The sequence below is a fragment of the Aotus nancymaae genome, unplaced genomic scaffold (genome assembly GCF_030222135.1).
Source record: "Aotus nancymaae isolate 86718 unplaced genomic scaffold, 86718_ANA_hifiasm-v0.15.2.pri h1tg000021l, whole genome shotgun sequence".
Lineage (NCBI taxonomy): Eukaryota > Metazoa > Chordata > Mammalia > Primates > Aotidae > Aotus > Aotus nancymaae.
The window spans coordinates 29788747-29860835 of NW_026988433.1; positions in this window are offsets into that span (position 1 = coordinate 29788747).

Sequence of the window (72089 nt, forward strand, 5' to 3'; positions counted from 1 at the left end):
ATTGAACCGGAATCCACTGAAAAAAATTTTCTTTTAAAAAGGGAAAAGAGACTTTATTATAGCTAACAGTTTGCAAACCTGGGAGACGCAGCTGTGTTTCAAGAGAACAAAGAGAGGGCCTGTCTTTTATAGGGAAAGTTCCTGCCCAGTTCCCACTTTGGTTTGCTTATGTGGATAAAGAACGCAAACTTGCTTAGTTCTAAATGGTTGATGCTTCTTGAGTTCTGATTGGCCAGTGCGGGTCATTGGCCATTGGTTGATTCAGGTGGCATAAATAGGAACAGACAGCTATACAAAGCCCAAAGGTAAGTGAGCATGGGGGATTTCCAGGAACACAGAGTATGTATGTGATCTCTATACAGCAAATGGCCATTTCACTCTATTTTGAATTTAGGCCCAGCTAGCCACTCAGGATCCAACTTTAAGGACCGGCTCTTTCAGGGTTCACGTATGTGATAGTAAACCTTAATTTGTCTGATGACATTTGTACTACCTAAGTATCATGGTTTTCATTAAATTCTCTCAACTCTGAGCATATTTTATCTTAATATCCTGATATTCCACATTTGTGAGTATACTGATACACATGGGTTGTCTGGCAATTTATCTTGTCTCTCCTACTGAACAGTTAATTGAATTCAATATGACAAAATCAAAGCCTACTCTTGTCCAGGTTGTTATATGTAATAAATAAAGGAGTATTCACCATGGTTTTCACTCTTCAAGAGCTTAGAATCTGGATGAAAACAGAAGGTTTACAAAAGTAACATAAACAACAATGCAAACTTGAAAATATTAGTATGACTATTTGGAAAATATTGATATGCTATGTAAATTTCTTCAGGACAATGTCTCTTATGCTGTTACCCACCCTCTGTGCTAAGGCGAGCAATTCCCAATTCTTTCCTGGCAAATAAAGAAACATACTCATTTAGTTAGTCATTCATTTGTCCAGCAGCTGTTTGCTCAGACCTTACCATGAAAATGTTAGGCAGTATTTGCATTCAAGGAACTGCTGCTCAGAAGAAGAAAGAGTCATAAACAAGTGGATAATTTCTATGAAAGGGGATATAAGAATCTGTAAGTATACAAACAGCTGTGACGTCAGAGAACAAGATGTGACTACTGAAAGTTTCCTAAGACTTAAGCATGGTAGCACAGGATACATGGAGATACAAATAGGACTGTTGTTGTCTGACGTGACACAGAGCCTCTTTTGGAGACTCTTATTCCACTACGGTCAGCACCCATACACTGGTGTTCATTGTCTAGGTTGCTTTTGAGAAGAGAAATGATATACTGGATTTCCTTTGCCTTTCCATTTTACAGATCTTAGCGCAGAGCATACAGCACAGGGCATATAACGATTGATTCTGATGATTGCAACACGACCTGGTGGAAGGTGCATGGGCTTTGGTGTACAGTAAATCTAGTTTGGACCCCCCACCAACTCTGTGACTTATTAGTAAGTACTGGGATAACTTGACCTCTCTGAGCCTTTTTCCCCAGATGAGAATAAGAAGCACTGTAACAAGTGTTTACTAATAATTATCACATTTAATCCCCTCCGTGACCCTATGGAGTAGGCAGTTTCACCATCCCAATTTTACAGATGAGAAAACTGAGGCTCAGGGAGCTAAACTGACTTGCCCTGTATCACACAGCTAATCACTGGGGGCTGGGATGAATATCCAGGTAAACCTACTCAGTTATACTTGAAAACTGACTTTCCAGGCCTGTAGTATGAAAAATAATTTTGTAAGAGATTTAGTTCAGTGGCAGAAACATAGAAGGTCCTCTCTGCTGTTGTTTAATTAATTGGTGATGGAGTGTCAATTATAGACTTGACAAGCTGTGGACAGAACAAAAGACACAATGTCTGGATTAGATTTCTCTAGTTCTCTCTTTCAGAGCTCACTGCCATCCAGCCCTCGGCTCAAACACAAGGGCAGTCCTGGCTTACACAATTCAAGGGCATTGGTGTTTAGGGGGTAATAAAACCAACACAAAATGGAGGCATTTTTGCTCCTAAAAGCCAGACCTCTACCCTAGAAATAGTTGGCTGCCTGATTCCTTCTCCTCACTTCACATCACACCTCAATCTGCCATTGATTGGCTCTAGATGAAGTACCCTTTCTATGGAGCAGGATCAATTTAACCAATTTGTCCAATTTAGATGCTGCTGAGATCAGTTCCTTGAAGCCCAGGACTGGCAAAGAGCAAACTTCTTTATGCGATTTTGTCTTTAATTAAACTTCTCCTTGTTCAACAATAGGAGTAAAATTCAATAGGGGTAAAGTTTATACAATAGGAGTAAAATTCTTCTCCTAGTTGCCAGACACTGATGTGAGCAAAAAGTGACTTCTGAAGTTGGGCAAATGATGTTAAATGGTGCTACCAGGAAAAAAGAGGGGCTCCTGGGAAAAAGGAGGATTTTTCTTTCTTCAGTGGAAATGGATTTCAAATGTAATTTACTGTTTCTACCCGGTGAAAGGGCATCTCTCCTCATGAATCCATGGGATGCTGAGAGAAGCGCCATTTCTTTCCAGAAGGCCATGTTTCCAAATTAACTTGTTCGGATGCTAAGCAGAAAAGCTGCCGTGCTGCTAGGAAGAACAATTACTTTCCCTGGGTTGCCTACAGGCTGGTTCATTCAGCTCACTTTATGTTCCAAACCTTGGCTGGGTCTGGAATGGTGGTTCAATACTGTAGGGGCTTTGAGTTTTTATTTCAGCCAAACTGGTGACACAAAAAAATGAGAGCCTGGTGGGAATCTTGTAAGATGCCAGGTTTGTGCAACCTGTCTTTGGAGTCATATAGGTTGACTTCCAAGAGGAGAGCTAGGAAATACAGGGTAGTTATTAAGTGGCTTCTCTCTTCTTAGGCGTACAGACGTGTGCTTACACATGCTCCTGCACACACACATGCACACACACATACACACACACATTGGCTTGTTGGCTTGACATCTATGTAGCCTCACAGTTGTAATTGAAGGTGCCTTTAAATAAAGAACCATTAAACTGTGGCTACAGCTTCCCCCGGGCCAACTGTGCAAAGTGGTCCCTGCAGGGGGTTTGGACCTGAGCACTCTTTCCATGGTATTGTCTGGTGAGGCAGCAGTCTGCCCAGTGGGTACTGAGCTCAAGGTAGAGGTTGACAGGGATGGGGGTGGTGGAGAGGCCCCCGCAGGCCTGCGCCATACTGTCACTGTCACTCCTGACGGACCAAAAAGTGCCGCCTCTTTACTCAGTTCTGCTGATGCCAATTCACTCTCAGGGGACATGGGACAAAGGCGCATGCTGGATCTTCACATTTTAGAATGAGGATCATCAATCTTACTCCATGTATAGAACAGAGCCAATGTTGGGGAAGAGCAATAAACCCTACCAGCTGCTCTGGGGCATTAGAAGGGGAAAAAGAAGGGGGGCTGGGAGATTGTAGGCCTCTTTTTTATTCCCCAAATCTGTGGGAACAGATTCTATAGTAGATTACTACACAAAGAGAGTGCAAGCGGGGAAAACAAACTGGTGTAGAATGGAGTTCGGTGATCAGTTTTCTAAGAAAGACACCTTTCTTCTGAAAATCAAAATCAAACTCAAGCTATTTGTGCTTAAGAAGCACATAAAGTTCTTCACAGACAAACGGATCATCTTTGTGTACATGACCCTAGTAACCAGGGCAGTGTGAGCAAGACCTCAGGTATTCAGATCCAGGTAAGATCATTCTGTGAAAGGAGAACTTAATTGTGCCCGGTACTAATTACAGCACAATTTTTAAGATTTTATTTTTAGTTTTTTTGAGTTTGGCAAAATGGAATGCTAGGTGTTTCCAGTACCATCATTTATTGTTGACCTTGACTCCATTTCCAATGTGTTTTTCTAAAAACACAAGTTCCAAGATATTAACAAAGTATCTGTGGTGAAATAATGGCAGAAATACTGTGTGAGATGACGCTGAACAGGTTTCTTTTCTGCATGATATTTTCATACCTTTAATATGTTGATGAATATAAGAATCTACAAGAGAGGGAAATGGTAGGCAGTAATTTTAAAAAATGTATTTAATCATGGGAGAGTTTTCTTGAGCATTTTGCAGAACTAGTCCTAGGCAGAACACACTTTGGGGCATGCTAGTGAGAAGGCTGATGCCCTCAAATTACTTTAAAAGAGCACATATCCCCACCTTTCAGTGCTTAAATATTTGGAGGTTCTAAGTTCTCTCTTCTAGTTTGGGATTCAGGATTAAGCACTGAAGATTTTCCTCAAGGCTTGGATATCTCAAGGAGAAACTCTAAGAGTTAGAATTTATGAAATCACAAAAGTGGAAAGCCTGCCCCACTTTGGAAGGATATGGTATCCATCACACATTTTGCGTCTGCGATCCAGCGGAGTGGGACAAATAATAATTGACTGAGCACTCAAGCGTGCCAGATGTTATGTGCAACGTTTCACACAGGTTGTCTAATTCAGTCTTCAAAATAGCTCAATAAGGGTTGTTTCTACCATTCCATAGCTAAGGAAACTGAAGTTAAGCAAATTACTCCACAGGGTAATTGTATTGAAGTTAAGCAAATTACTCCACAGGGTAATTGTATTGTGAGTGATGAAGCTGGGACTCAAACAAATCCAGTGAATCCAGAACAAAGTAAGGCAGTCTGACTTTTAGCCACTACACTATGTTGATATATCTAGATAGCCTGCCTCATCCAGGGTCACAGTTTAGTTGTGTTCCAGAACTTTATTTTCCCAAAAGGATGGAAATCATCTGTGAAGGCTAGCTTAGAAGGAGTCTGTCTTGGGAAGTGTGGTCTAGGATTCAACTAGAGATTGGGGTGTTGCAGTGTTTAGTGGCTACTAAGCAAGGGATTTTATTAGCAAATGTGGAGAGCCTCCATTTGCTATAGCCTTGAGGGCGCTCCTTGAGGAATCCATCTCATTTTACTATGCAAACCAACTCCCAACATCCCACCATCCATCTCACCTTGTAAATGGTGATTTCACATCCCACTTCTGCTTACCCTTTGCTTTACTTGGGGGAAAAATTGTATTAGAGAACATTGGAGGATTAATCTACCCCACAGGGTAACTTCTATAAACCTTTAACATGAACCTCTGGAATAATCTGACACCTTTCTAGGAAAGGAGGAACGGGAATGGAATAGCACTTGAGAGTTTTGCTCACAAGAATTCTACACAATTCTATACAACTCCCTATGGTTCTAGGAATTATTCCACTCTACTTTGTTGTAGAATCTCTGGAATTTTTTATATCAGGAGGAAAGATTCTAGGAAGAATCAATGATTGAATTTTTTTTGAATTCTATCTGACTTTTTATTTTCACTGAATTAACTTTGGCAAGGAAAGCTCAATGCTCATTATCAGTTACTCTTGGCCTCTGACTACATGTCAAACACAATGAGGTAAATATCTCCATTGAATAGCATGCCCTGTTGTTCCACCTCAGCTGGCCTCATCCCAGAGAAACACTTCTGCATTAGCCAACCTGTTTTGAAACATGGAATAGGGAGTCTCAGAGTCATTCAGTTATATAGTCAGTTGACCAACAATATTTTCTATGCTAAATTGACTATGCAAACCAACTCCCAACAAGGCATTCTAAGCATGCACTAACGGAAAGTCAGGGGTCTCTGTCTTCAGAGAGTCAGAGAGATGATGCATGTGCACACACGTGTTCCTAGGATACAACTGGAGGGGACCATGAACGAAGGGACAAATGGAACAATGAAAAGGAGAGTGTGAACTTGAGTATGAAGAGGAAATTAAATGAATGGCAGACGGTGTTTGTTGAAGAAAACAGGTGACTTGTTAAATAAAGGTGCAGGGAGGGTGGAAGTTGGAGGACTGGGTTGAGGCAGACTTTTTCTCAGATGGCTTGATCCAAGTAAAGCCAGTGGTTCTCCAAATAGTCTATAGATTCAGGCAGCTCGGAGGTGATTTTAAGGGTACTGGGCCCCAAATCCATTAGTAACAAAACTGGAAGCTTTTTGGAGGCAGAAAAAACATCCAGCCTATTATCACAGCTTCAGCATCCAATAAATAGAACATCTAGTATTATGGCAGCCACTCAGTAAATTTTTGATTAAGAACTAAAGTAACCTGTGTCATCACTAGCATTAGCCCAGGAACTCCCTCTATAGACATGCACCACTGGAGTAGAAGTAAAAGTTGTGTGACTGTGGGGAAGAGGTAAAGGGGAAGAAGAGGTGTGGAGAGAGAAGTCTGTCTATAATGCAATTTTATCAGCTTAATTTTAGTCTTTGTGTACATTTAAAGGAAATAAATGTAAGTAGCTTTACTTCCTTTTCTTCTTGCAAGGAGACAAATAAATCCATCCTCTCTTCTCTCTACCAGGAGGGTTTAAAAGTTCTGCAGAGTTTCACATGATAGTCATATAGGATCTATGTTTTGTGATAGATTATTGATGAAAGATCATTTTTTTCACTTAACAGATAAAACTATATCTTCTACCACCTTTCACTCATGTCTCCTTATTTTACTTACTGTAATTGATGTAAAAAATCAGCTTAGGATATCTAGACTATCAATCAATTTTTTCAAATTTTTACAAAGCCAAAGATAAAATTGAATCTCCAATATACATTTTCATGGTGCTCCAAGCTCTATATAAGTACTTAGAAGGGATATTAGGAAGATAAGGTTAACAACAAACATTTAAAAATCCACAGCCTAAGGATTCCTTAGGAATCCTTAGAAATGGAAGCAAATGTGTTCCTAGTCCGTAGACTACAGTGCTGAGTGGTCAGCACAGAAGCTGTCTTCATGGTGTATTTTGGTGAACTGATGCTGTCATGACAAACAGATGCATGGGCTAAAAAAACAGGTTTGGGAGTGAAACCTGGCATAAATCTACGTGGACTTGGGAAAGTTAAATAAAGTCTCTGAGCCTCAGTTATCTCATCTGCGAGAGAATAACAAAACTCATCTCACCAGGCATTGGGAATATCAGAGATAATCCAGGCAATGCTTGTGACATGTAATAAACATTCAAAAACTGGTAGTTGCTATTTTTATGATTGACATCCTTACCACAGAATGAAAACACTTTTTTACTGTTTCTTAATATCCTCTTTTAGAACATAATAGAATGAAAATTAAAACAAAGAAATCACAATCAAGCAAATATTTCTTTGTGATAGAGTAATGAATCAAGAAGCTTTTAGAGTATAACAGAATTGTATGAAATTACCTTTTCTAAATTTCCATACCATTTAACATATATAGTTATGTTTATGCAAATCATTTATAGGGAAGGACTTGAACAAAATACTTTTACAAATTTTCGCTTTTTATTGGAGTGTAGTATTTCTCAGAGACCTCAGAAATAACACCACTTATCTATAATCATCTGATCTTCAACAAATCTGCCAAAAACGAGCAATGGGGAAAGGATCTCCAAATCAGTAAATGGTTCTGGGAAAACCGGCTAGCCATTTACAGAAAACTGAAACTGGACCCATTCCTTATACCTGATACAAAAATTAATTCAAGAAGGATTAAAGACTTAAATGTAAAACCCAAAGCCATAAAAACCCTAGATGAAAACCTGGGTAATACTATTCAGGACATAGACATGGGCAAAGACTTCATGACAAAAACACCAAAAGTAATTGCAACCAAAGCCAAATGGACAAATGGGATCTAGTTAAAGAGTTTCTGCACAGCAAAATAAACTATCATCAGAGTAAACAGGTAACCTACAAAATGGGAGAAAAATTTTGCAATCTACTCATCTGACAAAAGTATAATATTCAGAATTTACAAGGAACTTAAACATATTTACAAGAAAAAAACAACTCCATCAAAAAGTGGACAAAGGATATGAACAGACATTTCTCAAAAGAAGACATTTATGTGTCCAGGAAGCATATAAAAAAAAGCTCAACATCACTGATCATCAGAGAAATGCAAATCAAAACGACAATGAGATACCATCTCATGCCAGTCAGAATGGTGATTATAAAAAGTAAGGAAACATTACATGCTGGTGAGGCTGTGGAGAAATAGGAAGGCTTTTACACTGTTGGTAGGAGTGTAAATTAGTTCAACTGTTATGGAAGACAGTGTGGCAATTCCTCAAGGATATAGAACCAGAAATATCATTTGACCCAGCAATCCCATTACTGGGTATATACCCAAAGGAATATAAATCATTCTACTATAAAGACAAATACACATGTATGTTTATTGCAGCACTATTCACAATAGCAAAAACATGGAACCAACCCAAATGCCCATCAATGACAGACTGGATAAAGAAAATATGGTCTATATATACCATGGGATACTATGCAGCCATAAAAAGAAAGGAGCTATTGTCCTTTGCAGGGACATGGATGAAGCTGGAATCCATCATCCTCAACAAACTAACACAGGAACAGAGAGCCAAATACTGCATATTATCACTCATAAGTAGGAGTTGAACGATGAGAACACATGGACACAGAGAAGGGAAAAACACACACCATTGCCTTTTAGGGGTTGGGGGGTGAGGGAAAGGAACTTAGAGAACTGGTCAATAGGTACAGCAAACCACCATGACACACACTTACCTATGTAACAAAGCTGCACATTCTGCACATGTATCCCTTTGTTTTTAGAAGAAAAAAAATCACTTTTTATTGGAGTGTAATATGTATTCACATAATTGCACATTAAAACACACAGCTTGGTGAACTTTTACAATTAGAATCCACTCAGGCAATCAGCACCCACATTGAAAAGGAAGTCCACTACAGCACTCCTGAAGTCCTGCCCCCACCTTTATGCCCCTTTTCAGTCACTACCACCCCCAAATTGTGACCACCCTCTTGAGTTATAACACCATAGATTAATTTGGTCTGTTTTCACCTTTAACTAAATAAGAATCATATGTTAGGTACACTTCTGTGGCTGGGTGGAACAACTTACATTTTTAAATGTCAAGAGAAACTGTGTGACCTGGTCACTAGAACATTCAAATCGATTCAAAAAGGATAATTTTTCAGATGTGACCTGCCCAGAAGTCAGAAGGCACTGGTCTGTGAATAAATACAGAATATAAATTATAATTATACCATTACATAATAAAAATATCACAAGGTCAGAAGTTCGAGACCTGCCTGACCAACATGGTAAAACCCTGTCTCTACTAAAGATACAAAAATTAGCTGAGTGTGGAGGCGTGCACCTGTAATCCCAGCTACTCGAGATGCTGAGGCAGGAGAATCACTTGAACCTAGGAGGCAGAGATTGCAGTGAGCCAAGATCACACCACTGCACCCCAACCTGGGCGACAGAGAGAGACTCCATCTCAAAAATAATTGCTATTAATAATTAATCATAATTAATATAAAATAATATTAACACATGCTCATACAATAAAATTTTTATAATTAATTAGAAAATATTTTACACTAATAAAAATGTAAATGTAAGATGTAGAAGATTACAAAGGGGCAACTTGTTTCAAAGGAGGCGTATATATACATATATACACACACACATACATATATACACATATATATACACACACACATGCATATATACACATACTGGTATATGTATATGTACTATTTTATACTATATGTACATATATATATACTTGTGTAAGTGTGTATAGACATATGTATGTGAAAAAATATATACACACACACACACACACACACACACACACATATACATATAAAATGGTGACCCACCAGCAGGTAGTCTTAATAAATTCTTTAGAATAATCTGAATTAGTCATGAATTAGTCACTTTGCTCTCTGGGAGAGGGTGAGGCTTCCAAACGGAGCAGCAGCTCCAATGTGTCCCCATCATTATTCTGCTGTGAAAACCATTTATGTGCTCATAGAATCAGCTCACCATTGTGAGTTTTTTTCTGCAGTCTTTGTAATTAGTTGCCTTATAGTTTACATACAAGACATATTGGAGGGCCCAAATCAACAAATTTGTAAATAGACTTTGTGTTTCCCCGTTGAATAACCACAAAAATGTGACATTCCTGATAGCTTGAGGTCTCATGCCAATTGGAGGTGCTTACCAGCTACCACCAAACCCACCTGTTCAAATGTGATTCTCCACTCAGAGCTGTGACTTGGCCGTGGCGCTGGGAGAAAGATAAATTACTGGCAAGAGAATAATTTAGGAGGTGATTGTCCAAGCATTATCTTAAAGGGCCTAAACTAAGGAAGGGGCCATGAGCATAGAAAAGAGAGACTGATATATTAGATACATTTCCAGCTAAATTTCTAGTTCCACACAAATTTCTGCAATGGGCTTTATACTGACTTACCACAGTGAAGAGAGGAGTGGGAAGGTTTACAGCTTTGGGCACCAGTTCACTGATAATACATAAGACTAAGTATTTTTTTCAAGTAGTAATGGTATGAGGAGGGTGAGTTTTACTCCAAACACCCGAAATTTAAAGTAGAGCCAAAAGCCAGTAGGCCATTGCAAATGTATAATCCATAAATTGAACTCACTATTTAAATAAAAAAGTTATTTTTAGCCAGCAAAGATTATGTCAAACATTATTTTTTCTCGTTGGTTTTTCAGAGCGTAATGTTTCTGTCATATGCAAAAAAATGGAATTTCCTCTTTTTTCCCTCATAAAAGTAATTTTCCCCAGTATGGAAAATTTGCAAAATATAAATGAGTTGAAAGAGAAAGAATCTACCTTTTTATACCAAAAACAGTTGCTATTATTATTTTGGTATATTTCCTTTCATGCAACATTCTATCATAAGTATTTTCCATGTTACTGATATTTCTTCTTTTAATTTGCATTTCTCAGAGTACAAGTTAGGCTGAAACTTTTTTGTATGTTTTGGATTTCTGCAAAAATTTTTTGATAAAATGTAAAACTAGGATGGAACCTTTTATCCAGCATGGATGAGCTGCCTTCTTCTGTAAACTTCATGATGCTGATGGGTACCTGAACTGCTTCCAAGGTATTGGTTTTTTTGTTTGCTTGTTTTTAAGTTTTAATATTCCAAAAAAAAGGCAGACATATCACAATTACACAGCTTGATGAATTTTCACAAACAAAACCCAGCTGAATAACCTGCACCTAAATTAAGAAATAGAGCATTTACCAGCATCCCAGAAACTCACTCTCCAACTTCATGCCCCATCCAATCACTCCCTGTTTACAAGGGTAGCCACCAGCTTTGCATTTATCAACAATAATTAGTTATGCTGCTTTTTACTTTTTACATAAATGGAACCATATAGCTTGAACTCATGGGACTGGCTTCTTTTCTTCACATACATTTTTGCTGAGATTTATCCACACTCTTTTATGTCTGTGTGGATTGTTCCATCTTACTACAGTCTAGTACTGGATTGTATGACTATACCACAATTTACTTATTCATTCTGCTGTTGATGGAGATTTTGGAAGTTATAGATTTGGACTACTATGAATAGTGATGCTATAAAATATTCTGGCACTTATTTTCTGGTGTGTATATGTATGAGTTTCTGTTAGGCATACAGTTAGTTGAGGAAGTGCTGGGTAAGGGCATATGCAGATATTTAGATACTATAGATACTCCCAAACAGTTTGAGAGATGGTTGCACCAATTTACCATCTTGCTATTACTGTATTAAAACTTCAGTTGTATTACATCCTTTGAAATATTTGGTCTTTATTTTTTATTTTAGTCATCCTAGTGGGCATGTGCTAGTTTTAACTTGGATATCTCTGATTACAAATGAATTTGAGCACTTTTACATAAAGTTGTTAGCCATAGAGAAATCTTCTTTTATAAAGTATTTGTTCATGTTTTTAGTTTATTTTTCTATTGGGAATGCCTGTTTTTTAAAAATTGATTTGTGAATGTTCTTCATATGTTTAGAATATGAATTATTTGTTGAATATATGCATATGCATTGAAAATATCTTCTCTCACTAGGAGTTTGACTTTTAACTGTTGTATTTATGTCTTTTGAAGAACACAACATTTTAATTACAATATAGTTTGATTTAACAATGTTTATCTTTGAGAGTTGTGCCTTGTGTGTCATATCTTAAAAATATTTGCTACACCCAAGTGAGAAAGACTTTCTGCTGCATTTTTTTCTCCGAATGCTTTGTAGTTTTTTCCTTCACAATTAAATCTGTAATACATCTGAAATTTAATTTGATACGCAATGTAAAGTAAGAGTTAGGACACATTTGTTTTCTGTAGTGCTATTTAATTGAAACAGAACCATTTATTGAATAGACCATTATTTCCCTACCTAGCTGATGTGTGAATGTGTGACAGTAACTGTTTTTTGCTCTTTTTGGACTTTTTTGCATTTTCATATGAGTTTTCAAAATAGTTGTATACAAAAATGTAAAAGTTGCTGGAATTTATATCGGGAAAGCATTAAGTACATAGGTTAGGTTGTTGGCATTTGATAGTTTTACAATACTGAGCCAATTCACGAACATGGTATGTCTTTCTATTTATTTAGATCTCCTTTAATTTATTTAAATATTTTATAGCTTTTAGTATAAAAGTCTTACACATTTTTCATTATACTTTTCATGTGTGTCTGATTTTTTCATGCTATCATAGATAATATTTAAAAATTTTTATTTCCTACTTTTTGTTGCTTACTAGCCACAAAATACAATTATTGTATTGCATTGTAAGAAAATAAAATTATTGTTGTATATTGACATTGGACTCAGCAACCTGGCTATATTCACTGTCAATTCTTAAAGTTTGTAGATTCTTTTGGAAAGTCTAATATTCTAGGTACACAATCATGAAGTCTGTAAACAATGACAGTTTTTTTCACTTTTTCAATTTTGTGCTTTTTATTTGCTTATTTTGTTTATTTGTTTTGTTGTATTTGTTAGGATGGTCAGTACAACAAGAAGTGGAAATAGTGAAAATGAATTCCTGATCTCGGGAAAGTCTGCAATATTTGCCACTGAGTATGATGTTTTCTATAGATTTTTAGGTACATGTTTACCTTAGTTCTCTATTGATGCATAACAAATTACCATAAATTCAGCAACTCAAAACAATACAAAGTCATTATCTAACTTTTGTAGGTCATAGGTCTGGGCAGGGTTCAACTGGATACTCTGCTGAGGGTCTCACAAGGTTAAAATTTAGGTGTCACCTGTGGCTAGCTACTTATCTGGAGCTCTTGATTCTCTTCCAAGGTCATTCATTATCAGAATTCAGTTCCTTTCAGTTGCAGGATTAAGGTCCCTGTTGTTGTTGTTTTCCTGACTATTGACTGGGGTTTTCTCTACACTTTCAGCAGCCGCTCTCAATTCCTGGCCATTTGGCTTCTTCCATTTTTGAAGCCAGCAAAGGAAGATATCCTCTGCATCAAATTTCTTGGACTTCAGGGAGGTCCCAGTCCCTTTAATGACTCATCTGGTTAAGTTAGGCCTACCTGGATAACCTGTGTTTCAATTTAGACAACATCAAGTGATTAGTTACTTAATCCTGGGACTGAGTGTGAGATTTTGCCCACTCAACAAGAGAGAATTGTTCAGGGCTGGTGTGCAATTACCTGGGAATCTTGGAGATCATCTTAGAATCTGCTTAACATAATATTATTTGTTAACTAATATATCTATAACTAGGTTACCCAGGAGTTGCTACCATGGTTGGGTGTTAAATCTGATCAAATATTTTTTCTGCATCTATCAAAATGTTTATTTTTCTTTTTTTGTGTGATTTACATTGTTTTTTTTCGAAGCTCATTTCTTTCTTAAAGATAGCTACATCCAATTTGCTATGTTGATTTGAAACATATGAAGTTGCTGTGCTGACATTTTACCATACTTGACCTACAAATGGCAGTTTATATGTTTGAACTTAATTTTAAAATAATTTTGTATCTATTTTTATAAAAGATATTGATCTGTAATTTTTCTTTCTTGAAATGTTCTTGTTGAGTTTTATAATTGAAGCTATTCAGGCCTCCTAAGGTGTTGGAAAGTATTCTTTCTTTTATATACTCTGAAAGAGTTTGTGTAGAATTGATATTTTCTAATTCATAAATGTGTGAATTAATTCATTGGTGAAGCCATCTGGGTGTCTTCCAGTGTTAATCACTTTGAAAGGTACACTCCCTTCAGATGTTCTAACTCGTGCTGAGAAAATCTTCATATATGGGTTATGGCTTCTAGACTATAATCTATGAGAATTTTCTTGAGCAAAATGGTGATGATGAAAAATATATGTATATGAGTCAGTACAGGAGAGAAGAACTCAGACATAGTCAGGGATTGCTCCAACAATATTCTGACCATTCCAGTATTTTTTATATTAGAAATAGAGGCTCTGATCCATAAGTGAATTTTCTCTGAAGAAACAAAAACTATGGGTCACTTTGATGCAATCCTATATCCTGGTTTCTTCTATTCATAGCAGGAATCACTTGGGTTACCCGTTAGTAGATGTGTGTACTAGAACAAGTGATTCTGCTCCACTCTGCCTCAGTTCCCTCACCCGAAAAAGGAATAATAACATTGCCTATGTCACAGAATTACGAGGATCCATTTAGATTATGAATTAAGGTAAGTTAGCCCAGTAGTTAGCCTGTGGTATGCAGTCAATAAAAGCTAATTTAAAAAATGCTTTACCTAATCACTTCATTTTAGAAGTACTTCAGTTTTCTAGAATATGTATTCTTAACAGAAGTATCAAATTTGTGTGGATGTTTCTAAAGTTTGACACTTTCTTGCACTTAGCTATTTGTGCTTTTGCCTATTTAACTGTGAGATTCCTGAAGGAGGGAATATTACTTTATATTTGTATTTCTAGTGCCTAACATAGACCAGGTACTCAGTACTGTCTACTAAATTTTCAAATAAAAAATATATAAATCCCAAAATATCAGCAGTGACAGAGATTTATTAACTTATGACATTATCTTAAATTTTAGGAACATATATATTCCTGAAATTTTCAGTTTAATAATTAATCCTGCAAAATATACTCAAATAAATTTTCTAGATTTGGACTAACTGGAAATTTTTAATATGAGTCCAAAACTAAACTATTCTATAGGGAAGGATACTTTACAAAAATAATGAGCACTATTTTATTAATACATCTGTGAGATATAATATACCCAGATTTACTAATTTCAACCTTAAGGATGCTTCTTCAATCAAGGAACATAGAGTGAATAAAAAAATAGAATCTTAATTTCATGACTAGGTGTATTAGTCCATTTTCACACTGCTATAAAGAAGTGCCCAAGACTGGGTAATTTATAAAGGGAAGAGGTTTAACTCACAGTTCTACCTGGCTGGGGAGGCATCAGGAAACTTACAATCATGGTAGAAGGCAAAGGGGAAGCAAGCTTGGACCTTCTCACGTGGTGGCAGGAGAGAGAAATGCGAGCAGGGAAAATGCCAGATGCTTATAAAACCATCAGCTCTCATGAGAACTCACTATCATGAGAACAACATGGGGGAAACCGCCTCCATAATCCAATCACCTCGCACCAAGTGTCTCCTTCAACACCTGGAGTTTACATTCAAGATAAGATTTGAGTGGGGACACAAACCGTATCACTTGGTTAGTTCTTGGACATTTTCAAAAGACAATGAGACATACTTACATTTCCTTATGCTAAAAAACAATTATTGTTTATCAGAAATTCAAATCTAACTGGGTGTCCTGCATTTTTACTTGCTAAACTGGTAAACCTAAATATATTACTTTTAATGGTGGAAACTTTTCGGACAACCTTTATCACACAATGTTCTGTGGAAGCACAGTTTAAGAATCACTACATTTTTTGGTCCCAAATTTAGAATAAAAATTTTTGTTGCATTACTTACAGAAAACTAATTCAGAGTAAGGGATTTTTTTTTGAAAATCAGTGAGAGGAGGATGCAATTTAATCTCATTCTTTGGAAATAGTTTTGCTTCCGTTGGACCTTAAAATAGATTTCTGAAGACAAGTAAATATTAAGGTAGCAAGTAGTTGGGTATGTGAGCCACCTGACCCACTAAAAAGACAACTTGATTTTCAATATCAATGAGAATGAAGGATTCTGCACCAACTAATCCAACTCTACAGATTTGCAATCTTAATATAAATTTGTATCAATAAATGCTATACAAATCCCTTAATGAGTTATAATGGATGAATAATTTTCTGGATGCATACACATCTCAGGGAGCTTGTTCTGGAGATTTTCTCGTCTTGATTTTAACAGGCGTAAGACTGAACATGATTTTTAAATAAGACTTAATTGACCAGAGTAGGTAATAGTTTCACTTTCCAGATCGATTAAGTAAATTATTCCACAATTAAGTGTTATAAAAGTGTTACATTACAGAGACAAGTAAAGAAATATTGAGGTTATATGGAAGTAATACCAATTTATTTATCTATTGTTCCAGGATTTTACATTTTATTCAAACGAGTACTACTATTTACATCTGCTAGCAAATTCCATTAGTTAGGATGGACTTGCTTTAGCATCTGCTCACTCCATGGTCCAGGGATTCAGGGAACAATAAATAGGGCTAAAGGAAGAAATTGAACTAGACTATCATGATGTAAGTCTAATCGTCAAAAAAGATCAGTATAGTGTGGGCCAAGCTAGACCATAAGAAATCAAGGTTATAAATTAGGCATTTTAAAATGTAATTAGAACCATGGGGGTGGCTTGAATGAAAGCAAAACATACTTTGGTCTGAGATTGGTAACACCGAAGTCAAATTTAAGGACGTGATTCTTGATAGAGTCATAGAGTGACAAATGTAGTAGTGATCTTTATTAATTAACAAGATCTTTTAATTGTAAGAACCTGAAATAATTGAACTTCTAGTAGACCCACACAGAAACTTGACCATGCTTCTGCTATACCACAGTGAGGATCTAATTCCGGAAATCTGCATTGTTTGCTTTTACTGAGTGAAGCAAATTCATTTTTCCATCTAAATTATTGTTCCTCATTAATAATGTATAGAAAAAGATATGATTCCACCATCTGTGTTTGTTCTTTTAAAATTGAATGGCTCTCTTCTCTATGACTAACAAAAAACAAAGGGAAAGGATGCTGCCAACATTTATTTCTCTCATTGTTTTCCATGAGTTTTGTCCTGTGGTTTCCACATTAAGAAAAGTTAAACCACAAAGTTGGTTAGGCTATCTTGGCTGTTGGTCCGTGTGTCTTGGATAAACAGACTTTCTCTGCAATATTTTTTCCCATTTTTCTGGGCATTTTGTTCTCTTGTGTAATGAATGAATAAGATTTTTCCAAGCCAAGATAGAAAAGGAGGCCGGGGACCTAAATATGGTGACATGTACTGTACCAACATTCCAAGTGAACACCAGCCTCCCACAATTGTGGCTTTACAGAGCAAACTTTGTGTAGTAGTTACTATCATACACTGAAAAAAAAAAAAAAAGAGAGAGAGAGAGGGAAGCAGTGGCAAAGTGTGGTGGGTTTCATTCAGTTCTGAGACACAGTAACAACCAGCAGGAAAAAAGAAAGAGACAGAAAGTTTCATTAGAAAGAACCAAAAAGGAAAAAAGGAAAGGAAAATAATACTAACCTCTGCATCACCCCTAGGTCATAGCCATGGATTTCTGTATAGAAAATACTTCATTCACTGCAAAGGGCCAAACTTTAATTTGACACAATGCTAGTTCTTCATTTTACAAAGTGCCTTTCATCATTTTGAACTGAAAATTCTTATTAGGCAACTGAATTAGAAAATAATTGCTTAGAAAAATGAAAAACTAGAAGCCAAAATAAGAGGAAAAAACAAGGTTGAATTATTTTCCTCCCTTGAGACTTAATTTTAACCACAGCACAGAGATATATAAGCGCTTTTTTTTTCTGCATTCTTTATAGGCCTCCATGTTTGTAAAAACTACTATAAAGGCTTAATTTAAATAAAAAGTGTACAATGTTCACCCTGAGCTGCTATAAATGGATGCTCTTTTGCATACTTAGGAGCCCTCTTAAGTATGTCCCACGAGCCTACATTGCCCTTATAGAAATGAGGGCCTGGATCATTTTTCTTGGGGCTTTATCTATTGAGTTCTTGCATGGGTCATGCCTGAATGGCATTTAGGCTGAAGCATTCTTGGTGCCTAAGTAGGCTTTCTGTTAGTTTGTCAAAATGCAGGAGTTTTCTCATCTTCTTCCCACAACCAAATGAAGCTCCCCATTTGCCATTACCCAATGGTTATGCAAACCACAGTTGGTAGGTAATCTCTGGGGAAAAACGTGTTAGCCTCATATTGTGAACAAAGACATGTGACACAACATCCTTCTTTGTCCCATAAACATAAGGATGTTTTCATTGTTAAAAAGCACAACTGACCATAAAACACACACTTCCTGAAATATTATCTGTGGCATTGGTCTTGCCTCTGCATGCTCATTTATGTATTTGTGTTATCCTATGTACTTTACTTTTTTTTTTTTTTTTTGAGACAGGATCTCACTCTGTTGCCTAGGCTGTAGTGCAGTGGCAAAATCTCAGCTCACTGCAACCTCCACTTCCTGAGTTCAAGTGATCATCCCACCTCAGCCTCCTGAGTAGGTGGATTACAGGCATGCATCACCATACCCAGCTAATTTTTGTATTTTTAGTAGAGACAGGGTTTCACTATGTTGGCAAGGTCAGTCTCGAGCTCCTGACCTCAAGTGATCCACCAGCCTCAGCCTCCCAAAGTGCTGGGGTTACAAGCACCAGCCACCACGTGTAGCTCTATGTTTTCTTAATGTAAAATATCTTACAAATAACTTTTACTACATTTTAATTACATAACATGTGTTGTAGGCTGGGTGTGGAGGCTCACACCTGTAATACCAGTATTTTGGGAGGCTGAGGTGGGGGAATCCCCTGAGGTCGGGAGTTGGAGACCAGCCTGGCCAACATGGTGAAACCCCATCTCTACTAAAAAAAAATTAGTCAGGTGTGGTGGTGCACAACTGTAGTCCCAGCTACTCGGGAGACTGAGGCAAAAGAATTGCTTGAACCCGGGATGTGGAGGTTGCAGTGAGTGGAGATCACGCCAATGCATTCCAGTCTGGGCAACAGAGTGAAACTCTGTTTCAAAAAATATATATATAAATATATACATATGTATTGTAATATATGTTATTGTAGTATATTACATAAAGACAAAAGAAATGGAAAACACAAGTAAAAACATAAAAACCACCCATAATCTTGCCACTTCAGATTACTATTAGCATTTTGCAGATGAGTTTATGGGTTTCTCTCTCTCTCTCTCCATATATAAATATATATATATATTTGTATATATTAATCCACAAACTCTATATACATGTTTTTAAATCAAAAGGTCACTATACTTTACATATTTTTTGTACTCTGTTTTTTTTCTGTTCGACAACATATTTTAAATATTTGAAATGTTAACAAACACAATTCTACAACATCTTTCAATGATTACAAAGTAATTTATCATTTTGTTGTACCATAGTTTATTCATCCAGTTCACTTTCATTGAATATTTTTGTGGTTTCTAATTTTTCACAATTACAATGTTGTAATAAACATTTTCAGAATAACATCTTTGTGTTTACACTATTTTTTTCCTTTAAGGCAAATTTCTAGAGATGAAATTAATTAGTCAGAGGATGTGAACCTTTTAAAGCTTTTGATACGTAATGCCAAATTGCTCATGGGATGGGCTGCATCTGTTTAATCTTCTACCACCAATGTATGAGAGTGTCTGGTTTGCTAAACCCTCACCACCACTGGTTACCATTCTATTTTTTTGTTGGTCAATTTCATAGAAAAATAATTTTAGCTCATCTTTTTCAAAGTGATAAAGGTGAACCTGAACTGTAACATCTCTGTCAATGGCCATGAGTATCTCTATCTTTTCTCAAAAAGGCTCTTTGAGATTGATAAAGATCAACTGAACTGGAACTGGAACTAGAAAAGTCAGAACTCTTAAGAATTACCTTTGTTGAGTAAGAATAGGATTATTCTAAATGTGGGAAAGACAATAGCCATAATTAGAAATAACAGAGTTTAAGTCTAAGAGGTTTGGAATGCTTTAAAAAATACAGTATAAAAGTTTGAGTTTTTTTGGGGGGATGAGGACTCTCCAAAATTCAGTACTAACCCTTATAGCAGCATCTTGATTGCTTTTCTAGACAATCCTTCATAGCGTGTAGTCATGAGAAAAGATGATGTCTACTGAAGACAGCACAGTCCCAATATATCCAGGGTAGATCACATGACTAGGCCTTTGCCAATCAGATATGCTTTCCTGGGATTCTGAATCTTGAGGCAAAGACACAATGACATAAAGATGGTTGTCAATCATGTATCTCAAGCAGCAATGGATTAGCCCTCCAGCGTTTCCATGGTTTTTGCTCATTCTAAGCCTAGTCATCCTAAGCAGTATCTATAGCCTTTCCCCAAATCCCCTTCTGCTTAAGTTGCCCAAGTCAGTTCCTGTTGCCATCAGCCAGTAACTCCAGCTACATACAAATGGATGATGTGATTTTTTTTCAAGTTGTGAATTCTAAGTAATTTCTCCTCCCCCAATCAAGGTTATATTACCCCTAAAAATTTCTTTTTAGCATCATTTAGGAGGGTGCTATTAAAGCTCAACTCTCAAGTATAATAAATCCATTTTGGGAGAGTTTTCTTATTGCCTTGCAGTGACGAAAGCTGATACCAGCATCTACTTTGCCTAGCCCATGGAAACATCAGAAAACTGTACTCTCTGCCTCTATGATATCTCATTTTTCACTAAGTGACGTACCTCATACATTTCAAATACAGCTTATGGATGGAAAATACCATGGGACTTTTCTCAGTCTTGCTAAGGTGACTGAAACTAGCCACAAAACTCTGGAGAGATAAAGAAGCTCTGTATTCACAGCCAAGGTTTCCTACAAATGTGCTCTTTTACCATTTTTCTCCTCTTCTCTTCTTTTTCCTCTGACTTCTTTTTTTTCTATTAACAGAATGAAGCCAAAGTAACCTACTGTAAAGCATTTCAAGCCAAGCTACAAAAGTGCATGTCCAAGACTCTTTAAGAGTCTCCCAATAAATAGGTGTCTCCCAAGTTTATATTTTCTTTCAGACCTGGAAGATAATAATAATGCTAAGCATAGCAGGAAGGAAGTTATTAAACAATTATTAAGCACTTAATATCTGTGATGTACCATGATACATGCTGTATTATGTTATTTGATCCTTACCATAACCCTGTGATAATAATAATGATAATTAGTAGCAGTAGTAGTATACTATTATTATCCCTATTTTGCAAATAAGAAAGCTGAGACTAGAGATATAAAAATCCAGCTCAATGTACATAAATAATAAACGGCAGAGCTGGGATTAATTCTTGGGCAGTCTGGCTCTTAACCAATGTTTAGTTTGTTTGTGTTTCACAGATTACGATTATGGAACATTTCCCCAAACAGTCCTGTGATTTCATTAGATAGATTCTTCAAAGTCTTTTTCTCCTATTAGAGAAAGACTTTGTAGACACTACTTAGAACTACAGGCCTTTGGAGGTACTCATGAAATGAGAAGTGACTTTTTATTCCTCTCACATAAATGGAGTGAGGTCTTAAAAGTCTGCCATGAATCTGCAGAAACAATCCCAGCAATGGGTGTGGGGAAGCAAGTTTCTGCCACCCATAGTATAGCAGTTTTTTTGGGTTTCTGAGTTTCCAGTGTCCTGGGTTCCTAGAACTCCCTGACTCTTCAGAATTGGGTATGACCTGAGCAAAGAGGAAAGAGTGACAAAGGCCAGGAATGCTATTGAAGATAAACTACCAATCAGGGAGCCTGGCCTCCTCTAGATCCTCCGCCATATTTTACTCTTACAAATTATTTCTTCTTCTACCCAGTAATTTTCTAATTCTAGATTCCAAACCAGCCATTTGGTGAGCATTGAACTCCCAACGCCTCCTTTCATGGGTCAGGGTATTGGAAATGCTGTCGCTGGCTTAGAAAAGAGGACACCCCACAGTGTCTACTATTCTGCACTTGCTTTTTCAAAGGCAGAAAGTTGCTTAAGTACTTTCTCATTTTTTTTTTCTTTTCTATTTATTCCCTGGGGTGAAACTTGCAGACAATAACCTTTTCACCTGTCACGTTCCAGTGTAAAATGTGCTGCTCACAGACAGATATTTTTAAACTAACCCCAGCCTCCAACCTTGCCCCCTTTGTGTGATCATGTTTTGAGCTGGGAGGCTTCCCCACAATGCAGTTTTGTATATTAAATAGAATTGCGTATGTTTTCTTTGAAATTCAATGCCCTGTGATTAAAAACTTGTCTTGGACACACTAGGTGGACTTGATTAAAATATGCATATTTATATTTTTACTGTTAGTTATTACTGAAAAAGGTAGTTTGCTGCACAAGTTGAGTTACATGTAAAATTCCTTGAGCATGGAGATAAAGCCTTCTTTGAGACACAAACAGACAAATTCACATGGAGGTTGTAGATTTCCTTTAACAGTAACTGCTGTCCCCTGCATTTCCTTTTCCAGTCTGATTTCTCCCATCACTGAATCAAAACTGTCATTTTATAGTTTAGTTCAAAGAGATGAATAAAACGAAGCTGTTAAAAGTAAGTCCTCACTCTCTTTTCTCTCTCTCTTTCTAATGCACTTAACTTTGGGGCCAGTCCTCAGTGAAAATTAAGTCTATCAAATTTAGTTATGTGGATCCACTGAAGATTTGCAAGAACAATAAACCAGATACAACTAATTTGACTGGGGTAAAATATTCCAAAACCGTTCCAAATTAGCATCCTGAAATATCTAGGGTTGTGAACTGTCTTTGTTCTGTTATGTTTTTAAGTAGTTATCTGTAAGAAGAAGCAGCTTGTGAGTTGTGAGAGGGAATTAAGAATTTGTATTGTTCATATCAGAGAAAGTCCATTTGGAAGAAAGTGATAGTAAAATCTACTTTGGGCAAATTTTTTACCAAATTATGACTTTAATAATCTTATGAATTTTAGTTTACTAGAGACAACAACAAAATAATATCAATGAAATAACAACAGCAAAACTAGTTATTCAAACTTGGTAATGACATCTTTTAACCAGTTTCTTTCATTGAGTTACATATTTGGAGACAATGTCATATAAAAGGAAAACAGAAATGAAAGGGATACTTAGACATTTTATTACAGGAAATTTCAAAATACAGATAAGATGTAATAATATTATGGTGCATAACATCTACTCACCACTTAGATTCTACAGTGAACATTTATCTATACTTGTTTTATTATGGCTGGGCATGGTGGCTCACTCCTGTAATCCCACACTTTGGGAGGCTGAGTTGGATGAATCATTTGAAGTCGGGAGTTCCAGACCAGCCTGGCCAACATGGTGAAACCCCATCTCTACTAAAAACACAAAAATTAGCTGAGCATGGTGTCAGGTGCCTGTAATCCCAGCTACTTGGGAGGCTGAGGCAGAAGTATCATTTGAACCCAGGAAGCAGAGATTGCAATGAGCTGAGATTGCGCCACTGCACTCCAACCTGGGCAACAAGAGCAAAACTTTGTCTCAAAAAAAAAAAAATGTTTGCTATATATCGATCCTTTACCCATTCATCAATCCAATTCACTTTTTGGTACATTTCAATGTCAGTTGCTTATACCATCGGGCTTCTTAAACATTTCAGCCTGCATGTCATTAAATAGAGTTTGATATTTTACTCTTAGTATTTGTTTGCCAACTAGCTGGTTTTTAAGATGTTTTATTATTGCCTTATATTTGGGGTTCTTTACTGACATGCCTCTCCCAGATTTTCTTATCTTTCTTTCCCTATTTCTTCTCTTACCTTAATTGTCCCCATTTTTTCCCCAATTCTTTATTACCTCCAGTTTCATTCCACTTCTTTAGAAACAGTATTTTTTGAGGTCAAATGTTATAGGTCACTGCTAAAAAGTAGCCTGTGCTTAGAAAGGATTACAAAGCTTACAAGTGGCTAAATCAGGGAGCTTGAGAGTCTGCTAGGCAAATGCAAAGGCCTGGGCTTTCTTGAAAGAGTCAAAGTAGGCCTTGAACTCCTTTCACTTCCTGCTGAAGGTATTTGCTCCGAAGATGGTTAAGGCAAAGTATCTCTCTCAGGTCTGCAAAATTTGACATTCAAGTACAGGCTTGTATTTAGCTTTTAAATCCAACAGCAATTTTTCAGTGGTTTTACTCATACATTAGGGATGTGTGGATGCCTGTATGCAATGTGTACGTTGTATGGGGTGTGTGTGTGTCTGTCTGTGTGTGTGTCTCCCAATCACATTTGGGGCCTCTGTGACCTGCAATTCAACATGGGGTTTGTCACCAAGCCTCTTTAGACTGTCAGCTTTATTGGTGCCATTTTTTTTAAGTTTGTTTTGTTCCCTATGCTAATAAAGCTTGTCTCTGCCTCAATCAAAGTATATCATCTCTCCCTTTTTCTCTTGTAAGTAAGGCAGCAATCTGTTCTCTTTAAATGCTTCATCATCTTTGCTCTCCCCCTCCCTGTTTCCCTAGATTTTCGAGATTGTTGACTATCATGTAACAGATGGCCCAACAGACCTCCGACTCTTTTGCGGTGTTGGCCAGCTTGGCTCAGGAAAATAGCAGCACTGGAGTAAGTATTCCCAGGCATGGGACGCTCATGAATTTTAACTCCTCTGCAACAAAGGAATTCAAAGAGGGTAAGAGCCAATCTATCAGGAACCGAGGCAATTAAGAGACATAGGTTGGCATTCTGCTGCGAAGGATTCCCTTCCCGGGGTCTGAATATTTAGACTAGATTAGGTCAGCCTGGCTTCCATTCATCTCTGCCCTGCCACAAGGTATCAAAACAGTGAAATGACTCAAAAACAGAAGCCAGTGTGTTTTTAGCTTTTAATTGTAAAATATGTGTATTGTTATGTAAGAATACCATGGAGGAAGAGAACAAGGAGCCATAAAGATGACCCCCGATCTTGCCAAGGACAATTCCCATAACAACCAGGAAGAGGCCACCTTTTCTGTTTCAGATTTGAAACCTGAGGCCTTGGTTTTTAGTACTTCAGCTACGGAGGTTGGGCTTAGAGCTCAGATTGCTCGTACTTCGGTGATTATTTCAGGGCACAATGAGAGACCTATAGAGCAATGAGATGAGGAGACGGGGTGGTAGTAATTTGTCTGCATTTTAACTTAAAAAGTACAGAAATGGACAAAGAAGAAAACAGCTATTTTTCACAGTACCGCCACTGAAAACATTTTGGGCATATTTGCCTTTTCTCTTTTTTTTCACCTTGTGTTTACAATTTATTTTAAACTGCTAACACTGTATATGCATTGTTTGTATTGTCTCTTTAAATAATGACTATTGCAGAACAAGCTGCCCAGACTCAGCCCCCAAGCCCTCCAGTACCACCCAATGCCATGTCCAGCATCTCTGGACCTCAGAGTCAGCCCTTCTTCATTTCTGAGTTTTCTGTGTGTTGCTGCTGCTTCTTTAGTTCTTTTTTTTGTTTTTAAAGGGATACATACATCATAGCTTTTTTGGTCTTTTTGCTTTTGCTTTTGGTCCCCTTTTTGCTTTTCTTTTTGAGCTCAGCCACACATTAATCAATATCTTGAAATACTGTCCTTTACCATGTCTATGAGTGAAGCAGAAGAATAGGGATGATCCTGTCTGTGCTCAAGCTTCCAAATGGAACATGCAGAAAAAGAACTCCGAAGTTACTTTTTAACCTGGAATAATATGAATGGTGAATTCAAAAGTCAGACTTTCAATTTACTGAATAACATTGTTTTAAAATGAAAGGAATTTATATGTTAACTACATGTCTGCAAAATAATACCCAGTAACAATAATAATAATAATGGTTATAATCTGGTTCAATAATTTGCTTTATTGATAAAGAAAATGAGGACTAGAGAAGTGAACACTTCAAGTCATGCAATGGATTAAAGGCAGAGCTTGGGCTAGAAGTTCTCATTTCCATTTTGATATTATTTCTTTTTGTTTGGTAGTAAAGTATACTCTTTAATTAAGTATCTACTTAGTGCTGGATTCCATGGGGAATAAAAAGAAAATACAAGACAAGAGCACTGTTCTTGTAAAGCTGAAAATCTACCAGATAAACTTACATGATACCATGAAGAACAATACAGATACGTGATGGTGCTAAACCGCATGATATTGATGGTAAGGGAAATAAGAATTCTATGAAGGTAGAAGGTTAGCCCTGTAGAAAAGTTTGATTTTGAGATGAATCTTGAACAATAAAACTGTGAAAGGATTGCAGGGGATGGGTAGATGCAAGAGAGGTCAGAGGGTGAGCAAAAGCAAAGAGGAGTGAAGCGGCTTGAAGAGTCAAAGGAAAGAGGCAGTCTGATCGGCTTCAAGAGTGTGTCAGGGCATCAGCTGAAAGTGAAACTGAAGTGAGAACAAGAATGATGAACTTGATTTCTCAGAAAGTGCAGGAATTTTGTTTTCTGACTTGTTTTCTACCAGGGATTATATAGTGTTATCAGTGCATTCTCACACTGCTATAAAGAACTACCTGAGCCTGGGTAATTTTTGAAGAAAAGAGGTTTAATTGACTCACAGTTCCATATGCTGTAGAAGCAGCATGGCTAGGAAGCCTCAAGAAACTTACAATCATGGCAGAAGGTGAAGGGGAAGAAAGCATGTCTTCATATGGCAGCAGGAGAAAGTGAGTGTGCAAAGGGAGAAGTGCTACACACTTTAAACAATCAGATCTCGTGGGAACTCACTCACCATCATAAGAACAACAAGAAGGAAATCCGACCTTATGATCTAGTTACCTCCCACCAGTCCCCTCCCCTGACGTGTGGAGATTACAATTCAACATGGGATTTGGGTGGGGGTACAGAGCCGAACCACATCGTGTAGTTTCCTGAGAAAGAATTTCTACTGAGCATCTCAGAAAGGGATTTTTTTAGCTTATACAAATACCTGTACATATTTATAGGTTACATATGTGACATTTTGTTACATGCACTGACTGTATAATGATCAAGTCAGGGTTTTGGGGATGTCCATCACTTCAGTTATTTATTATTTCTTTGTGTTGGGATCATTTCAAGTCTTCTTTTCTAGCTATTTTGAAATATACTATACATTATTGTTGACTATAGTTACCATACTCTGCTATCAAAAGTAAGAACTAATTCCTTCAATCTGACTTTATGTTTGTATCCATTAACCAACCTCCTTTATGCCTCTATCCCCACAAACCCTGCCCAGCCTCTCATGTCTATCATTCTCTCTACTTTCAAGAGATCAACTATTTTAGCCCCTACATGTGAGAACATGCAGTATTTGTCTTTCTCTGCGTGGCTTATTTCAATTAACAACACCCTCCAGTACCATCTATGTTACTGCAAATGACGTGATTTCTATATGTTTTACAGATAACTAGTATTCCATTTTTCATATATACCACATTGTCTTTATCCATTTGTCTGTTGATGAATACTTAGGTTGATTCTATATCTGCTATTGTGCATAGTGCTGCGATAAACATGAGAATGCCAGTATCTCTTTGATATGTGGATTTCTTTTCTTTTGGACAAATGTCCAGTAGTGAGACTGAAGGATTGTATGGTAGTTCTATTTTTAGTTTTTTTGAGAAATCTCCTTACTATTTCCACAGTGACTGTACAATTTACATTCCTATCAATAATAAGAGTTCCCTTTTCCCAACATCCTTGCCAGCATCTGTGATTTTTTTTTCTTTTTAAAAATAGCTGTTCTAAGTGGGAGGGATGACATTGAGCATGTTTTCATATATGTGTTGATCATTTGTAAGTCTTCTTTGGAGAAATGTCTATTCATGTTCGTTGCCCACTTTGAATGGTATTATTTGTTTTTTACTGTTGAATTGTTTGAATTCCTTTTGCATATTGAATATTCGTTCCCTGAATGAATAGTTTGCAAATATTTTCTTCCATTCAACATGCTGTTTCTTAACTATGTTGATTGTTTCCTTTGCTGTGCAGAAGGTTTTTAGTTTAATATACCTCTATTTGCCTATTTTTGTTTTTGTTGCCTGTCCTCTTGAGGTCCTAATCTTTGTCTAGACCAATGTCCTGAAGTGTTTTCCCCATGTTTTCTTTTAGTAGTTTTATAGTTTGGGGTCTTACAATTAAGTGTTTAATCTATCTTGCCTTTATTTTTGTAAGTGGTGAGAGATAGGGGTTCAGTTTTATTCTTTTGCAGATGGCAATCCAGTTTTCCCACAATCACTTATTGAAGAGAATCCTTTTCTCAATGTATGAGGTTGACACTTTGTTAAAAATCTGTTGGCTGTAAACATGTGGATTTGTTTCTGGGTTTTGTACTCTGTTCCATTGGTTGATGTGCCTGTTTTTATACAAATACCATGCTGTTTTGGTTACTGTAGCTTGTAATATATTGAAGTCAAGTAGTGTGATGCTTCCAGTTGTTTTATTTTTCTCAGAATTGCTTTGACTATTTATGTTCTTTTTTGGTTCCATATACAGTTTAGGACTGTTTTTCTATTTCTATGAAAAATGACATTTGTATTTTGATAGGAATTTCATTGAATCCATAGATTGCTATGGGCAGCGTGATCACTTTCAATTAATATGGAAGATATTAATCATCCCAATCTATGAGCATAGAATATCTTTTGATTTGTTTATATCCCCTACAATTTCATCAGTGTTTTGTAGTTTTTTCTATGGAAGTCTTTTATACCCTTGTTTAAACTAATTCCCAGGTATTTTATATTTTTTATAGCTTTCTTTATTTCTTTCTCAGCTAGTTCATTATTGGTGCATAGAAATACTACTGATTTTCTATCCTGCAACTTTGCTGAAATTATTATCAGACCTAAGAGTTTTTTGGTGAAGTCTGTAGGTTTTTCTAGATAGAAGATTATGTCAACTGCAAAAAGGAATAATTTGACTTCTTCTTTCCCAATTTGGATGCTTTTCTTTTCTCTCTTGACTGATTGCTCTGGCCAGGACTTCCAATACTGTTTCAAATAAGAGTGAGTCTCTTGTCTTGTTTTAGTTTTTAGAGGAAAGACTTTCAATATTTCCATATTCAGTATGATGTTAGCTGTGGGTTTGTCATATATGGCCTTTATTATGCTAAAGTATATTCCACTAACGCCTAGTTTGTTGAGAGTTCTTATAATGAAGATATGTTAAATTTTATCAAATGCTTTTACTGTGTCTATTGCAATGGCCATATGTTCTTTGTCTCTCATGCAATTGATAACATGTATGACACTTAAATAAATAAATTGATATCAGGTATGAAATTTAAATAAATTTGTGTATGTTGAACTGTCCTTGCATTTTTAGGTTTAAATTCCCCTTGATCATAGTCTATTACTTGTTTGATGTACTCTTAGATTCAGTTTGCTGGTATTTTGTTAAGCATTTTCACTTCTATGTTCATCAGAAATACTGGCTTGTGGTTTTCCCTTTTTGTAGTGTCTTTTGTCCTGATTTCAGTAATAGGGTAAAGTTGGCCTCCTAGAATGAGTTAGGGAAAATCTCCACCACTCCAGTTTTTTTTTTTTTTTTTTTTTTTTTTTAATAGTTTGAGGAGAATTGGTATTAGTTCTCCTTTAAAAGTTTCGTAGAATTTGAGAGTGAAGTCATTTTGGTCCTGAACTTTTCTTTGTTGGAAGACATTTTATTACTGATTCATCCTCATTACTCATTATTAGTCTGTTCAAGTTTTCTATTTCTCCTGATTCATTATTGGTGGGTTGTATATGTTGAGAAATTTGTCCATTTTCTTCAAGTTTTCTAATTTGTTAGCATATAGTTGTTCATAATCATCTCTGATAATCTTTTGTATTTCTATGTTATCAGTTGGAATGCCTCCTTTTTCATTTCTGATTATGTTTATTTGGGTTTTCTTTCTTTATTTCCTGATTAGTTAGTGGTTTCAATGTTCATCTTTTCAAATAACCAACTTTTTTTGTGCTGATCCTTAGTAATTTTTTGTCTCTGTTTTATTCAGTTCTGCTCCAACTTTTATTATTTCTTTTCGTCTACTAACTTTGAATTTGGTTTGTTCTTGCTTTTTCCCTCTGAAGAGCAGCATTTGATTGTTTATTTGAAATCTTTCTGGGTTTTTGATCAGACATTTACTACTATAAATTTCCCTCTTAACACTGATTTTTCTGCACAGGTTTTAGTATGTTGCATTTTAATTTTCATTTGCTTGAATAATTTTTTTAATTTCCTCTTTAATGTCTTCCTTGATGTCGGGGTCATTCATGAGCATATTGTTTAATTTACATGTATTTGTGTAGTTTCTCAAGTTCCTCTGGTTATTGATTTCAAGTTTTATTTCATTGTTGTATGAGAAAATGCTTGACACAATTTAAAATTTTGAAAATTTGCTGAGTCTTGTTTTGTATTCTAATGTATCATCTGTCTTGGAGAATGTTCCATGTGCTTATGAGAAGAATATGTATTCTGTAACTGTTGGATGAAAAGCTCTAAATGTCTGTTAGTTTCATTTGGTCTAATATGCAATTTAAATCCAATGTTTCTTTATTAATTTTCTCTCTAGACAATCTGTCTAATGCTGAGAATGAGGTGTTAGGGTCCCCAGCTATTATTGTATTGGAGTCTATGTCTACCTTTAGACCTAATAATATCTGCCTTATATATCTGGGTGCTCATATGTTGGATACATAGATACATCCTTCCAGGATCAGTTGGTATATCTTCTTAGTGAATTGATCCCTTTATCATTATATAATGACTTTCTTTATCTCTTTTTACTATTTTTTACTTGTCTGTTTTATCTGATGTAAATATTGTATAGTCATTAGTTATTGCTTCTTGCTTTTGGTTTACATTTGCATGGAATATTTTTTTCCATTTATTTACAAGTGAGATGAGTTTCTTGTCAGCAACATATAGTTGGGTCATGTTTTTTATTTTATTTTATGATCCACTCTGCCAGGATATGTCTTTTAAGTGGAAAGTTTAATTTGTTTACAAACCTCCACTTTGGGGCTAAAGAAATCCTCCCTCTTCAGCTTCCTGAGTAGCTGGGACTACAGACACATGCCACCATGCCTGGGTTTTTTTTTTTTTTTTTTGTATTTTTAGTAGAGATAGGATTTTACCATGTTTCCCAGGCTGGTCTCAAACTCCTGAGCTCAGGTGATCTACCTGCCTCTACCTCACACAGTGCTGGGATTACAGGCATGAGATACACTGCCAGCCTTTTTCTTTCCTAATTGTGTGTTTGATCTACCAATACGTTGCACACTTTTGTGTGTTTTCATGATGATACATATTGTCCCTTAAGTTTTTGCTTGTCACTTCTCTGTTGAATTCCAGTATTCTCTTAGGTTATCTATTAGAAATGTGATTATCTACCTGCTAATTTAGTTCTTATTTGTAGGGCAAGTGCCTACCAGATACCTCTAGCCAGCCATCTTGAAGTCATGTGTCTCAGAAAAGGATTTTATCTAATACTATTCACTGCATTCTGCCTCAAATTTTTGAGGAGCTGGACAAGAAACATATCCATCTAACTCATATGTAGCTCCTTCTTGATAGATGACTTGAAATGTGACTTTCTCAACATGATAACTCACCATCATCACTATCGCTAGAACCAAAAACAATATGATCCACCAGTACTACCCCCACCCACATCACTCCTTCACTATCACTACCATTAATAATAACATCCCATCATCCATACTGACCACATCACCCCATCACCACCAGCACCATTATCAATAATATTACTCCCTGCACCAACATCACTCCTCTTTGACAACAACATCAGCCCTCAACAACGTCATCCAACAACATTAACCCACCATCAAAACCAGTATGGCCGCCACCACTATCAGCAGCGACCTGCCACTATCACTCCACCCAAATGACTATAACTTTCCAAGGAAAAATCTTCAGAGGGGAGTCTTTCTTGATTGGTTTCTTATTGAAGTATTTAGAATGAGTGAAAATAATTTAGAAAATTTAAAGAATCTTGCAAATTCAAAGAGATATGTGCTTTTTAAACTCAGCTACAGATGATTTGATTAAAGGGAAAATCTGACAAGCTATACCATGTGAAGGTAAATAAAAATGAACACATTCCTAGATTGTGACTTTTGTATTGGAATGCAGTTTGGGGCTGAAAAAGCTAGAGCTTGCAAAGTAAATTCATAACTTTTAACAAATGAAAAGCCAAGACTGACCACATTTATGCATCAGGTTTTATATGTATTCCTCAAAAATTCAGAATCCTTCTCTTCCTGTATAAATTTTCAAGGACACCAAATAATTCACCAACACCTAACAATTATTTATAATTTAGTAAATTTTAGTCTTTTCTAGTAATAAATGCAATACTGTGGCATAGGTTTCACTTTCACCTGTTTTAATATTCTGTAACCATTACTCCCACTAGGACACCCACCACCATCTGCTTTGGGTACCTATGTAGGCAGCTGGCAACATGATCAGTACAAATTATTGGATTCTGACTTTGCTTCAGAATCAGCTGAGAATTGTCAATGCAGAGAAAGTTGTTCTAGAGAGGTTTTGTGATACATGGGCAAGGGTGTTTGTGTGGGTGTTTGTGGACCAAATTCTTATTCTGGGTACACCATTGACTAGTTGGTAAGTGTTGGGAACAATGCAACACCCTACTTAGGTTTCCTTCAGCTGCCAGCCTCTCAAGAAATTTCAGCAGCAGCAGAGAGTTGACAGACATGAGCTTACACATCCTTCCAGGATCAGTCCACCTCCAATGACCCATCACTGTGAGGTAATGAGGCTCAGCCTCCTGACCTGTACTCAGGGTCATTCTACCTCTAGAGCTCCCGTGCTTGGTGGAGGCTGCCATTAAGCCTGCACCAAGCTTGACTTTTGCTTTTGCCAACCCCACTTCCTTCCTTTCCCCTCCACTGGTGCTGAACCACAACCTACTCCCTAACAAATGACCTACATACTAACCTCTACCTTAGAGTGAGCTCCCTGGAGGAACCAACCTGGGATGGTGACACTGATCTTCACTTTCAGCCTGAGATTCTTCTTCTGATTCACAGGGCTATTGTAAGGATCAAATGAAATGATTCAATAAAATATTTTTGAAAACCACAATGCAAGTGTTGTTTTCCTTTTATTAGAATGATGATTAAAGATAAAGCCTCAGTCAAGCCATCTAGTATGGAATTTTTAGAATATAGTCTCTGAAGGCAGGCAAACTTGGCTTAGTATCTACTTCTCTACCTATAGGTATATGACCTCAGGGAAGTTACTTTACTTCACTTTATCTCCCCTCTTCCCTCTGTAAATTGAAGACAGTAACAGTAGTTATTGAATTGTTTTGCTAATCAGATGAGACATACTATTCCAAGGGCTTGGTAAAGAGACTGACTTGGAGAAGGTGTTGCTACATTATCTGCATCTGGGGGTGGCAACTATAAAATGCCAGGTGTCAACATATTTCTGGAAGTAAATAATGCAAATCTTTGGGATAGGCAATTTTTCCATGGGAGAGGGAAGAGAAAAATGTTCAGGATTCTAGCTAGTTTTGATTTGATCCTGGAAATTTGCATGGGCCCTAGGGATGAAAGGCAGGCAGGAAGAGGTCTACACACATATGGAAGACAGAGAACTGGTCAGTTTAGGGAGCAGTAGTTGGTAGCAGATGTCCCCACAATAGGGGTAAGGAACCACTTGAACCAGGATAAGCTGGAAGGCCACTTAGTGCTGAAGGCTGGGTTACAGGATGAAAAGACAAAAAAGTTATTCAGCTTTCTGGAGTATGGAGGATAGTGAAGACAGCTAGAATGCCCTCCAATGTTATCTGGGAAGATGTGAATGGAGAAAAACACATCTTGAATGAGTGTTTAAACACAAAAGAGAGATATCATAACAAAGGGGGAAGAGAAATCTTGAATTCTGAGTGAAGTTTTCAGAAGGCAGAGGAATAATCACTTAAGATGAGTTTGACATGTAAGAAATGTTGCTAAAGAAATACTTTGGTTGCCTGATTGGGAAAACTTTGGGAGGTGAATTGAATACACCAATGAAGTAAGTCCAAAGAAACCCTACCCCATCAATCTGGGTTCCTTCTATTCAAGCTTCCCATCTTTCATATCCTTCCTTTGACCTGACTCAGCTCTGGGCAAGTTCCAGGGCCCTGGTGTCACTTCATTCCATGTAGCATAACATGCTGGGATCATGTGCAAAGTCTGAAAAATCAATAGTCATTCCTCCCATATCTGTCCATAATCTCTTTCCCTGTAGTCCCAAGCAGTCTCCTGGGCCTGGGCCTTGCTTCAGCAGTTTCTCTCTTCGTGTTTCTATGCTCTAGTCCACAATTCAGTTTTTGGTCTTCAAGCACAGCTTCAAGGAATATAGAATGCAGTCACGGTGCTTACCAAGGATAAAAGATAGAGTAGTTGAGACAGATTGCTGAGAACACTGATGACTGACAGATGCACAGGAAGGCCATCCACTGCTCCTGAGTTTAATTCAGATGCTAAGTCTGGGTGCTGCCTCTCTTTCCCTCACCCTTTCTGTATGATATGCCTCAGGTTCTGCAGTCAGCCAGCCAGGATGGTTTTCCAAAAAAGAAGATAATATTTCTTCCTTCAAGAGTGTGTAAACAGCAATCCTACCCTCTAACGAGCTAGTTATTTGTAGAAATAGTTTCAAGATATATTTTAAATCTTATAGTCTATTAGGCTGAGACTAACAAGTAATCATCTGAAAAGACTTTATTGAATGATCAGAGTTATGAGAATAATGACAATGATGATGATGAAAATCACCCCATGTATTGAGCATCTACCATGCCCTGTCCCTAGCACTTTATATACATTATCACCTCTAAACTTTACAACAACCATACAAGGTACTAGTGTTCACATTTTAAAGCTGGAGAATTAGGTCTCTGAAAACTTCATGCATTTGTCCACTATGACACAATAAATATTTGCAAGGTTTAGAACAGTGCTTGGCAAGTAGGAAGCACTATATTTGCTAAATAAAAAAATAAATAAAAATAGGCTAGGCACAGTGGCTCACGCCTGTAATCCAGGTACTTTGAGAGGCCAAGGTGGGCGGATCACGAGGTCAAGAGATCCAGACCATCCTGGCCAACATGGTGAAATGCTCTCTCTTCTGAAAATACAAAAATTAGCTGGGTGTGGTGGCGCACACCTGTAGTCCCAGCTACTTGGGAGGCTGAGGAAGGAGAATCGCTTGAACCCAGGAGCTGGAGGTTGCAGTGAGCAGAGATCGTGCCATTGCACTATGGCCTGGCAACAGAGTAAGACTCTGTCTCGATGAATAAATAAATAATAGTGAATTTAAAACTTTAAACCCACTTTTCTAATCCCAAAACCAGTGCCATTTCTGCTATACCACATTGCCCCCCCTCCCCCCATATAATGGTGCCTATTCTGTGGGCTGTCCTGAGCCAGGTGCAGGGTAGGAAAGGGCTGGGGAATATATAAAGATTTATAAAATCAGTAGCCTTTTCTTCTTTCTTCCCCTCTCCCTTTTTTTCTCTCTTTGCTTTTTCCTTCCTTTATTCCATGCTTTCCTTAGCAGGTACCAAAGACTTTCCATATATTGGGCTGTAGGACGGGCAACGGGAAAGCATGATCCCGCCCCTCAAATTGTTCATAGTTCCTGACTTTAAGGGGTTTATAATTTAATTGGAGAGTTGAGATGAATACACAGAAAAGTATACCATAATAAAACCAAATGGATTACAATTATTTTAAGTGATATGATACCGACCAGAAGTATTATAGCCATTCAGAAAAAGGAGGAGAAAGGTTAGTCAAGAATTAGGAGGCAAGGAGAATGTGACTCTTTAAGGGCAACCTCCCCTGATTAGATATCATTTTGTTAACTTTTCTGATTCTGAAAATAATCTAGTGCTATTTTCAAAAACATTTAAACCAAAGTAAAATATAAAGCAGAAAAGACAAGTCAAACAAAGAATGTTCTTATAAGTACTATAAACATAAATATACATTCATATGTATCAAGGTTTCTTAACTTCAGCATTATTAATATTTTGGTCCAGATAATTCTTTGTTGTGGGGAGCTGTCCTGTGCATTGTAGGATATTTAGCAGCATCCCCGGCCCTACCTGTTAGATGCTATTATTACCACCCTGTCCAGTTGTGATAAACAAAGTACATCCTCAGATACTGCCTAATGTCCACTGATTGAGGAGCTAAATTGCCTTGGGTTAAGAGTGATGATCAATCTCTCTCCCCTTTTCTTTGTCATATTTGTACAATGTACCCACACACTTCCATTTTCATTTTAAGCATTTTTCTATGCAAGCAATATACTCTCGTATGTAAAAATTTGATTAGGTTATAGGCCGTGGTTTTGTAGCTCATTTTTGTGTTTAGGCAATAACATAATTTACTAGGTATTTTGCATGAATATTTGCATGAATATTGCATTTTATGCCTACTATTAGAGAATACTGCATTTTAATCCCATACCATTAACCTTTTAAGGTTATTTCTAAACATTTTCAAAGTATAGGAAACATTACAATGAGTATTCTTATGCATAAAACTTAGTGATGTATTCTGACAAACTTCCAGAAGTGGCATATCTCAACTGATGACCTTTGTAGATTTTGCTAATTTTCCTCCAGAAAGGTCATGTCATCAAGTGATGCTCCTCCTGGCTCTGTATGACAGTGCTGAATTCTCCACATCATCTTCAGCAGTTGAATCTCTGATAATCTGATGAGTAAAACGAATGATAATCACGCTCTTCATATGAATTTTTAACATGAAACTGAACATCTGTTTGCATTTTTAAGCTATCTGCATTTCTTGTTTTAGGAATTGTATTCCATGTTCTTTGCTTATTTTCATTTGGGTGCCATTATTGAGCACCTCGCACTCATCATGCCCTTTACACAGTGATGTCTCCTTATCTGTCCCTTAGTAAACTTGATCATATTTTTAGTTGTTTAGTTACAATTCAGTTATTTCATATTTTGTAGTTTTTGTGAGCAGTCTTATTCCAGAAAAAATCAACTGTTATACAGGCATCTAACTAAGGCAATCTGACCACCTTTCTTAATAGAGTCTCTCTTTTTTTAGTTAATGTCATGAGGTTTTCCATCACATCATCTGCAAACAGCAACAAGTTTGCATCTTCCTTTCTAATATTTACCACATCTTCCCATTCTTGAACCATTTTATTGATTATAATTTCCAGGAAAGATGATAACAGCTCTCATGGTGGGCATCTTATCTTGTTCCTGACATTAATAGATCTGAAACTAACATTTTACCAGTAGGTAGGATTATTGTAATTTTTTCAGATAGATCTTTGTTGTATTAAGAAGTTACTCATTCCTAGTTACAATCTGGGCTTTTCTCAGTTTTTTTTTTATTTTAGAACCAGTAATGAACTTTTAAGTCATTCAGTCTCTTCCTAGAAGCGACATGGAAAATGCCAGAGCTGTGAGCTTTCCTGGCAGTTAGCTGTCTTGACACTATTTGCTTTCTGCTTTCAATAAAACAATCATCTCTTCAAGGTTAGTCCTAATGGGACCTGCCCTTTGTTTTGATCCAGTTTCCTGGGGCAGATACAGGGAGTGGCATTACCTAGATTTCTTCCATGTGCTGCCACCCTAGCCAGGACACAACCCCTGCCACCACTTTCACTGGGCATAAATTCTGAAGGCAGCCCAGGAATACCAGCTGTTTCCAGTTACACTCATTGCCCTGGAGGGAGGGAACCATTTCCAGCATAGTAACTCTGAGTTAGGGAATTGCACCAAGACCTCCTGCACTTACATCCTAAGGTGCTGCTTATTTTCCCAAGATGAGAAATCAGGACTGGACGTCTCCTTCCAATGGTCTCTCATACTCTATTTCTGGCAGAAACATCTTAATATTTCTGCTATGGTAATGACATTCTTTTCTAGTTTTCAGTGAGGATGCTGGTCTCCTCACCTTTATTTCTGTACCATGTATGTGGTTTTAATGGGAGTTGGGAAAGATAGAAATAATCACTCGGGCATACATTGTCATCTGACCCAAGGGTCCTCATCAACTGCCTGTCATGGTAATTGGCCTAGTATTTCCAGTACAAAAACTTACTTTTTGGTATACAATATAGAAATAAGTGAAAGAAGAATTCTACCTTCTCTGTCAGCTGTCAGCATTAATCACAAGCAATGATGATAGACTGGACAAGGAAAATGTGGCACATATACACCATGAAAAGCTATGCAGCCATAAAAAATGATGAGTTTGTGCCTTTGTAGGGACATGGATGAATCTGGAAACCATCATTCTCAACAAACTGACACAGGAACAGAAAATCAAACACCGCATGTTCTCACTCATAGGCGGGTGTTGAACAATGATAACACATGGACACAGGGAGGGGAGCATCACACACTGGGGTCTGTTGTAGGGGACAGGGGAGGGACAGCAGGCAGTGGGGAGATTGGGGAGGGATAACATGGGAAGAAATGCCAGATACAGGTGACAGGGGGATGGAGGCAGCAAACCACATTGCCATGTATGTACCTATGCAACAATCCCACGTGATTTGCACATGTACCCCAGAACCTAAAGTACAAAAATAAATAAATAAATTAATTAAATAAATAAATTAAATAAGCAATGAATTCATTTCTTCCCTTTCTATCTTCTACATTTACATAGCGTTTTAAAAAAACGTGTGCAGGTTTTTCAGTGCTCTGGATGTCCATCTTCTCTACTCTTACATTGTATGTTTTTCAGTTGTTTTTGCAACCGTCTGAGCTCACAGGAGAGGGTCCTATGGAGTCTTGATGATGATGTGGATACCTCCCTTTCTTCTTTCTGGACTGAGGTCATAGATAATTTTATTGGCAATGTTTTGTTTTTTAGGATCATTTATGGATCTTGGATTATTTTCAAGTTGGAGTTTTTGGCTTTGGGGTCTTAGCTTACCTTTTTTTATAAAGCTGCCTTTTTCAGATCTAACTTGCTACTGACTTACAGTGAATTCATTCAATCTGTAGGATTTCACAAAAGTGTTTTTTTGAAAAGGATCAAAAAACAGAATATGAAAGAATGGTAGAGTCCAAATCATCATGAAGTTTATATAAACAAAACATTTAGAAGATATTTTTCTTGAGCCTCTCAAATGACAGCTCATAGATGAAAACCCATTTTACCAACACTTACTGACTTTGATCTCAAATATCAATCTATATCTATAACTGTGTCAATATTCCAAATTTGAATATAATGCTTTTTGATAATCAATTAAAATGTGTGTGTATAAAGGCCAGTAAATAATCAATTGCATACTCTTAGCACTGGATATAACCATAAATAAATAACTTAGGTCTGAGGTTACTTCTAAGTGCCCTCGGTGTTTGTATCTTGATTATTTTTAGATACTGCAATGCCCAAAATAGTCTTTGAGAGTTCTGATACCAGGATCTGTTTATAGATATAAGATGTGTAGTGGTAAGTTTACCCAGGCATCTGCAGGGGCACTGGGGGCCACCAATGCCCAGAGACTACATGATGCCAAGACCTCTGTCTGTCCTCAACCTGCTGGTTGATGGCGATGAGTTTTCTGATCCATATCCAGGCAGTCTGCTACCACCACAGACCCATCTGTTATCTCAGCATAGGAATTCAATACATTTTAGTTTCTTCTTTTTCACTCTGTGACCAGGCCCTAAGCTGCTCCTTGTTCACCAGCTTATCATGTGAACAAGGATCTCTTGGAGTTCTGCAGAATTATGTACAACCCATCTAGGTTCTAGGGGTCACGATGAATGAAAACCCTATAGCCAAAGATGCAGAGACGGCCCTATTGTGAGCAGAGCCACCATCAAGAAAGAACTGCATTTCTTCTGGGAGATGCCTTGATGTCCCAGCCATGGTACACACTTTTCCATCCATTTTACACACTTTTCTATGGACTTTTTCTGTGGACTCTTCTGTGCTTCAAATAAATCTATAATGAGGGACACCAGATGTGAACATAGAACAGACCCATAAAAGACAAAATGTTACACCTGGGAGCAGGGCCACTGTCTTGATCTGAAACCTGTTTCCATAAAGAAAGCTTACGTTTGGGTTAGAACAAACGTGGATCAATTACTAGAGATTTTGAATATCCATGAATTACATTCTTGATACATAGTCTTCTTATCATGACTGACAGAGTAAGAGTTTCAGCCACTGGCTGGGATTCTTTGGCGGGTATTATTGGAACCTGGACTTCTTCAAGTAAAACAGAGATAAATTGGCATTTACCTTGAAGTATTACATGGCCTAATGTCTGGGACAGTGTTTTGCACACTCTAAAACAGTCCTACACAATAGAAATGTAATGTGAGTACATGTGAGCCATGTGTATAATTTTAAATTCTCTGATAATCTTTTAAATAAAAAGAAATAGGTAAAATAATTTTAATAATTTTTGTTAATTTATTTATTTAGAATTTATCCAATGCATTATTACCTCAGCATGTAATAAATATAAAATTTACTAAAGTGATATTTTATAGTGTTACTATACTTTGAAATCCATATGTAGTTTACAATTTCAATATATCTCAATCCATTTTGGAAGTGCACAATAGTCACAGGTGAATAATGGCTACCATATTGGGAAACACAAGTATAAGCATTAAACACAGGTTTTTTTTTTTTTTTTTTTTGATTATGCAGTTTCTCACCACGCTCCTTAAATAGTCATTTTGTTTAGGGAGTAAGGGTCTACTTTCTCAGGTCATATTTTTGCCTGTTTCTCTTCAAATCAGATGCCTTCTCTGACCCAATGCAGGGACAACCATGTACAGGATCACCCCAGGATTATCGTGGGAACTGACTTCCTGCCACCTGCTAAGGCTTACAGCCTGCTTCTCATCCAGGCAATTTGACCATCTGAACAACATTGAAGCCTTCAGCACTCCCTGCCTGTAATGGCTTGTCTGCAAACATTTGCCAACTGGCTGAATTTTTCCTTAGGTAACTTCCTTATCCTAGGATGGATGTAGATCACTAGCTTTGCAAGGCAGGTGTTAAGCCCATACAGACCATGATAAATTCTCTGAAAATTCCAAAATTTTACCCCACTAACCTCCCCTGACCTGTATCAGTTTCCATAAAAGCCCTTGTAAGCATCATTTCCAATTAAATATATCCAGAATTTGGCCACTTCTCATGACTTCACTACCCACAGCCTGATCCAAACCACCACTGTTTCTTTGTAGCAGCTTCTTAACTAGTCTCCTTGCCTTTTACCCTTGCCCCTCTTCATATATTCTCCACACAGTCACCAGACTGATATCCTGCTAGAATGCCAGGAAGCTCATGTACCTCCCTCTGCCCACATCCTGCAAGGGTTTCCTATCTTATTCATAGTAAAAAGCCAATGTCCCTATATTGATCTACAAGTCCCTCCTGTCATAAACTCTCTCACTCTTAATACCCAACTGCCCCTGCTCTAGACCTTGTTGTTCCTCAACCATACTGGGCAGATTTCTAAGTTAGAGCCTCAGCCCTTACATTTCTCCTGCCTAAAAGTTTCACTCTGAAGATAGCCATATGACTTGCTCTCCTACCTCCTTCAGATTTTCATAAAAATGTTATTTTATCACCGAAGTCTTACCTGATAATCCTATTAAAATTACAGCTTTATGCCAATATTCCCTATTGTCCCTCCCTGTTTCATTTTTTGTCTGGTTTACTCTCGAATTCCCAAAAGCTGTATAGTGTTTGACACATAGTAGGTGCTTAATAAATATTTGTCAAATGAATGAATGAATGAATGACTATAATAATGGCTGAAACCTTGTCCTAAATTGCCCATGCAGAAAGCCTATTGCTCTGCACATCAGGATTGTTGGTGCTACTCTCTAATGAATTCCGAAATGCATTGGCCATGAATCCTACTACAAATCACTGCCTTTTCCTTTTTAACATGGGAGAAGTAGTCACAGATGGAAATAAAGAGAGAAGAGCTGGGGAAATGGAAAATCAAAGTTGTTTTCACCCCATAGGCTCATTTCCTTGAGAGTTCAAAGCATTTCAAATTGCAGGCATAGTGTCCCTCCATCCTGGCCCCAACTCTGCTGTTTATTACCATCTAAGTATTCTTTGCACTGCTCTTTCACAGAATTTTGCAGAAAAAACAATAGTGCCATGGCTACCTTGAGCAGAGACAAGGGCTGTATCTATACATAACAAAATGAAGTAAAGGATAAACAATTTTTCACCTAAGAAAAACTCAGAACCTGTCATCTAAATGGTTTGTTCAACATGAATAATCTCTAAAAAATATTAAAGTACTTTCTTGCTGAGTTGAAATACAAATCACTTAGGTAACAAAATTCAGTAATATAGATAAAGTTGCAAAAACTAGCAGGGCTTAATCTTTTCATCTAAGTCGAAATTTCAAACTCTTGGGAGTAGCAATTGTTGAACACCAGGGTCATGTGGATCAGACTTCACACATGAAAAATACCTGAAAGTGAATGAGTGGAGGATCACATTCCTGTAGGATACTTGGGATAATGATAGGGTGGTCACAGGGCACAATCTACCAGTGTTGGCCTACTAAGTCAGGTAACAAAGCTTTTGCTCTTCTCTGCATGCTGACTGTCTGTTCTTCCACGGCCAAATGGCACAGAAGTCACGCAGACTAAGGACACTCCAAGTTGATGAATCTCAGTGTTCCTGGATTTTATGGAAACTCCAGTAAAATAATCTTCCTTTGCATATTGTCTTTCCTAAGACATTGCTGCCCCACTCCAGAGCCCCAAGGAAAGGCTTTCCTTCAGCATGCTGAGCAGGACAAGTCAATGCTTCAGCTCTTCTCTTGCCTTTTCTCTTTGGTAAATCACCATCTGTAGTCATTTTTGAAATGGGAATTAGGCTTTTATTGTTAATAAATAAGTTCAAGAACAGATTATTTTTACCTTTTTGAAGATCCATTGGTTATCATCTCTGCCTGAATGTGATAAAAGACAATATTGTCCATTCTCATTATTTTAATATAAATTTACCCTGGTTTTAAATTTTTACTCTATACAGATAGGGTATCTTGGGAACTATTTGAAAGTGGGATTTGAATAAGTCTACATTTCTATCACTTTAACTGACTTAAGTGATTCTGCTAGATTGGGTGTCCCAAGAAATTTATGATTTTGACCACAGCACAAAGTATTTAACCCACTAACTTCTGGAGCATTTGTGTTGGCTGAGGTTTTTGATGTAAAGTACTTATTCTTAGAAACCATCATCCTTTCTCTCTGTCAATCTGTGAGCATTCTACTCCCTCTTCAGATATAGGAGTCTTCTAAAAAGCGATATATAATAATAATTTTATTATAGTATATAATACATGTTATATGTTAACAATGTATAAATTGTATATGCTATAATAGAATAATAATTATAGTAATACTTATTATTATGGTAATAACAGATATAGTGCTAATAATTATAGTATTTATAATATAAGATAGCTATGTTTATTTCATTTAATGCTCACAAATACCCTATGATGTTGGTATTTTTATTATCCCCGTTTTATTGATGAAAAAAGTGAAGCATGGAGAAATAAATTTATGTTCCTTAAGTCAAGCAATTGATATATTAAGGCACCAATGTCTCCCTCTTCTTTCTCACCTCTGCCTCTGATGAGTCCGGCATTCTTACCTCTAGCATGTTCTTAATCACTTCCCATACTGTTAGCAATGTTCATCCCATCCCTCTGCAAATGACGATCTCTTTACCTATGCTTTTGTCCTTTCTGTTTATTAATTTTGCAAATCTGTTCTTTAGACTTGATTCAAGTGTCTCCTTGATAAGGCCTTTCACAGTGCTTATATGCAGAAGTAATTTTCTCACCCAGTCTCCACTGCATGCTTTTATTATGTCTTATATGGGCTTCTATTATTGCACTTAATACATTGCCCCAAAACACTCCTTATCTGTCCCTTGAACTCAACTTCTCAGCAGGGACATTGTCTTATTCATATCTGTGTCTCCTATGCCGAATACAGTGCTCAGCACATAGCAGGTGCTCCATAAAAGATTATTCATAAGTTAAGTATATATGTCCTGGGAATAGAAGAAATAGCTCTTCCATGTCTCTTGTGCTTCCCTGCCATCCCTTTTTCCCCAGCCTCCAGTGTTGTGGGGACTCCTCAATTGATAATTCAGTGAGATGGCAATTCCCTCAGAAACAGAAGAAACCAGGAGTTGTACCACCACGTTAAAGATCTTCAACCAACAACAGGGCCAAAGACCAAGCTTGGATTGAGCTGGCAAAACTGACTGCCTAAGTCTTTATATCATAAAGGACAGTGCTTGGCTTGGAGGTACAAGAAAAGAAATGGTGGCTTTATATATGTGCATAAATGTGTGTAAGTTGAGCACTCTATCCCAATTTACTTATCTTTCCAATTAATATTTATTAAATGTTTCATATATGTCAGGTATATTAAAGAATATAATTTTTTAATGGTTAAAAAGTCAGATATAGGCAGGGCATGGTGGCTCACGCCTGTAATACCAGAACTTTGGGCAGCTTAGGTGGGTGGATCACAAGATCAGGAGTTCAAGACCAGCTGGCCAAGATGGTGAAAGCTCGTCTCTACTAAAAACTACAAAAATTACCCGGGTGTGATGGCAGGCATCTGTAATCCCAGCTACTCAGGAGGCTGAGGCAGGAGAATCACTTGAACCTGGGTGGCGGAGGTTGCAGTGAGCTGAGATTGTGCCACTGCACTCCAGCCTGGGTGACAGAGTGACTCCATCTCAAAAAAAAAAAAAAAAAGTCAGATACAGTCCCTCTCCTCATTGGGTATATAGCTGACTGGGAGGAAGACAGCTATGGGACAATGGTTCCACTCTCTAAAAGGTTATCTTGATCTGCCAGATCATGAGTCCTTATCACTTACAAGCCACTTACCACCACATTTTTGTCTGCCGCCATAGCCTCTTTCCTGGCTCTTCCCCTAGGCATAGGTCCAGATACAGCCAAAAACCTTTATTAGTGGATGTGCTGCAACTCAATGGGACAAAAATGAGAGGAAAAACTGCATTCATAGCTAATAATCAACAGCTATTAAGTGGTTATTGCACACTAGGCCTTCTGCTCCTCCTTCTCATATGTTATCTCATTTAATTATCACAGTGACTGCTGAAAAAGATACTGTTATTAACGCCCTTTTAATAATAGTAATTATTAATAACATTTAAAAAGGTTAAGTAATACCACCCAAGATTACACAGCTAGTAAATAAAGAGAACAGTACTAAAATCCAGGCTGTTAGACCTCAAAACCCATATACTCTAACCATTAACTATACTGCTCCCTCCAACTCTAGTGGCAGCAGAGGAATCTGGCAAGTTATATACATGTCCATTTATCTTTAATTGTCTAAGACAAAACATTTTTGAGAATGAAAGGAGAACTAATAATTATCCTAGGACAGGAGATTAAAAACTTGGACTTTTTGGACAAATTGGGGCACGTGACCACCCATTTTATCAACTAAATCAAGGCTAAATCTTCAAGAATGTGTAGGTTTAAATCACAGAAATGTAAAGTATTAAATACTTTAATTTCCATAAATTCATAAATCTAAGGCATACCGTGTGATAGTATAAAAGCTAGTATTTTCATAGTTTCAGGTACCTACAGAGATATAATACTTCCATATGTGAAAGGTCCATATGAATCTTGGCCACATCTGATTGTTAATGGTGCTCATGCTGTTAGTTAGTAGAAGAACCTGAGGATGAGTTACCAGGGCTTCATGTTCGCCTCACACTCTCATCTTCCAGTAGACAATTCAATTTATTCATCCATTCATTGTTTCATTCATTCATTCTTCAAAATATTTAGTAGGGGGTCTCCTTTTTGTGTGTGTTTACCAGGCATTGGAGATAAAAAGACACGAATAAGTCATAGTGCCTGTTGTCCAGATTTTCGCAGTCAAGTGAGGGAGGCAGGCACATACAGGATCATTGCAGTGGCAAGGAAAGTGCTAATAGTTCCCTCCAGGCATGAGTTCCTTGAAGCTGAAGCCAAGAAAACACTAGCTTGTTATGATTATAAATTCATACCCCCAACTTACAAATTTAAGGACATTCAAATGTCTAATGCTTCACTTTCCTCTTTGATTTATAATTCATAATGCATTTTTACATAAATTATCTCATTTAATTCTTATAATAACAGTGGAAAGCCTGCTTAGCTTCCTTTGGTAGATGAGAAGAATGAATCTATGTTTTCCAAGACTACAGGGCTAATAAGCTGGGGAGTAAGAATTTTAAACTTCAATGCTTTTATTTGCAAATCAGAACTATATTGAGATTGCCTTCATTGAATATACTGGAAGGAAATAATAATCCAGAATCACATTAGTCATCTTCACCTCTACCCTCCATCACTATGAAAGGCAAATCCAGTGTGCAAAATCAGAGAACTAGGTTTGAATTCAAATATTTTCACTTACTTAACTCTGGGGTTTCAGTTTTCTCACCTGCAGATGCAGATAGCAATTTTCCTCACTGGACTGATGTGAAGGTTAAACAAGGAAATGTAAGCGAAAGATCCATGGTGGCTGGAATGCAGTAAGTAACCCATGCGTAGTTGACGGCCATTGTTTAAATCCTGAGACAAGGTTTAAACAAAATTAAGTGCAAAGAGTCACACTGGATCTACAACTGCTTCATCGAAAGAGTAGAGTTTAGAATTTTCATGACAAAAAAGGCTAAACACTAAATATAGCTGAGGACAGCATGACTTTGTGAATATAACAGGGTCTATTAAACAAAATAAGCCAGAAACAATATTAAAAACTGCATATCCTCACTCATGTGGAATCTAAAAAAATAGTTGATCTCATGGAATTAGAAAGAACAGAGGTCACTAGAGGCTGGAAAGGGTAGGAAGAAGGCAAGATAAGGAGAAACTTGTTCGAAGATAGAGCAAATTTAAAGCTCGGTAAAAGGAATAAATTCTAGTGTTCTATAGCGCTGTAGGATGACTATAGTTAACAATAATATATTATGTAGTTTCAAATAGCTAGAAGGAGGATACTGAAGTTCCCAATACAAAGAAATGATAAATGTTTGAGATGATGGATATGCTAATTACCCAGATCTGATTACTATATATGTATGGAAACATATATGTACAATTATCTTATGTCAATTAAAAGATAAAATTAAATTTAAAAAAGAATTAGGCAAACGTAGATTTGAATCTGGTCTCTGACATGCACTCACAGTGTGATTGTAAGCAAGGTACTTTATCTTTCTGAACCTCATCATTCTCAGCTATGAAATGGGATAAAAGGACCTTTCTACAGTGAAAACAACAGTAGATAAAGAACCAAGTGAGACTCAGTGAGGGCGAGGGACTGGGATTTTCATATGTCTTGTTAAATCCCCAGCATGTTGCACAGTGCCACGATGCACCAGCAAATGTTCACTAGCTAAATTGGTCAGAGTACTTTGTTGGCACAGGGTGAGTACTCAATGAATCATCAGTATTTTTTATCAACAACTCTTGCTGGAATTAGACATTCGGGAGACAAGGTACGGAGAGGCATATTGCAGTGCCAGTGAACAACTAAGATTGTCCAGGAATCTCTGTGACATACTGACCAAGGCAAGTTGTCTTCCCAAATTTAAATTTCATCAGGAGGCAAAGGACACGTTGATCAGCACCACATTTTGGCAGTAAAAATTTGCTCCATTTGACTCTCCTTATCACAGGTGCAACAATATGTTCACATATTGATCCATTGTTTCACAAATGTTCTTTTATAACCCAAAAGCCAAGTCCAAATCACCCCATGACTAAAATCATGCTCATGTGATACCTGTGTGTGCAGATGATCTAGACCAAAACAAGCTATAGTTTTTATAAAACCCATCACTGTGTTCATGATTTCCATAAGTGAATCCAGTCCCTTATCAAGAAAATTCAAACACTGTGGGTAGAATTGGGAAATGTCACTCTTTGTTCACAAAAGCAAGCCTGGGTCTTTGAACTAACTTTTGGAGATAAATTTGCATGTTCTTAAATGAGCACATACTGTGTGTCAACTACCACATTCAGTCCTTTGCATGTACTAAATATCCCACTATCTTATTAAATTCTCAAAACAACTCTTTAAAACAACTCTGGGAGGTGGGTAATGAGATCCTGCTTTTATAGATGAGTACTGAGACCAAAACTAGCCATGGATAAATAAATTACTACCTTCTTTGCATGCTCTAAATAGAAACAACATTTACAATGATTTTACTTTAGTGTCTACACAATTTTCTAAGATACTCTTTTGACTTTAATGTGACAGAGGAAATAAAATAGCTTAGAATTCTTAGCTTCCAGTATATAGTGGCTTTGCTAAGCTATAATTGGGGTGTGGAGAAAGGCAAATGCTCTCATAATATCATGAAACTTCAACTGGAACACAAAAAGATCTCCAGGTTACTCTGTGGTCATAATAAAAAATAACCCACTGACTCTTGAGGGTTCCAACTGCAGTTCCACAATTTGACAGCATTTATTGCATGGCAGCCCAGCAATAAAGAAGGAAATAATAGCACAAGAGATTAATTTTGAAAATATTAATTTAGAGATTAACATAAAGACATATTCCCTTTTTGCAAGATGATGTGTGACCAACCAGAACCAACACCGTTTTTATAGTGTATTTTTAGTTCTCAGACTTTATCAGGGAGACTGAAGTTCAGTGTACAATTGGTTACAGCAAAGACCAAGTACATTAAGATACAATTATGCCGGGATGCTAACACTCATTAGTTGTTTCGGGGTGCCTTTTTTGCACGGCTTGCAAGTTTTCTTGCTTACCTTGGTAAACACTGAGTCATTTCCCTGAATCCTCTATCTGATTGGTAAATGGCCTGAGCCACTGTCCCTGGGTGGACATGTCTGCTTTGGGATAACAAACAGAAAAAGTCAAGAACACATTTGAAAGTGAGGTCTAGGCCTGTCCTCAACAGCATTGATTCTAATTCTGATTTGTCATGGATTAATAATACTGCATTATGCTTTTCAGTTTATAAAGCACCTTTATATCCAAGTCACCTTGCATTCTCATGCAAGGGGACAAATATACTAAGAAGCTGAGGGGTAGAGAAGGTAACTGACTTACCCACATGACATCAGAAGAAGTGAGAGAGTTTAGGTCTGCAGTTCTCATAGTCTGGTGTTTTATCAGAGTCCCCGTGAGGGCTTGTGTGCTGGGTTCCAACCCAGAGGATGTGAGTCTGCAGGTCTGACGTGGAGCCTGAGAACTTGCATTTCTCACAAATCCTCAGGGACCACACCTTGAGGACCATCAGATTAACAGGCAGACCATCTGAGTCCTAGCCCAGGGCCCTTCTCTTTAGGCCATGCTTCCCATGCACCACAAATGGCCGTAACTTCACTGGCTTTCTATCCCCACCATTTAAAATTGATCTTTCTTTAAAATGTAAAACACAAAGTTCCATTTGAACATTTTAAACCTGTCAACAGAATGTCTCCCACTTTATTGAAACATTTTAACAATAATGGAAAGCATCTCTTTTTTTCCTATTAGGAGGGAAAGAACAATGACTAGTCATGGTATTAAAGGTTGTTTGTTAGTTTTTAGAATTTTTCCAGTAAAATTTCCAGTTTTCAATAGAAAACACCACCATAAGAGCAAATAAATCAACCAATCAAGTCTATTTAAAGAAAAACTATAATTTAACAAGAAAGTATAAACTGTTGGGTGTATAGTAGCATTCATGTAAATGGCTGCGTTTGCCAAAAAGAGATATGTAAGAGAGAAAATGAACGTGCAATCTGGTTGGAAATGGCATTTCCATGCCCTGAATCCTATGTAACTGTTCACAAAACCACGTGTCTGAGACAAATATTTGAAGAATTCCATAGTATTTAGGAAAAACAAATTATTTCCACTTAGGAATTAGCATATTCCAAATTTCCAATATTAAACTCACTTACCTTAAACCCAACTCTTTCAAACTCAGCACTATTGACACTTTGGCCTGGATGATTCTTTGTTGGTGGGGTCAGGGGGTTAATATGTGCACTGTACAATGGTAAGCAACATCAAAACCCTCTACCCACTAGATGCTGGTAGCACCCCCTTAGCTGTAACAACCCAAAAAGTCTCCAGATATGGCCAAATGTTGAAAACCAAAACTTCAGGAGAAAAGAACTCAAATTAGTTGAATTTCTACTCCATGCCCCAGAGTGTGGAGCATTTTACATACAAGATATTTGGGTTATTTAACTTAATATGGGTTGAGGGATGCTGGGGAAGCCTCAGCCTCCAAACACATTCCTTCTCTTCCTTGTTGCTAGACCAGGAAGCCAGTAAATATGTATTTCCCTTTGGGCTAAACATCTTTGTTTCTGTGAAGTCCTTTAAAGGTGGAAGGATGCTGAAAGCAGCAACCCACTACCACTCATATCTCAGTATGACTTTGATTTAAGGACACTAGAAACAGGAAAAGAGGCTAGAACAAGGGTGCCCAAGGTCAGGAAGAAAGAGTAGGTAAAAGCACTGAATAAATTTCACCTTCTCCACAACTTTTCCAGTCTCTTTTCCAAAAAAAGCCATGGGTCAATCTGAATTTCTCAAATGTGGCTATCATAATATGTCAGATGGTTGCAAACCATTTCACAGCCTTGAAGCTGAAGGGACTCTGCAGCTTCAAGTCTCCTTCTTGTCATTTATTTTTTCAGTTATTCAACAAATGCCTGTTGAACAAGGTAACATGACCGGTAAATGGTAAAATGATTAGAAGTAGGCCAGCAGGTACAGCACTGTGTGGTGCGTGCTATGGTAGAAGGATGCAGTGGATGTTATGGGATCATAGAAAGGAAGTATGAATCTCAGCCGTGGAGAGCTTGGCATACCAGAGAGACACGAAGTTAGAGCTGTGGAGACCAGATCATGAAGTCTGGCATTTCAAGTTAAGGACTTAGTTTGCATTTCATCCGGAAGCTTAGGGACAGCAATGAAATATTATTATTGTTATTTTTTGAGACAGAGTCTCACTCTGTCACCCAGGCTGGAATGCAGTGGCATAATCTCAGCTCACTGCAACCTCTGCCTCCTGGGTTCAAGTGATTCTCATGCCTCAGCCTCTCGAGTAGCTGGAATTAGAGGTGACTGCCACTATGCCGAGCTAATTTTTTTTGTATTTTAGTAGAAACAGGGTTTCATTGTGTTGGCTAGGCTGGTCTTGAACTCCTGACCTCAGGTGATTCACCCGCCTTGGCTTCCCAAAGTGCTGGGATTACAGATGTAAGCCACCACACCTGGCCACAATGAAGTAGTTAAATTAGGGAATAACCTGACCACCTATCAAAATGAATAAAATAAATTTTTAGATAGAAAGAAAGGCATATTCTTAAGCTAAATTCCTAATTTTCCTGTGCTAAATGCCTTGTAACACTTAACTCTTTCCTTCAAGTCTCAAGATGGCATCTTTGTGCTGGCCTCCTATGTATCCCACATCCACAGGCTAGAAAACACACCTTACTAGTTTTTTAACACAACCCTATGGATCCCATCTATTGATTGTTAATAAAAATTTAATTTGGGAATCATTTATAAAAAGATGTTTTGAGTAATTTGATAGGCAGATAAGACCACAGTCTAAAACTCATCAGCCTCTTATTAGAAGTTGAAGCAATTCTGGAATTGCCAAAGCCTTCCATGGAGTGTCAGGCCAGAACTAGAATAGAAGGGGTTTGTTCTTATCATTGCAGATTTTCTGATGCTACAAGATTACCTCAGAACAATTAGAAATCATTTCAAATGCTGATTCATCATGTTCTTTTTTTTTTTCCTATGCTGTGATAATGTAGGTAAATTTTGAAATCAAAATAATGGAGTCATGACACTTAAAATTCTGTGTGAATTCTTAAGATGATGAAAATGTGCTTCTGAAGGGTGCTTGGAGTGGGTATTAGGGAATGAGAGACCACTAGATAACATAAGTGCAACTAATGCTGTCTTATATGCCCCTAAATTTGTATGTGAGGAACTGCCTTGAAAGACTCAAAGGGAATGCAATGCTTTTGAATTCATTTACCATTTCTCAAGGGCAATCTTTAATGACACCATTACTTTCCTTAAGAGGTCACATTTCTGGTAACTTTTTGAATTCCTTCATGTGTGCTTTGAATATATGTAGTAAGTGCTCACTAATATTCATTGAATCAATGAATGACTGAATGAATGGTAACATGATGTAAACCTCCACATAAGACTAAATAGAAGGCATAAAAGAGGTTGTTGTTGGAATAAACCAATTAGTAGGAATTCCAATTACATTTTTGCAGAAGTGAAATTTACAGTCATTGATTTCATAACATGAAAATCACCCTCAGACAGGAGAAAAAAGAAATCATAAAAAGTTTTAATACACATCAAATGAAGAGTCACAAAATCAAGAGAACAAGTGATTTTTTTCTACATTTCTATTATTTTTTAATGTTTTATTTTTGTTTCATATTGCTTTTGGAATTGGTTTAAAAGGAAATCACAAATAAAAGCTAATAGAAGGAATAAATAAAGAAGACCCCAAACTAGGTTAAATTGACTGCAATGCCACTAATTCAGTGAACTCTGAGTTTCCTAGCCGTTAAAGCATGTAGGGTTTTGATAAAAACTAAGAACTGCCTAGTGCTGTCTGGCCCTTTCAGTCATTATTGGTGCTGAGAATGTGGGGAACATGACTTCTAACAGTGACCAAGTACCTATTTGGTGTCACCACTTAAAAATCTATGTGCCTCACGCCTGTAATCCCAGCACTTTGGGAGGCCGAGGCGGGTGGATCACGAGGTCAAGAGATCGAGACTATCCTAGTCAACATGGTGAAACCCCGTCTCTACTAAAAATACAAAAAATTAGCTGGGCATGGTGGCGCGTGCCTGTAACCCCAGCTACTCAGGAGGCTGAGGCAGGAGAATTGCCTGAACCCAGGAGGCGAAGGTTGCGGTGAGCCGAGATCGTGCCATTGCACTCCAGCCTGGGTAACAAGAGCGAAACTCCGTCTCAAAAAAAAAAAAAAAATCTATGTGCACATTTGCTATAGAAGATAACAATTACTTCTTACAGAATACCTTCCTTGTTTGTAAATAAAACCCTTGCCAAATCTCTCTTCTCAATGCACAGACCAAGTTTAAAATATAGCAAGTTATCCTTTTCTTATAATTTAGAAAGATTTTGAAAGCACATAAAGTTGTGCATAGTTGTTTATTTGTATTAAAACTCATAATGATTTGGGGCAAGTTTATTCAGTGTTGGCATTAGCCAGAAACTTTGTGTAGTATTTTTAAACTTTATTTTAGTTATAACATATTTCAAACATTAAAAAAAGCTCAGAAAATAACATGAAACTTCTTTGTACTCACTGCTTAAATTTTAACAAAAACACTTTGCCATAGTTGCTTTAGGGCTTTTGTTACAAATAAAATGGATTTGAAGGTAATCTTTCCCATTAAATTCTCTTTCTTTACTCCCAGAGATAATCCTTACTTATCCCGAGGTGGCTATATATGCTTCTATACTTTTACTTTTACTGCATACATGTGTTACCATTAGTAATATGTAACCTTGCTTTGTGTGTTTTGGGAATTTATATAAATGCTTTTATACTCAAGGTCTACTTTTGATAATTGCTTTGTTGATTCAACAAGTTTTTCTAGTTTTCACCATGTTGATACTTACAAATCTCTTTCCCTGATTTCTCTACCCTATATTATTTCAGCATGTAATACATTTGTTTATCCACTACTGATGGATATGTGGGTTATTACTCTCCAAAGAGGATGTAGCAGACAGGGTGGTTCTGATTCCCATGCAAACCTTGACACTGAACACCATCAAACCTCTGACATCATCAGACTTTTATTTTTATAAAGTTGAGGTACTTACATTGTCTCATTGCTTCTTTAGTAACATTTTCCTAGTTACTATTGATGTTTTTGATATTTTGACTTCCTCTCTGTGAATTACTTCATTAACAACCATTTCATTGTGGTCATTGAGAGAGTGGGAGGGATTGTTTGTTAGTTACTTAACATCAGTTGAAATTATTTATATGTTTTGGATGTTAAAATATTGTCTTTAATCTTTTCATTTGCATTTTTTAAAATCTGTGGCTTCTCTTTTCTATTTGTTCATGATGCCTATTTTGCTATAGATATTTGAATTTAATGTAGTGCCATTTCTAATCAGTCTTTTCATTTACGGTTTATGCTTTTTGCATTTTATATGTGATATCACATATAAAATTATATAATTCAGAAATTATATAATTTAATTGTATAAATTATATTATGTAATTATAATACAAGTGTTTTCTCTTTTTTCTTTTTAAATGTATTAAAGTTTTGCATTTCACATCTAGAGGCTTAACCCATCTAGAATGCAAGCCAGTTTTCCCAGAACCATGTCAATGTCTCTCGCTCACACCACTGCTTCTCACTCTCCACTGATCTACATTGTTACCTTCATCATATACCAGTTTTACACATACTGTGGCACGTACCTGCAGACACACACACACACACCCCCCATATGTGTAAATGGGTTCACACACACACATTCCCTCTCTCTCTCTCTCTGTCTCTCTCTCCCCCCTGCATAAGTGTAAATGGGTTTGTTTCCAAGTTCTCTAGCCTGTTTCATTGGTCTGTTTGTCTACTAGTACATAGATATCATCCTGATTTTATTAATCTAGCTTTATAATAACTTCATATCTAGCCAAGGAAATTTCCCCCTCCTAATTCTTCTTCAAAGTTTTATTGATCATTTTTGGCCCTTTACTCACCATTATTAATTTAGAATTAGTTTTCTGTCAAGCTCATGAAATACTCTGTAAGGTTGTGATTAGTTGCATTGAATTTAGAGATTTATTAGATGAGAATTAACATCCTATGATATTAAGTCTTCCTACAAGGACATAGGTATCTTTCTTCAAAGATTAACATCTTCCCTATGTGCCTCAACAACATTTTATCATTTTATCCATAGGAGCTTTCACATCTTTGCTTAGATTTATTCACAGGTAATTTATAGTTATTTATATATTCTGAAAAAGTTCTTTTATATTATGAATACAAGTGCTGTGTCAGATATGTGTTTTGCAACAATTTTATCTCAGTCAATGGCCAATTCACATTATTTTTTATTGCAACTAGCTAAGACTTTCCATATGATGTTGAATAGAACTTGACAACTGGCACCCTTGATTTGGTTCTGATTTTGAAGGAAATATTATATCAATAATTATAATATTTGCTTACAGTTTGAGATAGATTGTCTTTCAGAAAGAGTCCTTCGATTTCCATCTTGTTAAAAGTTTTAAAATTATGACTGGGTTGTATTTCCTCTATTTTTTAAAACCACCATGTTTTTCTTTAATCTGCCAATATGATAAACTACATTAACAAATGTTTCTAATGTTAAATACTATGCATATACACACACATACACACACACACATGAGTTGGGTTCAATAATTGCTATTTTATTTGTGATTTTTGCATTTATACTTAGGAAAGAGATATGCCTTTTAAGTTTTCTTTCTAATACTGATTTATCTGCTTTTGCTATGAAGATGTAATTAACCTCCTTAAGTGATTTGGGGAGTTTTTCCTTTTGCTGTTTTCTAAAACATCTTATATAACAAGACAATTTTTCCTGGAAGGCTTAAGAGGTCTCTAGTAAAATTATAGCAACCTATTCTTTTTTATAACAAAGAAATTTTAGATATAGATTACATTTATTTATTTTTTCTTTCTTTTTAAAAAATTATTATTATTATTATTTATTTTAACAGGTTCTGGAGGAACAGGTGGTGTTTGGCAGATTCAATTTATATAATGATTGTAAATAAATCTGCTCATGTCTTCTATTTTTTCTTTAATCAATCACAGCAATTTATATTTACATAATGTTCATTTTTATAATTTTTGTTAAATTAACTGATATGTTGTTACTTTTAAATATGTTCTATGTCTGTATTTATTTGCCCTTTTAAACTTTCTAATTTTGACTATTTCTTTCTTCTCTCTTTTATTAATCAGTCAAGCCAGAGTTTTTTTCTTTTTCTTTTTCATTAATATATTCCCTTCATTATTTCATTTCTTCTATTTACTGTAGATTTACAGTGTTATTCATTTCCTAATTTATTGATTTAAATGTTTAACTCATTTTTAATCTTCCTCCTTTCTAATTTATGTGTTAAATATTATAAATTTTCTCCAAGATTTTATAATCTTTAAAATGTAGCGCTTATCTTGTCATTTGATTTTAATTATTTTGTAATTTCAATCACATGTTTTAAACGATAAATTATTCTAAAATAAGTTTTGCTAATTCCCCCATATTGGCCATTTCTAACTATAATTCTTTTTTTTTGTACTTACCCATGTCAGGAAGAAAGAAAACAAATGTATACTTTGATTCTCTGGAGGTTTATTAAAATTTCTTTGTGACTTTTTGTGTGGTCAATTTTGTAAATGTTAACTGTATGCTTACTTCAAGAATATGATTTTCTAATTTGAGGCTGTAAGTTTCCAATATGTAACATGTATAGTTAATAGCTTTCATTTTGTTTTGCAAAATTTTTCATGACTTATACTAACTGTTTTTTCTGCTTAGCTGGCTTACTAATTTCTCAAAGATGTATGTGAAAATTGCAAGCCATGTTTGTTAATTTGTCATTATCTGTATAAAGTTTGCCAATCACTACTTTATGTAGTGGAGTCTATATGATTTCGTTCTTTCAGGTTAAGATAGTTGGAGTTTACCTTTCTTTATTTTGAACTTATGAGTGTTTAACTAAACCATGTTATATTTTATCCAATACGTGTATGTTTTTAGTCCAGGAAGGAGCTCTGTGCTGAGTCTGTCTATCATGTTGCCAGACTAGAAGTTCTCATAGGTAATCTTACTTATGCAGATACATATGTTTGAGTACCGTTTTGCCATTTATTAGCTGTGATATACCTTTTTCTACTTCAGTCTTCTCATTTTAGAAAATGAATTTATTCAAATCTGCATTTGACTATCATAAGAATTAAATAAAATGATGTATACAAGCTAGGCACAACACCCAAATATAGTAGTCACATAATAAATGTAAGCTAGTATGTGAAATTGATTACTATTGATTAATTATGTTGAATATTTATAACTCTATAGATTTTAGAAATTATTGTAATCATTTTTAATAAAGACAAACTTATGTTTGCATGTAATGTGCTTACATTTTATTTTTCAGAATCTTAAACGGAAAAAAATTGGCTCACAATATCTTCTTTCTGATGATTTCTCAGGGCCCATAGGGGCTATGATTAAATAAAGCAAAAAATCTAACGGTGGTGTATTTTGAGTTCAAATAGATCATTTATATGCCTGTGACTTGTCTGCTAGCCTATCTACCTCTCTGATTTGGTGTGCTACATCTAAAGCTAAGAGCCTTTTCCCTGTGTCCTTGTTTATGTGAGAAATATTTTCAAGTGAAAAATTCAATCAGTTAAGGAAGATATTTTCCTATAGGCAGTAGGGATTTAGGAAGAGATTAAAAGCCTAGGGATGGTATAATTCAGTTTGCATCCTATAGAGATGGCTATTTTGGGGGAAGATGGGTTGGACAGGATGTAGTGGAATTATAAAGTATCCCCAAGCTTTTTGCTTCCTGGTGTGCACACATTATGCAATCCTCTATGCTTGAGTTTGGAAGAAACCTATGAATATGATGGCTCCATTGATTAGGTTACATTAGTTACATTATGTAGCAAATGATGGTGAGAGAGTCACTCTTGTGCTTAATTACATTAAGTCTAAGACTATTAGCATAGTAGGGTGGAGGAAGGATGTAAGTCAGTGAGATGTGTTCCTATTGGTTTGGAAGAAATATGCTCTCATGTTTATGGAGAAGACCTGTGACAGGAATAGTAGGTAACTTCTGGAGCTTAGAGTGGCCTCTAGTTGATGGCCACCAAGAAAGCAGGCACTTCAGTCCTACAACTATAAGGAAGTGAAGCCTGCCAACAATCACATAAGCTTGGCAAAAGACCCTGAACTCCGGAAAGGAACACAGTCCAACCATCATTGTGATTGCATCTTTGTGAGACCCTGAGCAGAGAATCCAGCAAACCTGAACCTGACTTCTGACCTACAGAAATCATGAGGTAATATATGGTAGTCATTTTAAGCTGCTAAATTTGTGGTAACTTTATACATTGCAAGAGACAAGCCTGTCTAACCTGCCTTATTTTGTTGTTGTTATCATTATCTTGTTTTATGTTAGGCTTTTTAGCAGAGTGAAGCCATAGTTTTTAGTTTCTGTCTATAGTGATATGTTGAAAAGAGGGGTGAGGAAGGGACTTTATTGGCCCAACCAGAAATAGAAACTAAGAACCCATGACTGGATTCTCTCCCTTTGGCACCCAAGTAAGACAGAGAGATCAATTGGGTTATTGTAATGGCTGAGGCCCAATGGCTCAGGCCCAAATGAGACAGATCTAGACAAACACTGAGTCTTCTGGAATGGAAATGATGACACAGTTGAATAAAGATCAATTAAGAAGGTAGACATGAACTTACTCATCCACTAAATGTCAATGTGGAATGTCCCAGAATGACCTTAATGTTTTTAGGAAGATCTTGATTCTTTCAACCAAATTAGAGAAAACAAAGGTGAGAAAAAGTTTTACTAGAAACATAATGAGTTCAATTTGAGACTGTTAATAAAGATGATCCCAAATATTTTTCTCCATGTGTCCATGCTTCTTTGCAATGAATCTTTGCAGTTCTTACCACCAAGAAGTGGAAACCCATTTCACTCCTCTTCTCTCATCGTTTGAATCTGGGCTAGTCTTGAATCTTGCATTGGCCAATAGAATAAAGGGGAAGTAATGGCATATCAGTGCTAAGTTTAGGCCTCAAGCAACACTTTTGCTTTTTCTCTTGGTACCATGCAGCCCCATGTGGGCAACTCTAGGTTAGCCTACTACTAAATGGAGGGCTACATGGAGAGATAAGTCATCTTGACTTATCCTGGGCCAGCCAGGCCCCACCTTAGCAGGCAGCTGAGTTTAACATATGAGTAAATCCAACCAACATCAGAACAACCACCTTGTTGAACCCAGCCCAAATTGTCAACCCACAGAATTATAAGCTAAATTAGTAGTCATTGTTTTGAGCCACCAGTTTTGGGGTAATTTAAATTATGGCAAAAGCTGACTTTTACAAACGTATTAATTTTCAGGCACTTATGAAATATCCATTTAGGTATGTTCAATGGGTAGTCTGGGTTCTAGATCTGGACCATAGGAGAGCAGATGATGTTCTAGATAGAGATTTAGGAGTGATCAGCTTACGGATGAATGTTGACATCAAGGATGAACATGAGTATAAATTTTTATTTTCTGAACAAGATGTCAATTTCTTGATGATAATGGCTATCATTAAATACTGTTCTTCCTTCAGCTCTACTGCCATTGTTTCTAAGGAGAAACTATCACAGGATGAACAACTAGGAGAAATCCCTGTGAGAGTAATCAACTTTTCTCTTGAGCTTGTCTGAGTTGTTGAAGCAGCTTGAATCATTCCTCTCAGAATGAAATGTTTGGAAAAAAGAAGTTTAAATTTGCCCTTTCACTGAATAGTTTTTACCTTTACTGTTCTGCACGTTAGTGGACCATTCTACCTAAGGCATATGTCATATGCATGCATAATGTACGCTACTCAAAAGTGAGAGATCACCAACAGTCATGTGATTCAACGTTAACTTGAAGATCTTCTTGATAACCCTGTGAAGTTGGTATTCAGATTATCCCATTTTACAGGTGAAGAAACAGAGACTCTAGAATTTAAAATGTTGCTCAAGATTACCCAACAAGTATATTTAAGAGACAGGATTCAAACCTGGGTTTAACTCAGTCTCTCACACTTTCCACCACATTACCACATCCAAGAAGACTTTTTGAATGTATAATTGAATTCAGTTCTCATCACTACCTTGGGAGGTATTCCTAATCATCTAAAAACCCCTTTGCCTTGTAAATCTTTCTTTTTGTCCTCTCCAACACACTATTATACAGATTATTTTACCCTATCTAAAAACCCTTGTAAGCTTCTCCACATGGCCCAAGAAATAGGGCAGAGCCAGACTGGGTTATGCTTCCAACTGAGTCACGCTAACCTATCTTGTCATTAGAAATGTCTCTGAGTCTTTATCTGCCCACAAACTCTAATTAATGATCATTTAACTGTACTGTCAACTCTGTTTAAATTTGAGTGATACCAGTTGTTTCTTCCTTGGGCCAACCAATAGCAACAGGGGAAGGCATTCATGCATGCCATTGTCCGGGTGGTTCTGGGCCTATAGCAGCCCAGTTTAATGGGCATTCAGAGCTCATTAGTGAGGAAACACATCAGGAGTGACCGCTCCGGTGCCACACGTTGCAACTAATAGCCCTGCCGAACAGAATCGTTTCTGTTTCTGCTCAGTTGTTGTGAAATTCTTTCGATGTCAACAAGTGGTCGTGTCGGCAGGAGCCCGCCATCCTGCCCAGCAGTTTTATCCGTTGCTCTCCTGAGCCAGACTTGTGTCCTCCTCCATTGTCCAGCCCCACAAAGGAGCCTGAGCAATCACAAAGCCTTCACAGCCATTCATCATCAGCTCACCGATTCTGCGGGCAAGATTGCCCGCCAAAGTTTGGGCCAGTCCTGTGGGGATGGCATGTATGAATCCACAGGCAAGACACACTGGGCCTCTGCCCCCTGCCTTGGGGATTTGAACAGTACAGACAGTTTGATTTCCTCATCCAAGCAAAAACCAAAATTACATGTACTATGGAGAATCAAACTAAAAATGTACTTTGAGCCTAACAAAAAAATTGCAGGTGTGGCAAGATTGGGTAAAATTATTCCACCTGGCAAAAATATTCTATAGTGGAAAAGAGGAAATTCTAATCAAAGGGGCCACTTGGCATAAAAAGTTGGCAATAGCTTTATCTACTCAAGAGATGTATGTTCTTTAATTCACAAAAAACTTAGTATATTTGCTCAGTCCATAGAAATGAAAGTTGTCTATAAAATGTCATGCAAACTTTCTAATCTATATTTGGGTTTTAGAAAAAAAACTGTTTTTATAACCAAGTTGTTGAGAATTGGTCCTACAGAAGTACTAGAAAATTGTTTTCCAAGTATAGCATTTTAAAATCATAAGAAAAATGCCTTATATTTTAGTAAAAGAAACAACTCTGCTCTTGTTGGATGATATACTTTCTTCATGCTTTCAGTGTTCTCTGAAATAAATATCTGTTACAATTGGCTTCGTATTTGATAAAGATTCTTAACTCCTCAGGTCATTCTTCAAGCCCCAGTCCTGTCCTCTGAATGTCTTCAGTGTCCCGTATCTGTATGCTCTTGTATATCCTTCTTTCCTATGCCTTCTCCTTTCTTCCACTGGGTTTTTAAATTATTGGTTTGTGTATCTGTATCCCTTGCTAGACTAAGAGCTGCTACAAAGCTTTTTCTACTTCTTGCTTATTTTTGGTTGACTCAACACTTGGAGATGAGTAAATGCTCAATAATTGTTCACATCACAAAGTTGTCAAAAAGTGAGCTATATGTTTGCATTTTCCATCTGGGATCCCACAAAATATCAGCTATTAAATATTTTAGAGCATTATATCCAGTTCATATTTCAACTCATAGCCCTTGCAAATTTGGAGCTTTAGGATACCATAGTTAAATAAAAATTACTTCCAGATCAAATATATATGGTAGGATGAGCAAATGTTTTAATATCCACATTGTCACTGACAAACAATATCTAACTGAATTCCTTTTTGCTTTCTTCTTAAGATGTCCTTTCCCTTTGCTTCCAGTAATTGAGAATTTACTATGTGCCAGATATGGCTTACAACTCCAGTCTTTGCTCATTCAAATCCACTCAGCTGCTTTTATTCAATCTGTGAATATGCAGGATAGCATGATGGTTTTGCAGTCTCTGTAGTCATTATTATAGGTGGAGCCCTTTGCAAAGCCTGCATTTTAAAAGATTCTGAAATACTTTTGTGGGTGTCCTGTTTCAGGTGCTAGAAAGATGCTAATGGGCCACTCTGGCTTTCTTTTTGGTGCTTCTCTTATGCAGATTTAAAGATCACTAACTCATAAATGGGCTTTACCTTTCTAGATGAAGCTGCACGATTTCAAGGTAAGCAGATTATCTTACTTCTTTCCAAGGTGAGAGATGACATGCATTGGTTTTTAAAGAAGTACCCAGATGATGACTAAAATGAAGACTTTGAATTGTCTTTGCAATTATTAAAATAAGAAAAACAAAATATGTATAAAGTCTTTATTGTTTGTTTTTTTAAAATAGTTTCTCTGGTATCCTTAGTAGGTTAGTTCTGACCTTCACGAGTGTCATTTGTTTATGAGAGCTTATGAGGGTTTATATGAATTACTTCATTTAATTCTTCTAAGGATTTTATGAGGTAAGTCTTAATATTATCTCCATTTAACACATTTTGAAAAATGACGCCTAGAGGAGCTAACCAATCTGCTCATGGCCACAGGGCCAGTTACCTAATAGGCCACAGGGTCAGGGTTTGATTCTCCTTCCAGGGCCTATGTCCTTGACGAGAGTTCATATCTCCATTGGTTCCCATTCTGAGGCCATGGCAGAACTGAATTTACCTTGCGTCCTTTGGCAGCTGCAGATAGAAATTTTCTTAAATAAGTTTCTTGTAATGCTAGAACTGCTTTGGCAATATTGGTCCAGTATTTCCAGAAGGATGTTGTCTAAGACAAGCCTTTCTACATGCAACTTGCTATCTCCTGTCAGGTCATATGAGGACAGCTCTTCACCTGTATGACCACCTTGAACTTTTCACAGTAGGACATGAAGGTGTGTGTTTTGTTTTGTGGTTTGCAATCCCCACGGCATGTCACAGAGGAAGTGATATGGAACTATTATCAAAAGCAGCTTTTGTGTCCCATTTGCATGAGTGGGGAATGAGGGGCTTCACAGCACATTTCTTTGGGGGACTTTAAAGAGGATAATTGAATTGTTTAAATCAAATTTGGGTGCCTCTGTCACATATCATTACCTGTCTTTCCTCTATCTATCTTCTTGTTTTTCAAATTAATGGCACATACCACACACTGACCTCCATTAGCTTAATTTGGTTGAGACATTTTCCAGTCCATATCATCAAAATGAGAGAGAAAATTATGTTGGCCAGGGAACCATCTGTAGAGTGCAAAATGTTAAAGCAGCAGGCATTTTTCTATATTTTCTCATTTTTGAAAGATGCTGTATACAACTCTAAATACTTAAAGTCACTAACTCAACATATTTCTCAGATTACTGATTTGGATTTCATAAATGAGGCTGGTATTTCTGTTGCCTAGTATGAAATTCAAAATATTCTCATATTCGAATCCTAACACATGCACTACATAAAGAATGTGAAAGCCTTTGTCTACTTAATTAGATGTTTCTCTTAATGGAGAGTACTATATAAAGCTCTCTATACGCTCTAGCATTTCACAAGAAGTGCTGTGAACTAAGATGATCTCCGAGCCCACCAGCTCAACACACTCAATTTTTAATGCATTGACACATTAACTAGTGCTAATTGCTTTCTTCTGTAAAGTAAGTGATATTCTAACTTTCCTGTTCTTATTTTCAACATATTCCTATTTTCCATTTCTGTTCTTATTTTCAACACATATCTGAGACTAAGAAATATGATCTGTAGATTAAATGGTCATAAATAATTCAATTTAGCATAATTTTTTGTATGTGTTCCAGTACTTTTGCCACGCTGTAAAAACACAACATTGAGAGGAGAGTACACTCTTTAGTAGAGAAAATGTACAGTGATTGTTTGCTTATCAAAATCACAATGTATTCAAAAATCTCTTTATAAACACCATACAGCCACAAGGAGGAATCCTAGTGAAGTATAGTGGAAAAGGGGCAAGAGACTATTTGCTGGCCCTGGTTTTTCCTTCACCAGCTGTGTGACTGCAAGCATGTCACTAAACTTTGCCAGGTCTCAGCTTCCTCATGTGTTAAATTAGGGCCTTGAACAAGATGTAAGTTTCTTCACTCATCCTTCACCAAGGACCCTTTAAATATCTTTTCCTCAGCTTCCTTATATTTTGAAAGAGTTAGTCAAAGAAACATTTATTAATGATTAATTTGCTACTATTCATTAATAATCATTTTCTACTAAAAATCTTTATGGTATTGCCAGTCAGAAGTTTTCATAAACATGGGACCACAAGTTTGCCAAACTAATTTAATATGATTGTAACTGAAATCAATAAAATCATACATTAGTAAGTCAAGGCCAGTGGTTTTCAAACTTTTTCCTTTCATGGCACCCTTGAGGCTTCAAATATTTTTCCACAGTGCCTCAAGGCCAAAATAGACACCTGAAAGTTCTGTTTATTAAGTACTTGGGTCCAAACAACTTAATAGGCATTTATGTCTTAAGAGCTTTTATTCAAATGATAGCCATTTTAATAAGAAAAAACACCTAAATTGAAAAAAAGTTTTTATTCTATTCTTATAAAACCATGATTATTTACTAACAAAAAATGTGTGCCTATCGGGCACTATATGCCTTTGTAAATCTTGTAATCAGATAATTTCCTGTTCCACATTGACTTTCACATGGCACCTGACTGCTTTTTACTGCAGCAATGACCAAAAACTCAGTTTCACAAAAATAGGTTAGCAAAAGAAATGGAGCCCAATCTAATGTTGAGACTGAACTACCTTGAGCTAGAAATGTGCCTGGCATCTGACAGATGTTGAATGTTGCTGTGTTTTCCATAAATTTAGAATTATCCCTCAGTGCCCCTATGAGTTCACTTCAGCATCTGACCTCCAACCCCAGTGATTCCTGGCACACAGTTTGGGAACCACAGAACTGTGTAATTTTCATTAGGTTTTCTGAAGATAATTACGACTTTTAGAGACCTCAGATCCAGAACCACTAGACCAGAGGCTCTTCAGTTCCTCCCTTTAAACTCTAATATTGCAGCATTTATTCCCTCAATACTTACTGAGCACCTACTATGTGTCAGGAATTGATCTAAGCTCTTAGGACATCATTGAACAAAACAGATAAAAACCTCTCCCTCTATGGAACTTTTGTTCTAGCAAGGAAAGACAGAAAATAAAATCCTCATAATAAGTAAGTGAGTTGTATGGTATGCTGGAAGGTAATACATTGTAGGGAATGAAGAGCAAGGTTAATGCCATTTTCAATGGGGCCATTGGGAGTAGATATTATTGAAAAGGTAGCATCTAGGCAGACTTAAAGCAGGTGAGGACTCAGTCCTACCCAAATCTACAGTAGGAGTGTTTCGGGAAAGGAACGGCGGGGCACAAGAGCTAAGTCAGAGGAGTATCTGGTGTGTTCAAAGACCAGCAAGGAGACCAGCGTGAAGGGATCGGAACTACCAAGGAGTGGCAAGGTAGGAAAAGAGATCACAGATAAAGTGGGGCTGGAGGCAGAACAGACAAGGCCTGGTAGAGCGTTATAAGAGCACTAGGCTTTATTCTGAACATGATGGGGCCACCTGAGGTTTCTGATGGGAAGTATGACATGTTCTGACATATGATTTAATGGGATCACTTCAGCTGCTGTGTTGAAACAGACTATGAGGGAAGGAACCAATCAGGGGGCTATTACCATAATCCAGGTGATAGTTGTTGGCAGCTTAAACCAGAGTAGCAGCAAAACTGGTAAGAAAGGCTGGCGAGATTTTCCAATAGATTCTAGGATACAAACGAGTGAAGTCAAAATCACCCCAAGATTTTGGACCTGTGGTAAAATTTAAATACTACAACTTTACATTTTTTTAAAAAATTGATTTTATTCAATCCATAGAATAAACTTTGATATTAGATTTTTAAATGCTTCTAACCTTTTATACTCAATACCTCTTAGCTCAGAAATTAAACAGTTTTACTAGAAAATTACTTCAGAACACATTAACAACAGCTCAATCCAACCGGACACATGACACAAATCACAGATTTTTAATGAAAGAAAATAATTTGTCTGACAAATGTGTATCTTGAATTTTATGTGGCAGGCAACATCTAGGTTTTCTAGGTGATTTAGAGATGAATCCTATTCTGTTTCTACTTCCAAGGGTCACACAATTTATAAGTGTAAATAAAACAGAAGGGATTGCAGAAAACAGAGCCCTATGTAAGGCCAGGATAACATACAATGTATTTAAAGATAAAATGGTCGTAATAAGGTGCTGCTGAAGAGTTATGGAAAGTCAGAGGAGGAAGAGATGACTCCCAGCTTTTTATGTGAAAGGAAGGTACCAGGGGAAAGAACTCATGAATTAAATGAACCTCTAGGAATGAATGCCTAGAAATACCTAGAACTTAACCCTGTTGAGATAATAAGGAAGAATAGCCTCTGTGGTCTATGGATTAAAACAGATTCAGGACTGAGTTGTTCCCTTTAAGGCTTGTAGGGGGTAAGATTGGTTCTGAGACCTACCTAGTGAAGCCACGATTAGAGTTTGAACATCATTCAATATGAAAGGGAAAACCACTCAAAGTGTTTCAATAGGAAGCTAACTTGAAGGAATACAGGTTTGAAGAAGGTTAGCCTGACAGCAAGAGGCAAAATGGGTGGGAGGAATGAGAAACCAATGATGTAATGGCATAAGTAAGATAGTCATAAAGACCTGATATAGGCTAGTGGCAGGGAAGGTAGAAACAAGGTCACAGATTTAAGAGATTTTTAGGGGCAAACTGTTTCTCCCACCACTGTCTTGACCAGGAGGAACCTCTTGACCAGGAGGAACACCTTGAGCAGATCCATCTCATTTGTAGCCAAATACACTATGGACTTTTCCGCCCACAACACCATGCCCTCCCTTAAGTATACAGACCAGAGTCCATTCTCCATTTCAAGGGGTGAGTGGGAGAGAAGACCTTAGCAACTCGGTGAAAGGAGGCTGCCTACACAGAGGACTGAGCAAAGTCTCAGTACTTAGGACATCTAAGTCCTGAGTCACTTCTGCTGGCTACTATCCACAGATTAGTGCAAGATGCTCTCATGAAGAACCATCAATAGAGCTGCCCAGCATGGCCATGTACATTGCTCGCTGAGATGAAGCTTCTGTGAGCAGTGAACACTGGCTCAGTTATCCATGGTTCATGGGCCTGGTTAAGGATGATGTCAGTCTCCAGGAGTGGAGGATGTGCAAGCCCTGAAAGTGGTCAGTCCTGGTATCCTTGTCCTGGACCCCATCTACTTCCCTCTTTATTCACAACCCCTTTGTTCCTCTCACCTTTCCCTCCAACACAAGACATCCTTATCTAGTGTATGTGCGTAGGGGAGTTGAAACAAACTACAAATTTCTCAGAATATGATGTTTATCCACTAAGTTCTCTTGGTATCTTGGCTTTCAAACTCAAAGGCCAAGGATTGTTTTGTTCTGTGGAATTTCTTTACTGCCACCCGGATGGTAGTCATTGTAGGATAGAATGTGTAAATGCACATGGGGGAGGAGGCCGTGGAATGTACTCTCCAGTTCATCACAAAAATATCCTGTTGTAAAATGCTGCAGAGATTAAACAACCAACTCAGACATGGTCAAGCTGAATTGGAGACTCGTGAGACAATCTTGAAAGATAAGAAACCAGTCAAATGAGTGACTGCAGCAGCCTTAGCTTGGGGTTGAGATTCGAAGTTTTCTTTATAGATGAAATAGTAGGAATCATGCAGTAAGATAGGATTACTAAGAACAAGTGTTGAAAGAAAGAGAAGGGTGCAGAAAATAGAGCCCTATGCAAGGCCAGAAAACAGAAAAGAAGCCAAAGATATAGCCCTAAGAAAGGTCCACGTGTGTGGGCAGGAAGGAGTCAGAGGTGAAAGAGGGAAGAGGAAGACCCGGGATGGTGACGTATCACACGGTGTCAGGCTAAGTGTTTCTGGACAGAGGGGCAAAGAGTTGTTCATGCTATAGTAAGGTCAGGACTGTGAAAAGGGTTTGGCGACTTAGATGCCCTGGTAATAACCTTGACTGTGAAGTAATCACTTATTTCTATATGTGATTATCTCATGATATAGTGCTTAAAAAATGTTGCAGCAATGGCTTAAAAATTCTCCAGTTGGTACTTCATGATATTCAATTAATACTGGCTGGATAGTGGATGGTAGAGATTGGGTGGTGAGTGTGGGGAGGCAGGAAAACACATTACACTGAAGTCATTCAATAAATAAATAGCATTCTTAGAATATCTCAGACGAGTTGCAAATACTGTAAAAAATGTGTTCTTCTCTTGTGATAGTAATGCAAGCAGCAGCTCCATGTAACTAAAATGTCTGTTAACTTAGACCTCGTGGTGAAAATTTTCATGCTGTAATATCAAAAGGACTGGAACTCCAAGGTAACTCTCCAGTAGGTGAGTGTCACAAAATCCCAAATTTATATGCTGTTTTTTCCCCCTGCAAACTAACAAACGGGTGTGTGTAAGGAATTTGAGATCAGTTCTATTGTTAGTTCCCTGCATCTTCAAAGCATATCCAGGGTGAACATCCTACCAGAAAGCGGATGATAAACAACTTGTTTACTTCCTGCTCTGTTCTCCAGTGACTAAGACTTATGACTGACAGCTAGTAACATTTTTTGGGGATACCACAAAGGATGTTAGTTTCCTCCAATATCTATTGGGCTAGATTATCTCTTTAGCCCAGTAGATATTGGAGGATATTGGAGGAAACTAACATCCTTTGTGGTATCCCCAAGAAATGTTACTAGTCAGAGAAAGCTATTTTCTAACAGAAACATAGCAAACCAAACCAAAAAGAAATCTGCTTTTCTCCGTATACTGACCCTTCTCCCCAAGTACTGTGATCAGTTACCACCACAGCATCTGTCACAAGTACTTGTGATGATACTCAACCTGCCAGAGCCCCCTCCTACTGATAGACTCTTCTCTTATAGATATGACAAACTAACAAATAAAATAGTTTAAAAGAGACTTTTCCTCCTGGTGAGGACAAGATTTGGTTTTGTAAGAAAACAACATTGTGCATTCAATGATGTGGTTTATCTTGGAATAAAAGGTGATTTCCAATGAAATGCATTATTGTTTTATGCATTTCTAAAAGCAAAGTATGGATAAAAACCCCAAATGTCTTTTAAATGAAGGACAACTGATCTCTAAACTAGGTAACTGATGCATGAATAACAAGAATCTATCCCTTCATCACAGTACATGTGGCTGACAATTGAATGATCCCAGTTTCCAAATTAATTACAGACTTGCATTTTCTTCTACTAACGTTTGATTTTTTTTAGATGGAGCTTTACATGTTTTCTGTTTCTTTCTCCTGTTTCTATCCCAAACCAAAGAGAGGATAGCTTCTCTATCATTTTTCCATACCAGATACAAAAACAGAAAATGAGGAGAACGACAAGAGTGCTCTGTGACCCCAAGAAAATGTTTGTTCTTGTATCTTTTTTTATTTGAGGCAATGAGGGGAGAAAACTTCACAGAGGAGTAAACCTGAGACACTGATTCAAGAGCCAGACAGTTCAGTGAACAGGATAATCGGGGTAGTTTTTGACAGGTGCGGCTGCCTGCCTATAGCTGGCATATAATCATTACCATTTTAATAAAGCTCTAATAGGGGGCTGATCATTCAATGGGGTGTGAGGATCCTAATTCAGCTCCCAATCCCGCATGAATGTGCTAGAATTTGCAGGCTTTGTTTTCCTCTTTTGTACCCCTGAATGCCAATAATTACTGGCTATAGATTCAAAAATTCTTAGAACTGGAAGCTAAATTAGCTCTCCTAATACTGCACAAGAATGTCAATACTCATAAAAAAGGAAGCAAGTGTTTTTTTTGTATTTTTTTTTTTTTTTTACACTTGTAGGCATTGTGAAGACCAGCAGTTGAAGTGGGCTGGCTTACAGCATGAATAATGACATTACTGTCTCTCTCATGAAGAGCCCTCCCTCTCTCAGGAACAAAAAGTTATCCATTGGCCCTAATAAAATAAGTCTTAAAATCATACATTGCTTTTTAGGTTTCTGCTTTTCTTAATGTGAGAGAATTCACATCCTCTTTCTGGTCTGGTTTAAAGGCAGGATTTGTAAACATTCTACAACTCCCAGTTGAAATGTAGGTATCTCTCCGGGGAAAAAAAAAATGACTTAACCTCCCTAAAGCCTATTTCCAAAGACAGTATTCACAGTGAAACCACTTGGATCACAGGTGGAATTGTAATTATAACTATTATGATATTGGAGATTATTATTTACACAGCACAGTGGGCAGAACCCCATGCTTAATATCTTCTGTGGGGTTTTTCATCTGCTCTCTTAACACCTCTATGAGATGGATGTTTTTTTAGGCCCATTTGCAGAGGGTGACACTCTGAGTGATTAAATACTTTACCCAAAGTTACACATCTAGTAAGTGCTAGAGCAAGGACTCAAACTTCCCATTTCAATCTATGTTTCTTATAAGTGTCATTGGTCTGAAGCTCCTCAAGCCTTCAGCATTTAATTCGGTGGTAACTGTGCCTCATCCCAAATCCCATCCAATGCCACAAGGTGCCATAGCCATTCACTTCCTCTGGTTGCCAGAAATGTTCCTCCATGAAGCAAAAAAATCCTGGTTGTGATCATTGCTCTGGCTGATACTAGGAACAAACAAGTGCATTTGAATTTTCTTCCTGGGGGCATCAGACCACACTAAACAAGTCATGGAGAATGAAATCTTAGCAAGAAAAATTCAACTGTTGATAGCTAATCTTCAAAATAGTTTATCTATACTGATGACTTGCCCCATTGCTATCCTTTGAGATCTGTGCAGGAGATGCCCTGCTGGCTTCTAATACAGTATGTGTGGGTAGCGGGTAGAGGACATCACACACATGCTCACTTTCAAATCTCTTCAGTGTCCACTGTAGACATACGAAGGTTCTAGGTAACTGTCTTTCAGCTCCAGAAATACCACCATCTTCAGGCCTTGTTTCAGTTTTTCACATTTCAATTTGCTTTCAATAAGCAAACTGAGATTCAGAGAGTTGAAGTTTTCTGACCAATGTCACACAGTAGGTAAGGCACCAAAATCTGATTTTCATGATGTTTCAGAATTAATTTCATTATGAATCAAGATGCCTGGGAATCTGTAACACACACACACACACACACACACACACCCTCAATAAAATCTCCACAAATTACACCCACCCCATGTGAAGCAACACGAAGAAAAGAGATTGTTAGGCCTAATTCTCATATGAAATATTTGAGTCTCATTACCGATTTCTTATGGGCCAATATGAATAGGAAGAAGATGTATGCCCTGTGAAGAGATGCCCCCTGACATTATATATTTATTTTCCTAAGTGTCCTAGGCTGACTCTGTGTCACTCAGTGTAACTCTGTATTAGTTAGTCATTGCTGAAAAATGAATTGCCTCAAAATTTAGCAGCTGAATGCAACAATACACTTTCTTTAAAAAAAATCTCTCTGTTTGTGTAGGCCAGAAGCTCAGGAGCTGCTAAAGGGAGTGGTTCTGACTCAGGGTCTCTCATGAGGTTGTTGTCAAGATGATAACCATGGCTGCAGTCATCTGAGGTTTGCTTAGGGTTGTCAAGTTGATTCTTCAATTCTCACTGCATGGTTCTCTCCAGAAAGCTGTTTACATGTCCTCACAGCATGGTGGCTGCTTCTCTCAGAGCAAGTGATTTAACAGAGAACAAAATGGAAGCTACATTTTATGATCTAGCCTTAGAAGTCTCACTTTATCATTGCTTTAATGTCTTACTCGATGCATAGGTCAGCCCCATTCCATGTAGGAGGAGACTAAGCAGGGACATGAATCCCAGGAGGAGAAAACCCACCAGAATCTGGCTACCCCAAATTCCATAGCAGCGCACTTTCATCTACCACTGATTTTGGTAAAAAGAGGAAAGATTTGAACTTAATTGACATAGTAA